We start from the raw sequence: 72089 nt of genomic DNA on the forward strand, positions 1-72089 counted from the left end.
TTTCCTAAAGAAAAGACTTTGCTTTTCTCCAAAACCATTTTTCCTGTGATATTCTCGATCCATTACATATGAATTCCACCCCACTTTGTCCGGATATGAGTGGATGAAACCAGAAATATCCGGTTGTGTTTTGTCTTACTATATCCCAGATATTGCTACAGCCTCAGTGTCTGTGTTTTCTGGATATTATCAATGGATTTTATTGTTTTGAATGTTTTTATCAGGGAACATTTAATTTTGTACCGTAGAAACACTAATTGGTTCCACACGGAGACACCAGCTCTACACATTTGTATTTTCTAGGGAGAAAGCTTGAGGAACTGCAAATCGATATGATATGTCTGTTTGTATAGATGACATTTTATGCACTTGCGATGGAAAAGACTTTTTGCCTTTCTCTAAAACCATTTTTACTGTGCTTTTGTTGGTCCATTGCATACGAATTCCAACCCACTTTGTCCGGATATGACTGGATGAAACCAGAAATATCCGGTTGTGTTTTGGCTAACTCAATCCCAGATATTGTGAAAGCTTCTGTATTTGTGTTCTCCGGATATTATGAACGGATTTTATGGTTTTGCATGTTTTTTGTCAGGGAACATTTAATTTTGTACCGTAGAAACACTAATTGGTTCCACACGGAGACACCAGCTCTACACATTTGTATTTTCTAGGGAGAAAGCTAGAGGAACTGCGGCAAACAAACATGATATTTCTGTTTGTATAGATGACATTTTATGCACTTTCCTAACAAAAAGACTATACTTTTCTCCAAAACCATTTTTACTGTGATTTTCTCGGTCCATTGCATACGAATTCCACCTCACTTTGTCCCGATATGACTGGATGAAACCAGAAATATCCATTTTCTTTTTTTTTTGGCTTACTATATCCCAGATATTACTACAGACTCTGTGTTTGTGTTTTCTGGATATTATCGATGGATTATATTGTTTTGAATGTTTTTATCAGGGAACATTTAATTTTGTGCTGGGAAACACTAATTAGTTCCCATGGAGACACCAGTCTACACATTCATATTTTCTAGGGAGAAAGCTAGAATAACTGCGGTAAACAAACATGATGTTTCTGTTTGTATAGATGACATTTTATGCACTGGCTTAAGGAAAAGACTTTGTTTTACTCCAAAACCATTTTTACTGCGATTTTCCCGGTTCATTGCATACGAATTCCACCAAACTTAGTCCGGATATGACTGGATGAAACCAGAAATATCCGGTTGTGTTTTGGCTAACTCAATCCCAGATATTGCGACGGACTCTGTGTTTGTGTTTTCTGGACATTATCAACGGACTTTATTGTTTTGAATGTTTTTATCAGGGAACATTTAATTTTGTACCTTAGAAACACTAATAGGTTCAACATGGAGACACCAGTCTACACATTCGTAAGTTCTAGGGAGAAAGTTAGAGGAACTGCGGCAAACAAACATGATATTTCTGTTTGTATACATGACATTTTATGCACTTGCATAAGGAAAAAAACTTTGCTTTTCTCCAAAACCATTTTTACTGTGATTTTCTCGGTCCATTGCATACGAATTCCACCTCACTTTGTCCGGATATGACTGGATGAAAACAGAAATATCCGTTTTCTTTTTTTTTGGCTTACTATATCCCAGATATTACTACAGACTCTGTGTTTGTGTTTTCTGGATATTATCGATGGATTATATTGTTTTGAATGTTTTTATCAGGGAACATTTAATTTTGTGCTGGGAAACACTAATTGGTTCCCATGGAGACACCAGTCTACACATTCATATTTTCTAGGGAGAAAGCTAGAATAACTGCGGTAAACAAACATGATGTTTCTGTTTGTATAGATGACATTTTATGCACTGGCTTAAGGAAAAGACTTTGTTTTACTCCAAAACCATTTTTACTGCGATTTTCCCGGTTCATTGCATATGAATTCCACCAAACTTAGTCCGGATATGACTGGATGAAACCAGAAATATCCAGTTGTGTTTTGGCTAACTCAATCCCAGATATTGCGACGGACTCTGTGTTTGTGTTTTCTGGACATTATCAACGGACTTTATTGTTTTGAATGTTTTTATCAGGGAACATTTAATTTTGTACCTTAGAAACACTAATAGGTTCAACATGGAGACACCAGTCTACACATTCGTAAGTTCTAGGGAGAAAGTTAGAGGAACTGCGGCAAACAAACATGATATTTCTGTTTGTATACATGACATTTTATGCACTTGCATAACGAAAAAAAACTTTGCTTTTCTCCAAAACCATTTTTACTGTGATTTTCTCGGTCCATTGCATACGAATTCCACCTCGCTTTGTCCGGATATGACTGGATGAAACCAGAAATATCCGGTTGTGTTTTGGCTTACTACAACCCAGATATTGTGAAAGCCTCTGTGTTTATGTTTTCCGGATACTATCAACGGAATTTATGTTTTTGCATGTTATGTATCAGGGAACATTTAATTTTGTGCTGGGAAACACTAATTGGTTCCACATGGAGACACCAGCTCTACACATTCGTATTTTCTAGGGAGAAAGCTAGAGGAACTGCGGCAAACAAACATGATATTTCTGTTTGTATAGATGACATTTTATGCACTTTCCTAAAGAAAAGACTTTGCTTTTCTCCAAAACCATTTTTCCTGTGATATTCTCGATCCATTACATATGAATTCCACCCCACTTTGTCCGGATATGAGTGGATGAAACCAGAAATATCCGGTTGTGTTTTGTCTTACTATATCCCAGATATTGCTACAGCCTCAGTGTCTGTGTTTTCTGGATATTATCGATGGATTTTATTGTTTTGAATGTTTTTATCAGGGAACATTTAATTTTGTACCGTAGAAACACTAATTGGTTCCACATGGAGACACCAGTAACACATTCCTCTGTTCTAGGGAGAAAGCTTGAGGAACTGCAAATCGATATGATATGTCTGTTTGTATAGATGACATTTTATGCACTTGCGATGGAAAAGACTTTTTGCCTTTCTCTAAAACCATTTTTACTGTGCTTTTTTTGGTCCATTGCATACGAATTCCAACCCACTTTGTCCGGATATGACTGGATGAAACCAGAAATATCCGGTTGTGTTTTGGCTAACTCAATCCCAGATATTGTGAAAGCTTCTGTATTTGTGTTCTCCGGATATTATGAACGGATTTTATGGTTTTGCATGTTTTTTATCAGGGAACATTTAATATTGTACCATAGAAACACTAATTGGTTCCACACGGAGACACCAGCTCTACACATTTGTATTTTCTAGGGAGAAAGCTAGAGGAACTGCGGTAAACAAACATGATATTTCTGTTTGTATAGATGACATTTTATGCACTTTCCTAACAAAAAGACTATACTTTTCTCCAAAACCATTTTTACTGTGATTTTCTCGGTCCATTGCATACGAATTCCACCTCACTTTGTCCGGATATGACTGGATGAAACCAGAAATATCCGTTTTTTTTTTTTGGCTTACTATATCCCAGATATTACTACAGACTCTGTGTTTGTGTTTTCTGGATATTATCGATGGATTATATTGTTTTGAATGTTTTTATCAGGGAACATTTAATTTTGTGCTGGGAAACACTAATTGGTTCCCATGGAGACACCAGTCTACACATTCATATTTTCTAGGGAGAAAGCTAGAATAACTGCGGTAAACAAACATGATGTATCTGTTTGTATAGATGACATTTTATGCACTGGCTTAAGGAAAAGACTTTGTTTTACTCCAAAACCATTTTTACTGCGATTTTCCCGGTTCATTGCATACGAATTCCACCAAACTTAGTCCGGATATGACTGGATGAAACCAGAAATATCCGGTTGTGTTTTGGCTAACTCAATCCCAGATATTGCGACGGACTCTGTGTTTGTGTTTTCTGGACATTATCAACGGACTTTATTGTTTTGAATGTTTTTATCAGGGAACATTTAATTTTGTACCTTAGAAACACTAATAGGTTCAACATGGAGACACCAGTCTACACATTCGTAAGTTCTAGGGAGAAAGTTAGAGGAACTGCGGCAAACAAACATGATATTTCTGTTTGTATACATGACATTTTATGCACTTGCATAACGAAAAAAAAACTTTGCTTTTCTCCAAAACCATTTTTACTGTGATTTTCTCGGTCCATTGCATACGAATTCCACCTCGCTTTGTCCGGATATGACTGGATGAAAGCAGAAATATCCGGTTGTGTTTTGGCTTACTACAACCCAGATATTGTGAAAGCCTCTGTGTTTATGTTTTCCGGATACTATCAACGGAATTTATGTTTTTGCATGTTATGTATCAGGGAACATTTAATTTTGTGCTGGGAAACACTAATTGGTTCCACATGGAGACACCAGCTCTACACATTCGTATTTTCTAGGGAGAAAGCTAGAGGAACTGCGGCAAACAAACATGATATTTCTGTTTGTATAGATGACATTTTATGCACTTTCCTAAAGAAAAGACTTTGCTTTTCTCCAAAACCATTTTTCCTGTGATATTCTCGATCCATTACATATGAATTCCACCCCACTTTGTCCGGATATGAGTGGATGAAACCAGAAATATCCGGTTGTGTTTTGGCTAACTCAATCCCAGATATTGCGACGGACTCTGTGTTTGTGTTTTCTGGACATTATCAACGGACTTTATTGTTTTGAATGTTTTTATCAGGGAACATTTAATTTTGTACCTTAGAAACACTAATAGGTTCAACATGGAGACACCAGTCTACACATTCGTAAGTTCTAGGGAGAAAGTTAGAGGAACTGCGGCAAACAAACATGATATTTCTGTTTGTATACATGACATTTTATGCACTTGCATAACGAAAAAAACTTTGCTTTTCTCCAAAACCATTTTTACTGTGATTTTCTCGGTCCATTGCATACGAATTCCACCTCGCTTTGTCCGGATATGACTGGATGAAACCAGAAATATCCGGTTGTGTTTTGGCTTACTACAACCCAGATATTGTGAAAGCCTCTGTGTTTATGTTTTCCGGATACTATCAACGGAATTTATGTTTTTTCATGTTATTTATCAGGGAACATTTAATTTTGTGCTGGGAAACACTAATTGGTTCCACATGGAGACACCAGCTCTACACATTCGTATTTTCTAGGGAGAAAGCTAGAGGAACTGCGGCAAACAAACATGATATTTCTGTTTGTATAGATGACATTTTATGCACTTTCCTAAAGAAAAGACTTTGCTTTTCTCCAAAACCATTTTTCCTGTGATATTCTCGATCCATTACATATGAATTCCACCCCACTTTGTCCGGATATGAGTGGATGAAACCAGAAATATCCGGTTGTGTTTTGTCTTACTATATCCCAGATATTGCTACAGCCTCAGTGTCTGTGTTTTCTGGATATTATCGATGGATTTTATTGTTTTGAATGTTTTTATCAGGGAACATTTAATTTTGTACCGTAGAAACACTAATTGGTTCCACATGGAGACAGCAGTAACACATTCCTCTGTTCTAGGGAGAAAGCTTGAGGAACTGCAAATCGATATGATATGTCTGTTTGTATAAATGACATTTTATGCACTTGCGATGGAAAAGACTTTTTGCCTTTCTCTAAAACCATTTTTACTGTGATTTTGTTGGTCCATTGCATACGAATTCCAACCCACTTTGTCCGGATATGACTGGATGAAACCAGAAATATCCGGTTGTGTTTTGGCTAACTCAATCCCAGATATTGTGAAAGCTTCTGTATTTGTGTTCTCCGGATATTATGAACGGATTTTATGGTTTTGCATGTTTTTTATCAGGGAACATTTAATTTTGTACCGTAGAAACACTAATTGGTTCCACACGGAGACACCAGCTCTACACATTTGTATTTTCTAGGGAGAAAGCTAGAGGAACTGTGGCAAACAAACATGATATTTCTGTTTGTATAGATGACATTTTATGCACTTTCCTAACAAAAAGACTATACTTTTCTCCAAAACCATTTTTACTGTGATTTTCTCGGTCCATTGCATACGAATTCCACCTCACTTTGTCCGGATATGACTGGATGAAACCAGAAATATCCGTTTTCTTTTTTTTTGGCTTACTATATCCCAGATATTATTACAGACTCTGTGTTTGTGTTTTCTGGATATTATCGATGGATTATATTGTTTTGAATGTTTTTATCAGGGAACATTTAATTTTGTGCTGGGAAACACTAATTGGTTCCACATGGAGACACCAGTCTACACATTCATATTTTCTAGGGTTAAAGCTAGAATAACTGCGGTAAACAATCATGATGTTTCTGTTTGTATAGATGACATTTTATGCACTGGCTTAAGGAAAAGACTTTGTTTTACTCCAAAACCATTTTTACTGCGATTTTCCCGGTTCATTGCATACGAATTCCACCAAACTTAGTCCGGATATGACTGGATGAAACCAGAAATATCCGGTTGTGTTTTGGCTAACTCAATCCCAGATATTGCGACGGACTCTGTGTTTGTGTTTTCTGGACATTATCAACGGACTTTATTGTTTTGAATGTTTTTATCAGGGAACATTTAATTTTGTACCTTAGAAACACTAATAGGTTCAACATGGAGACACCAGTCTACACATTCGTATGTTCTAGGGAGAAAGTTAGAGGAACTGCGGCAAACAAACATGATATTTCTGTTTGTATACATGACATTTTATGCACTTGCATAACGAAAAAAACTTTGCTTTTCTCCAAAACCATTTTTACTGTGATTTTCTCGGTCCATTGCATACGAATTCCACCTCGCTTTGTCCGGATATGACTGGATGAAACCAGAAATATCCGGTTGTGTTTTGGCTTACTACAACCCAGATATTGTGAAAGCCTCTGTGTTTATGTTTTCCGGATATTATCAACGGAATTTATGTTTTTGCATGTTATTTATCAGGGAACATTTAATTTTGTGCTGGGAAACACTAATTGGTTCCACATGGAGACACCAGCTCTACACATTCGTATTTTCTAGGGAGAAAGCTAGAGGAACTGCGGCAAACAAACATGATATTTCTGTTTGTATAGATGACATTTTATGCACTTTCCTAAAGAAAAGACTTTGCTTTTCTCCAAAACCATTTTTCCTGTGATATTCTCGATCCATTACATATGAATTCCACCCCACTTTGTCCGGATATGACTGGATGAAACCAGAAATATCCGGTTGTGTTTTGTCTTACTATATCCCAGATATTGCTACAGCCTCAGTGTCTGTGTTTTCTGGATATTATCGATGGATTTTATTGTTTTGAATGTTTTTATCAGGGAACCTTTAATTTTGTACCGTAGAAACACTAATTGGTTCCACATGGAGACAGCAGTAACACATTCCTCTGTTCTAGGGAGAAAGCTTGAGGAACTGCAAATCGATATGATATGTCTGTTTGTATAGATGACATTTTATGCACTTGCGATGGAAAAGACTTTTTGCCTTTCTCTAAAACCATTTTTACTGTGATTTTGTTGGTCCATTGCATACGAATTCCAACCCACTTTGTCCGGATATGACTGGATGAAACCAGAAATATCCGGTTGTGTTTTGGCTAACTCAATCCCAGATATTGTGAAAGCTTCTGTATTTGTGTTCTCCGGATATTATGAACGGATTTTATGGTTTTGCATGTTTTTTATCAGGGAACATTTAATTTTGTACCGTAGAAACACTAATTGGTTCCACACGGAGACACCAGCTCTACACATTTGTATTTTCTAGGGAGAAAGCTAGAGGAACTGCGGCAAACAAACATGATATTTCTGTTTGTATAGATGACATTTTATGCACTTTCCTAACAAAAAGACTATACTTTTCTCCAAAACCATTTTTACTGTGATTTTCTCGGTCCATTGCATACGAATTCCAACTCACTTTGTCCGGATATGACTGGATGAAACCAGAAATATCCGTTTTCTTTTTTTTTGGCTTACTATATCCCAGATATTACTACAGACTCTGTGTTTGTGTTTTCTGGATATTATCGATGGATTATATTGTTTTGAATGTTTTTATCAGGGAACATTTAATTTTGTGCTGGGAAACACTAATTGGTTCCACATGGAGACACCAGTCGACACATTCATATTTTCTAGGGTTAAAGCTAGAATAACTGCGGTAAACAATCATGATGTTTCTGTTTGTATAGATGACATTTTATGCACTGGCTTAAGGAAAAGACTTTGTTTTACTCCAAAACCATTTTTACTGCGATTTTCCCGGTTCATTGCATACGAATTCCACCAAACTTAGTCCGGATATGACTGGATGAAACCAGAAATATCCGGTTGTGTTTTGGCTAACTCAATCCCAGATATTGCGACGGACTCTGTGTTTGTGTTTTCTGGACATTATCAACGGACTTTATTGTTTTGAATGTTTTTATCAGGGAACATTTAATTTTGTACCTTAGAAACACTAATAGGTTCAACATGGAGACACCAGTCTACACATTCGTATGTTCTAGGGAGAAAGTTAGAGGAACTGCGGCAAACAAACATGATATTTCTGTTTGTATACATGACATTTTATGCACTTGCATAACGAAAAAAACTTTGCTTTTCTCCAAAACCATTTTTACTGTGATTTTCTCGGTCCATTGCATACGAATTCCACCTCGCTTTGTCCGGATATGACTGGATGAAACCAGAAATATCCGGTTGTGTTTTGGCTTACTACAACCCAGATATTGTGAAAGCCTCTGTGTTTATGTTTTCCGGATATTATCAACGGAATTTATGTTTTTGCATGTTATTTATCAGGGAACATTTAATTTTGTGCTGGGAAACACTAATTGGTTCCACATGGAGACACCAGCTCTACACATTCGTATTTTCTAGGGAGAAAGCTAGAGGAACTGCGGCAAACAAACATGATATTTCTGTTTGTATAGATGACATTTTATGCACTTTCCTAAAGAAAAGACTTTGCTTTTCTCCAAAACCATTTTTCCTGTGATATTCTCCATCCATTACATATGAATTCCACCCCACTTTGTCCGGATATGAGTGGATGAAACCAGAAATATCCGGTTGTGTTTTGTTTTACTATATCCCAGATATTGCTACAGCCTCAGTGTCTGTGTTTTCTGGATATTATCGATGGATTTTATTGTTTTGAATGTTTTTATCAGGGAACATTTAGTTTTGTACCGTAGAAACACTAATTGGTTCCACATGGAGACACCAGTAACACATTCCTATGTTCTAGGGAGAAAGCTTGAGGAACTGCAAATCGATATGATATGTCTGTTTGTATAGATGACATTTTATGCACTTGCGATGGAAAAGACTTTTTGCCTTTCTCTAAAACCATTTTTACTGTGCTTTTGTTGGTCCATTGCATACGAATTCCAACCCACTTTGTCCGGATATGACTGGATGAAACCAGAAATATCCGGTTGTGTTTTGGCTAACTCAATCCCAGATATTGTGAAAGCTTCTGTATTTGTGTTCTCCGGATATTATGAACGGATTTTATGGTTTTGCATGTTTTTTATCAGGGAACATTTAATTTTGTACCGTAGAAACACTAATTGGTTCCACACGGAGACACCAGCTCTACACATTTGTATTTTCTAGGGAGAAAGCTAGAGGAACTGCGGCAAACAAACATGATATTTCTGTTTGTATAGATGACATTTTATGCACTTTCCTAACAAAAAGACTTTACTTTTCTCCAAAACCATTTTTACTGTGATTTTCTCGGTCCATTGCATACGAATTCCACCTCACTTTGTCCGGATATGACTGGATGAAACCAGAAATATCCGGTTGTGTTTTGTCTTACTATATCCCAGATATTGCTACAGCCTCAGTGTCTGTGTTTTCTGGATATTATCAATGGATTTTATTGTTTTGAATGTTTTTATCAGGGAACATTTAATTTTGTACCGTAGAAACACTAAATGGTTCCACATGGAGACACCAGTAACACATTCCTATGTTCTAGGGAGAAAGCTTGAGGAACTGCAAATCGATATGATATGTCTGTTTGTATAGATGACATTTTATGCACTTGCGATGGAAAAGACTTTTTGCCTTTCTCTAAAACCATTTTTACTGTGCTTTTGTTGGTCCATTGCATACGAATTCCAACCCACTTTGTCCGGATATGACTGGATGAAACCAGAAATATCCGGTTGTGTTTTGGCTAACTCAATCCCAGATATTGTGAAAGCTTCTGTATTTGTGTTCTCCGGATATTATGAACGGATTTTATGGTTTTGCATGTTTTTTATCAGGGAACATTTAATTTTGTACCGTAGAAACACTAATTGGTTCCACACGGAGACACCAGCTCTACACATTTGTATTTTCTAGGGAGAAAGCTAGAGGAACTGTGGCAAACAAACATGATATTTCTGTTTGTATAGATGACATTTTATGCACTTTCCTAACAAAAAGACTATACTTTTCTCCAAAACCATTTTTACTGTGATTTTCTCGGTCCATTGCATACGAATTCCACCTCACTTTGTCCGGATATGACTGGATGAAACCAGAAATATCCGTTTTCTTTTTTTTTGGCTTACTATATCCCAGATATTACTACAGACTCTGTGTTTGTGTTTTCTGGATATTATCGATGGATTATATTGTTTTGAATGTTTTTATCAGGGAACATTTAATTTTGTGCTGGGAAACACTAATTGGTTCCACATGGAGACACAAGTCTACACATTCATATTTTCTAGGGTTAAAGCTAGAATAACTGCGGTAAACAATCATGATGTTTCTGTTTGTATAGATGACATTTTATGCACTGGCTTAAGGAAAAGACTTTGTTTTACTCCAAAACCATTTTTACTGCGATTTTCCCGGTTCATTGCATACGAATTCCACCAAACTTAGTCCGGATATGACTGGATGAAACCAGAAATATCCGGTTGTGTTTTGGCTAACTCAATCCCAGATATTGCGACGGACTCTGTGTTTGTGTTTTCTGGACATTATCAACGGACTTTATTGTTTTGAATGTTTTTATCAGGGAACATTTAATTTTGTACCTTAGAAACACTAATAGGTTCAACATGGAGACACCAGTCTACACATTCGTATGTTCTAGGGAGAAAGTTAGAGGAACTGCGGCAAACAAACATGATATTTCTGTTTGTATACATGACATTTTATGCACTTGCATAACGAAAAAAACTTTGCTTTTCTCCAAAACCATTTTTACTGTGATTTTCTCGGTCCATTGCATACGAATTCCACCTCGCTTTGTCCGGATATGACTGGATGAAACCAGAAATATCCGGTTGTGTTTTGGCTTACTACAACCCAGATATTGTGAAAGCCTCTGTGTTTATGTTTTCCGGATACTATCAACGGAATTTATGTTTTTTCATGTTATTTATCAGGGAACATTTAATTTTGTGCTGGGAAACACTAATTGGTTCCACATGGAGACACCAGCTCTACACATTCGTATTTTCTAGGGAGAAAGCTAGAGGAACTGCGGCAAACAAACATGATATTTCTGTTTGTATAGATGACATTTTATGCACTTTCCTAAAGAAAAGACTTTGCTTTTCTCCAAAACCATTTTTCCTGTGATATTCTCGATCCATTACATATGAATTCCACCCCACTTTGTCCGGATATGAGTGGATGAAACCAGAAATATCCGGTTGTGTTTTGTCTTACTATATCCCAAATATTGCTACAGCCTCAGTGTCTGTGTTTTCTGGATATTATCGATGGATTTTATTGTTTTGAATGTTTTTATCAGGGAACATTTAATTTTGTACCGTAGAAACACTAATTGGTTCCACATGGAGACAGCAGTAACACATTCCTCTGTTCTAGGGAGAAAGCTTGAGGAACTGCAAATCGATATGATATGTCTGTTTGTATAGATGACATTTTATGCACTTGCGATGGAAAAGACTTTTTGCCTTTCTCTAAAACCATTTTTACTGTGATTTTGTTGGTCCATTGCATACGAATTCCAACCCACTTTGTCCGGATATGACTGGATGAAACCAGAAATATCCGGTTGTGTTTTGGCTAACTCAATCCCAGATATTGTGAAAGCTTCTGTATTTGTGTTCTCCAGATATTATGAACGGATTTTATGGTTTTGCATGTTTTTTATCAGGGAACATTTAATTTTGTACCGTAGAAACACTAATTGGTTCCACACGGAGACACCAGCTCTACACATTTGTATTTTCTAGGGAGAAAGCTAGAGGAACTGCGGCAAACAAACATGATATTTCTGTTTGTATAGATGACATTTTATGCACTTTCCTAAGAAAAAGACTTTACTTTTCTCCAAAACCATTTTTACTGTGATTTTCTCGGTCCATTGCATACGAATTCCACCTCACTTTGTCCGGATATGACTGGATGAAACCAGAAATATCCGTTTTCTTTTTTTTTTTTTTTTGGCTTACTATATCCCAGATATTACTACAGACTCTGTGTTTGTGTTTTCTGGATATTATCAATGGATTATATTGTTTTGAATGTTTTTATCAGGGAACATTTAATTTTGTGCTGGGAAACACTAATTGGTTCCACATGGAGACACCAGTCTACACATTCGTATTTTCTAGGGAGAAAGCTAGAATAACTGCGGTAAACAAACATGATGTTTCTGTTTGTATAGATGACATTTTATGCACTGGCTTAAGGAAAAGACTTTGTTTTACTCCAAAACCATTTTTACTGCGATTTTCCCAGTTCATTGCATACGAATTCCACCAAACTTAGTCCGGATATGACTGGATGAAACCAGAAATATCCGGTTGTGTTTTGGCTAACTCAATCCCAGATATTGCGACGGACACTGTGTTTGTGTTTTCTGGACATTATCAACAGACTTTATTGTTTTGAATGTTTTTATCAGGGAACATTTAATTTTGTACCTTAGAAACACTAATTGGTTCCACATGGAGACACCAGTAACACATTCCTATGTTCTAGGGAGAAAGCTTGAGGAACTGCAAATCGATATGATATGTCTGTTTGTATAGATGACATTTTATGCACTTGCGATGGAAAAGACTTTTTGCCTTTCTCTAAAACCATTTTTACTGTGCTTTTGTTGGTCCATTGCATACGAATTCCAACCCACTTTGTCCGGATATGACTGGATGAAACCAGAAATATCCGGTTGTGTTTTGGCTAACTCAATCCCAGATATTGTGAAAGCTTCTGTATTTGTGTTCTCCGGATATTATGAACGGATTTTATGGTTTTGCATGTTTTTTATCAGGGAACATTTAATTTTGTACCGTAGAAACACTAATTGGTTCCACACGGAGACACCAGCTCTACACATTTGTATTTTCTAGGGAGAAAGCTAGAGGAACTGCGGCAAACAAACATGATATTTCTGTTTGTATAGATGACATTTTATGCACTTTCCTAACAAAAAGACTTTACTTTTCTCCAAAACCATTTTTACTGTGATTTTCTCGGTCCATTGCATACGAATTCCACCTCACTTTGTCCGGATATGAGTGGATGAAACCAGAAATATCCGGTTGTGTTTTGTCTTACTATATCCCAGATATTGCTACAGCCTCAGTGTCTGTGTTTTCTGGATATTATCAATGGATTTTATTGTTTTGAATGTTTTTATCAGGGAACATTTAATTTTGTACCGTAGAAACACTAAATGGTTCCACATGGAGACACCAGTAACACATTCCTATGTTCTAGGGAGAAAGCTTGAGGAACTGCAAATCGATATGATATGTCTGTTTGTATAGATGACATTTTATGCACTTGCGATGGAAAAGACTTTTTGCCTTTCTCTAAAACCATTTTTACTGTGCTTTTGTTGGTCCATTGCATACGAATTCCAACCCACTTTGTCCGGATATGACTGGATGAAACCAGAAATATCCGGTTGTGTTTTGGCTAACTCAATCCCAGATATTGTGAAAGCTTCTGTATTTGTGTTCTCCGGATATTATGAACGGATTTTATGGTTTTGCATGTTTTTTATCAGGGAACATTTAATTTTGTACCGTAGAAACACTAATTGGTTCCACACGGAGACACCAGCTCTACACATTTGTATTTTCTAGGGAGAAAGCTAGAGGAACTGTGGCAAACAAACATGATATTTCTGTTTGTATAGATGACATTTTATGCACTTTCCTAACAAAAAGACTATACTTTTCTCCAAAACCATTTTTACTGTGATTTTCTCGGTCCATTGCATACGAATTCCACCTCACTTTGTCCGGATATGACTGGATGAAACCAGAAATATCCGTTTTCTTTTTTTTTGGCTTACTATATCCCAGATATTACTACAGACTCTGTGTTTGTGTTTTCTGGATATTATCGATGGATTATATTGTTTTGAATGTTTTTATCAGGGAACATTTAATTTTGTGCTGGGAAACACTAATTGGTTCCACATGGAGACACAAGTCTACACATTCATATTTTCTAGGGTTAAAGCTAGAATAACTGCGGTAAACAATCATGATGTTTCTGTTTGTATAGATGACATTTTATGCACTGGCTTAAGGAAAAGACTTTGTTTTACTCCAAAACCATTTTTACTGCGATTTTCCCGGTTCATTGCATACGAATTCCACCAAACTTAGTCCGGATATGACTGGATGAAACCAGAAATATCCGGTTGTGTTTTGGCTAACTCAATCCCAGATATTGCGACGGACTCTGTGTTTGTGTTTTCTGGACATTATCAACGGACTTTATTGTTTTGAATGTTTTTATCAGGGAACATTTAATTTTGTACCTTAGAAACACTAATAGGTTCAACATGGAGACACCAGTCTACACATTCGTATGTTCTAGGGAGAAAGTTAGAGGAACTGCGGCAAACAAACATGATATTTCTGTTTGTATACATGACATTTTATGCACTTGCATAACGAAAAAAACTTTGCTTTTCTCCAAAACCATTTTTACTGTGATTTTCTCGGTCCATTGCATACGAATTCCACCTCGCTTTGTCCGGATATGACTGGATGAAACCAGAAATATCCGGTTGTGTTTTGGCTTACTACAACCCAGATATTGTGAAAGCCTCTGTGTTTATGTTTTCCGGATACTATCAACGGAATTTATGTTTTTTCATGTTATTTATCAGGGAACATTTAATTTTGTGCTGGGAAACACTAATTGGTTCCACATGGAGACACCAGCTCTACACATTCGTATTTTCTAGGGAGAAAGCTAGAGGAACTGCGGCAAACAAACATGATATTTCTGTTTGTATAGATGACATTTTATGCACTTTCCTAAAGAAAAGACTTTGCTTTTCTCCAAAACCATTTTTCCTGTGATATTCTCGATCCATTACATATGAATTCCACCCCACTTTGTCCGGATATGAGTGGATGAAACCAGAAATATCCGGTTGTGTTTTGTCTTACTATATCCCAAATATTGCTACAGCCTCAGTGTCTGTGTTTTCTGGATATTATCGATGGATTTTATTGTTTTGAATGTTTTTATCAGGGAACATTTAATTTTGTACCGTAGAAACACTAATTGGTTCCACATGGAGACAGCAGTAACACATTCCTATGTTCTAGGGAGAAAGCTTGAGGAACTGCAAATCGATATGATATGTCTGTTTGTATAGATGACATTTTATGCACTTGCGATGGAAAAGACTTTTTGCCTTTCTCTAAAACCATTTTTACTGTGATTTTGTTGGTCCATTGCATACGAATTCCAACCCACTTTGTCCGGATATGACTGGATGAAACCAGAAATATCCGGTTGTGTTTTGGCTAACTCAATCCCAGATATTGTGAAAGCTTCTGTATTTGTGTTCTCCAGATATTATGAACGGATTTTATGGTTTTGCATGTTTTTTATCAGGGAACATTTAATTTTGTACCGTAGAAACACTAATTGGTTCCACACGGAGACACCAGCTCTACACATTTGTATTTTCTAGGGAGAAAGCTAGAGGAACTGCGGCAAACAAACATGATATTTCTGTTTGTATAGATGACATTTTATGCACTTTCCTAAGAAAAAGACTTTACTTTTCTCCAAAACCATTTTTACTGTGATTTTCTCGGTCCATTGCATACGAATTCCACCTCACTTTGTCCGGATATGACTGGATGAAACCAGAAATATCCGTTTTCTTTTTTTTTTTTTTTTGGCTTACTATATCCCAGATATTACTACAGACTCTGTGTTTGTGTTTTCTGGATATTATCAATGGATTATATTGTTTTGAATGTTTTTATCAGGGAACATTTAATTTTGTGCTGGGAAACACTAATTGGTTCCACATGGAGACACCAGTCTACACATTCGTATTTTCTAGGGAGAAAGCTAGAATAACTGCGGTAAACAAACATGATGTTTCTGTTTGTATAGATGACATTTTATGCACTGGCTTAAGGAAAAGACTTTGTTTTACTCCAAAACCATTTTTACTGCGATTTTCCCAGTTCATTGCATACGAATTCCACCAAACTTAGTCCGGATATGACTGGATGAAACCAGAAATATCCGGTTGTGTTTTGGCTAACTCAATCCCAGATATTGCGACGGACACTGTGTTTGTGTTTTCTGGACATTATCAACAGACTTTATTGTTTTGAATGTTTTTATCAGGGAACATTTAATTTTGTACCTTAGAAACACTAATAGGTTCAACATGGAGACACCAGTCTACACATTCGTATGTTCTAGGGAGAAAGTTAGAGGAACTGCGGCAAACAAACATGATATTTCTGTTTGTATACATGACATTTTATGCACTTGCATAACGAAAAAAACTTTGCTTTTCCCCAAAACCATTTTTACTGTGATTTTCTCGGTCCATTCCATACGAATTCCACCTCGCTTTGTCCGGATATGACTGGATGAAACCAGAAATATCCGGTTGTGTTTTGGCTTACTACAACCCAGATATTGTGAAAGCCTCTGTGTTTATGTTTTCCGGATACTATCAACAGAATTTATGTTTTTGCATGTTATTTATCAGGGAACATTTAATTTTGTGCTGGGAAACACTAATTGGTTCCACATGGAGACACCAGCTCTACACATTCGTATTTTCTAGGGAGAAAGCTAGAGGAACTGCGGCAAACAAACATGATATTTCTGTTTGTATAGATGACATTTTAAGCACTTTCCTAAAGAAAAGACTTTGCTTTTCTCCAAAACCATTTTTCCTGTGATATTCTCGATCCATTACATATGAATTCCACCCACTTTGTCCGGATATGAGTGGATGAAACCAGAAATATCCGGTTGTGTTTTGTCTTACTATATCCCAGATATTGCTACAGCCTCAGTGTCTGTGTTTTCTGGATATTATCGATGGATTTTATTGTTTTGAATGTTTTTATCAGGGAACATTTAATTTTGTACCGTAGAAACACTAATTGGTTCCACATGGAGACACCAGTAACACATTCCTATGTTCTAGGGAGAAAGCTTGAGGAACTGCAAATCGATATGATATGTCTGTTTGTATAGATGACATTTTATGCACTTGCGATGGAAAAGACTTTTTGCCTTTCTCTAAAACCATTTTTACTGTGATTTTGTTGGTCCATTGCATACGAATTCCAACCCACTTTGTCCGGATATGACTGGATGAAACCAGAAATATCCGGTTGTGTTTTGGCTAACTCAATCCCAGATATTGTGAAAGCTTCTGTATTTGTGTTCTCCAGATATTATGAACGGATTTTATGGTTTTGCATGTTTTTTATCAGGGAACATTTAATTTTGTACCGTAGAAACACTAATTGGTTCCACACGGAGACACCAGCTCTACACATTTGTATTTTCTAGGGAGAAAGCTAGAGGAACTGCGGCAAACAAACATGATATTTCTGTTTGTATAGATGACATTTTATGCACTTTCCTAACAAAAAGACTTTACTTTTCTCCAAAACCATTTTTACTGTGATTTTCTCGGTCCATTGCATACGAATTCCACCTCACTTTGTCCGGATATGACTGGATGAAACCAGAAATATCCGTTTTCTTTTTTTTTGGCTTACAATATCCCAGATATTACTACAGACTCTGTGTTTGTGTTTTCTGGATATTATCGATGGATTATATTGTTTTGAATGTTTTTATCAGGGAACATTTAATTTTGTGCTGGGAAACACTAATTGGTTCCACATGGAGACACCAGTCTACACATTCGTATTTTCTAGGGAGAAAGCTAGAATAACTGCGGTAAACAAACATGATGTTTCTGTTTGTATAGATGACATTTTATGCACTGGCTTAAGGAAAAGACTTTGTTTTACTCCAAAACCATTTTTACTGCGATTTTCCCGGTTCATTGCATACGAATTCCAACCCACTTTGTCCGGATATGACTGGATGAAACCAGAAATATCCGGTTGTGTTTTGGCTAAATCAATCCCAGATATTGCGACGGACACTGTGTTTGTGTTTTCTGGACATTATCAACGGACTTTATTGTTTTGAATGTTTTTATCAGGGAACATTTAATTTTGTACCTTAGAAACACTAATAGGTTCAACATGGAGACACCAGTCTACACATTCGTATGTTCTAGGGAGAAAGTTAGAGGAACTGCGGCAAACAAACATGATATTTCTGTTTGTATACATGACATTTTATGCACTTGCATAACGAAAAAAACTTTGCTTTTCTCCAAAACCATTTTTACTGTGATTTTCTCGGTCCATTGCATACGAATTCCACCTCGCTTTGTCCGGATATGACTGGATGAAACCAGAAATATCCGGTTGTGTTTTGGCTTACTACAACCCAGATATTGTGAAAGCCTCTGTGTTTATGTTTTCCGGATACTATCAACGGAATTTATGTTTTTGCATGTTATTTATCAGGGAACATTTAATTTTGTGCTGGGAAACACTAATTGGTTCCACATGGAGACACCAGCTCTACACATTCGTATTTTCTAGGGAGAAAGCTAGAGGAACTGCGGCAAACAAACATGATATTTCTGTTTGTATAGATGACATTTTATGCACTTTCCTAAAGAAAAGACTTTGCTTTTCTCCAAAACCATTTTTCCTGTGATATTCTCGATCCATTACATATGAATTCCACCCCACTTTGTCCGGATATGAGTGGATGAAACCAGAAATATCCGGTTGTGTTTTGTCTTACTATATCCCAGATATTGCTACAGCCTCAGTGTCTGTGTTTTCTGGATATTATCGATGGATTTTATTGTTTTGAATGTTTTTATCAGGGAACATTTAATTTTGTACCGTAGAAACACTAATTGGTTCCACATGGAGACACCAGTAACACATTCCTCTGTTCTAGGGAGAAAGCTTGAGGAACTGCAAATCGATATGATATGTCTGTTTGTATAGATGACATTTTATGCACTTGCGATGGAAAAGACTTTTTGCCTTTCTCTAAAACCATTTTTACTGTGATTTTGTTGGTCCATTGCATACGAATTCCAACCCACTTTGTCCGGATATGACTGGATGAAACCAGAAATATCCGGTTGTGTTTTGTCTTACTATATCCCAGATATTGTGAAAGCTTCTGTATTTGTGTTCTCCGGATATTATGAACGGATTTTATGGTTTTGCATGATTTTTTTCAGGGAACATTTAATTTTGTACCGTAGAAACACTAGTTGGTTCCACACGGAGACACCAGCTCTACACATTCGTATTTCTAGGGAGAAAGCTAGAGGAACTGCGGCAAACAAACATGATATTTCTGTTTGTATACATGACATTATATGCACTTTCCTAAGAAAAAGACTTCACTTTTCTCCAAAACCATTTTTACTGTGATTTTCTCGGTTCATTGCATACGAATTCCACCTCGCTTTGTCCGGATATGACTGGATGAAACCAGAAATATCCGTTTTCTTTTTTTTTGGCTTACTATATCCCAGATATTACTACAGACTCTGTGTTTGTGTTTTCTGGATATTATCGATGGATTATATTGTTTTGAATGTTTTTATCAGGGAACATTTAATTTTGTACTGGGAAACACTAATTGGTTCCACATGGAGACACCAGTCTACACATTCGTATTTTCTAGGGAGAAAGCTAGAATAACTGCGGTAAACAAACATGATATTTCTGTTTGTATAGATGACATTTTATGCATTTTCCTAACAAAAAGACTTTACTTTTCTCCAAAACCATTTTTACTGTGATTTTCTCGGTCCATTGCATACGAATTCCACCTCACTTTGTCTGGATATGAGTGGATGAAACCAGAAATATCCGTTTTCTTTTTTTTGGGCTTACTATATCCCAGATATTACTACAGACTCTGTGTTTGTGTTTTCTGGATATTATCGATGGATTATATTGTTTTGAATGTTTTTATCAGGGAACATTTAATTTTGTGCTGGGAAACACTAATTGGTTCCACATGGAGACACCAGTCTACACATTCGTATTTTCTAGGGAGAAAGCTAGAATAACTGCGGTAAACAAACATGATGTTTCTGTTTGTATAGATGACATTTTATGCACTGGCTTAAGGAAAAGACTTTGTTTTACTCCAAAACCATTTTTACTGCGATTTTCCCAGTTCATTGCATACGAATTCCACCAAACTTAGTCCGGATATGACTGGATGAAACCAGAAATATCCGGTTGTGTTTTGGCTAACTCAATCCCAGATATTGCGACGGACACTGTGTTTGTGTTTTCTGGACATTATCAACAGACTTTATTGTTTTGAATGTTTTTATCAGGGAACATTTAATTTTGTACCTTAGAAACACTAATAGGTTCAACATGGAGACACCAGTCTACACATTCGTATGTTCTAGGGAGAAAGTTAGAGGAACTGCGGCAAACAAACATGATATTTCTGTTTGTATACATGACATTTTATGCACTTGCATAACGAAAAAAACTTTGCTTTTCCCCAAAACCATTTTTACTGTGATTTTCTCGGTCCATTGCATACGAATTCCACCTCGCTTTGTCCGGATATGACTGGATGAAACCAGAAATATCCGGTTGTGTTTTGGCTTACTACAACCCAGATATTGTGAAAGCCTCTGTGTTTATGTTTTCCGGATACTATCAACAGAATTTATGTTTTTGCATGTTATTTATCAGGGAACATTTAATTTTGTGCTGGGAAACACTAATTGGTTCCACATGGAGACACCAGCTCTACACATTCGTATTTTCTAGGGAGAAAGCTAGAGGAACTGCGGCAAACAAACATGATATTTCTGTTTGTATAGATGACATTTTAAGCACTTTCCTAAAGAAAAGACTTTGCTTTTCTCCAAAACCATTTTTCCTGTGATATTCTCGATCCATTACATATGAATTCCACCCACTTTGTCCGGATATGAGTGGATGAAACCAGAAATATCCGGTTGTGTTTTGTCTTACTATATCCCAGATATTGCTACAGCCTCAGTGTCTGTGTTTTCTGGATATTATCGATGGATTTTATTGTTTTGAATGTTTTTATCAGGGAACATTTAATTTTGTACCGTAGAAACACTAATTGGTTCCACATGGAGACACCAGTAACACATTCCTATGTTCTAGGGAGAAAGCTTGAGGAACTGCAAATCGATATGATATGTCTGTTTGTATAGATGACATTTTATGCACTTGCGATGGAAAAGACTTTTTGCCTTTCTCTAAAACCATTTTTACTGTGATTTTGTTGGTCCATTGCATACGAATTCCAACCCACTTTGTCCGGATATGACTGGATGAAACCAGAAATATCCGGTTGTGTTTTGGCTAACTCAATCCCAGATATTGTGAAAGCTTCTGTATTTGTGTTCTCCAGATATTATGAACGGATTTTATGGTTTTGCATGTTTTTTATCAGGGAACATTTAATTTTGTACCGTAGAAACACTAATTGGTTCCACACGGAGACACCAGCTCTACACATTTGTATTTTCTAGGGAGAAAGCTAGAGGAACTGCGGCAAACAAACATGATATTTCTGTTTGTATAGATGACATTTTATGCACTTTCCTAACAAAAAGACTTTACTTTTCTCCAAAACCATTTTTACTGTGATTTTCTCGGTCCATTGCATACGAATTCCACCTCACTTTGTCCGGATATGACTGGATGAAACCAGAAATATCCGTTTTCTTTTTTTTTGGCTTACAATATCCCAGATATTACTACAGACTCTGTGTTTGTGTTTTCTGGATATTATCGATGGATTATATTGTTTTGAATGTTTTTATCAGGGAACATTTAATTTTGTGCTGGGAAACACTAATTGGTTCCACATGGAGACACCAGTCTACACATTCGTATTTTCTAGGGAGAAAGCTAGAATAACTGCGGTAAACAAACATGATGTTTCTGTTTGTATAGATGACATTTTATGCACTGGCTTAAAGAAAAGACTTTGTTTTACTCCAAAACCATTTTTACTGCGATTTTCCCGGTTCATTGCATACGAATTCCAACCCACTTTGTCCGGATATGACTGGATGAAACCAGAAATATCCGGTTGTGTTTTGGCTAAATCAATCCCAGATATTGCGACGGACACTGTGTTTGTGTTTTCTGGACATTATCAACGGACTTTATTGTTTTGAATGTTTTTATCAGGGAACATTTAATTTTGTACCTTAGAAACACTAATAGGTTCAACATGGAGACACCAGTCTACACATTCGTATGTTCTAGGGAGAAAGTTAGAGGAACTGCGGCAAACAAACATGATATTTCTGTTTGTATACATGACATTTTATGCACTTGCATAACGAAAAAAACTTTGCTTTTCTCCAAAACCATTTTTACTGTGATTTTCTCGGTCCATTGCATACGAATTCCACCTCGCTTTGTCCGGATATGACTGGATGAAACCAGAAATATCCGGTTGTGTTTTGGCTTACTACAACCCAGATATTGTGAAAGCCTCTGTGTTTATGTTTTCCGGATACTATCAACGGAATTTATGTTTTTGCATGTTATTTATCAGGGAACATTTAATTTTGTGCTGGGAAACACTAATTGGTTCCACATGGAGACACCAGCTCTACACATTCGTATTTTCTAGGGAGAAAGCTAGAGGAACTGCGGCAAACAAACATGATATTTCTGTTTGTATAGATGACATTTTATGCACTTTCCTAAAGAAAAGACTTTGCTTTTCTCCAAAACCATTTTTCCTGTGATATTCTCGATCCATTACATATGAATTCCACCCCACTTTGTCCGGATATGAGTGGATGAAACCAGAAATATCCGGTTGTGTTTTGTCTTACTATATCCCAGATATTGCTACAGCCTCAGTGTCTGTGTTTTCTGGATATTATCGATGGATTTTATTGTTTTGAATGTTTTTATCAGGGAACATTTAATTTTGTACCGTAGAAACACTAATTGGTTCCACATGGAGACACCAGTAACACATTCCTCTGTTCTAGGGAGAAAGCTTGAGGAACTGCAAATCGATATGATATGTCTGTTTGTATAGATGACATTTTATGCACTTGCGATGGAAAAGACTTTTTGCCTTTCTCTAAAACCATTTTTACTGTGATTTTGTTGGTCCATTGCATACGAATTCCAACCCACTTTGTCCGGATATGACTGGATGAAACCAGAAATATCCGGTTGTGTTTTGGCTAAATCAATCCCAGATATTGCGACGGACACTGTGTTTGTGTTTTCTGGACATTATCAACGGACTTTATTGTTTTGAATGTTTTTATCAGGGAACATTTAATTTTGTACCTTAGAAACACTAATAGGTTCAACATGGAGACACCAGTCTACACATTCGTATGTTCTAGGGAGAAAGTTAGAGGAACTGCGGCAAACAAACATGATATTTCTGTTTGTATACATGACATTTTATGCACTTGCATAACGAAAAAAACTTTGCTTTTCTCCAAAACCATTTTTACTGTGATTTTCTCGGTCCATTGCATACGAATTCCACCTCGCTTTGTCCGGATATGACTGGATGAAACCAGAAATATCCGGTTGTGTTTTGGCTTACTACAACCCAGATATTGTGAAAGCCTCTGTGTTTATGTTTTCCGGATACTATCAACGGAATTTATGTTTTTGCATGTTATTTATCAGGGAACATTTAATTTTGTGCTGGGAAACACTAATTGGTTCCACATGGAGACACCAGCTCTACACATTCGTATTTTCTAGGGAGAAAGCTAGAGGAACTGCGGCAAACAAACATGATATTTCTGTTTGTATAGATGACATTTTATGCACTTTCCTAAAGAAAAGACTTTGCTTTTCTCCAAAACCATTTTTCCTGTGATATTCTCGATCCATTACATATGAATTCCACCCCACTTTGTCCGGATATGAGTGGATGAAACCAGAAATATCCGGTTGTGTTTTGTCTTACTATATCCCAGATATTGCTACAGCCTCAGTGTCTGTGTTTTCTGGATATTATCGATGGATTTTATTGTTTTGAATGTTTTTATCAGGGAACATTTAATTTTGTACCGTAGAAACACTAATTGGTTCCACATGGAGACACCAGTAACACATTCCTCTGTTCTAGGGAGAAAGCTTGAGGAACTGCAAATCGATATGATATGTCTGTTTGTATAGATGACATTTTATGCACTTGCGATGGAAAAGACTTTTTGCCTTTCTCTAAAACCATTTTTACTGTGATTTTGTTGGTCCATTGCATACGAATTCCAACCCACTTTGTCCGGATATGACTGGATGAAACCAGAAATATCCGGTTGTGTTTTGTCTTACTATATCCCAGATATTGTGAAAGCTTCTGTATTTGTGTTCTCCGGATATTATGAACGGATTTTATGGTTTTGCATGATTTTTTTCAGGGAACATTTAATTTTGTACCGTAGAAACACTAGTTGGTTCCACACGGAGACACCAGCTCTACACATTCGTATTTCTAGGGAGAAAGCTAGAGGAACTGCGGCAAACAAACATGATATTTCTGTTTGTATACATGACATTATATGCACTTTCCTAAGAAAAAGACTTCACTTTTCTCCAAAACCATTTTTACTGTGATTTTCTCGGTCCATTGCATACGAATTCCACCTCGCTTTGTCCGGATATGACTGGATGAAACCAGAAATATCCGTTTTCTTTTTTTTTGGCTTACTATATCCCAGATATTACTACAGACTCTGTGTTTGTGTTTTCTGGATATTATCGATGGATTATATTGTTTTGAATGTTTTTATCAGGGAACATTTAATTTTGTACTGGGAAACACTAATTGGTTCCACATGGAGACACCAGTCTACACATTCGTATTTTCTAGGGAGAAAGCTAGAATAACTGCGGTAAACAAACATGATATTTCTGTTTGTATAGATGACATTTTATGCATTTTCCTAACAAAAAGACTTTACTTTTCTCCAAAACCATTTTTACTGTGATTTTCTCGGTCCATTGCATACGAATTCCACCTCACTTTGTCCGGATATGACTGGATGAAACCAGAAATATCCGTTTTCTTTTTTTTTTGGCTTACTATATCCCAGATATTACTACAGACTCTGTGTTTGTGTTTTCTGGATATTATCGATGGATTATATTGTTTTGAATGTTTTTATCAGGGAACATTTAATTTTGTGCTGGGAAACACTAATTGGTTCCACATGGAGACACCAGCTCTACACATTCGTATTTTCTAGGGAGAAAGCTAGAGGAACTGCGGCAAACAAACATGATATTTCTGTTTGTATAGATGACATTTTATGCACTTTCCTAAAGAAAAGACTTTGCTTTTCTCCAAAACCATTTTTCCTGTGATATTCTCGATCCATTACATATGAATTCCACCCCACTTTGTCCGGATATGACTGGATGAAACCAGAAATATCCGGTTGTGTTTTGTCTTACTATATCCCAGATATTGCTACAGCCTCAGTGTCTGTGTTTTCTGGATATTATCGATGGATTTTATTGTTTTGAATGTTTTTATCAGGGAACATTTAATTTTGTACCGTAGAAATACAATTTGGTTCCACATGGAGACACCAGTAACACATTCCTATGTTCTAGGGAGAAAGCTTGAGGAACTGCAAATCGATATGATATGTCTGTTTGTATAGATGACATTTTATGCACTTGCGATGAAAAAGACTTTTTGCCTTTCTCTAAAACCATTTTTACTGTGATTTTCTCGGTCCATTGCATACGAATTCCACCTCACTTTGTCCGGATATGACTGGATGATACCAGAAATATCCGTTTTCTTTTTTTTTTGGCTTACAATATCCCAGATATTACTACAGACTCTGTGTTTGTGTTTTCTGGATATTATCGATGGATTATATTGTTTTGAATGTTTTTATCAGGGAACATTTAATTTTGTGCTGGGAAACACTAATTGGTTCCACATGGAGACACCAGTCTACACATTCGTATTTTCTAGGGAGAAAGCTAGAATAACTGCGGTAAACAAACATGATGTTTCTGTTTGTATAGATGACATTTTATGCACTGGCTTAAGGAAAAGACTTTGTTTTACTCCAAAACCATTTTTACTGCGATTTTCCCGGTTCATTGCATACGAATTCCACCAAACTTAGTCAGGATATGACTGGATGAAACCAGAAATATCCGGTTGTGTTTTGGCTAACTCAATCCCAGATATTGCGACGGACACTGTGTTTGTGTTTTCTGGACATTATCAACGGACTTTATTGTTTTGAATGTTTTTATCAGGGAACATTTAATTTTGTACCTTAGAAACACTAATAGGTTCAACATGGAGACACCAGTCTACACATTCGTATGTTCTAGGGAGAAAGTTAGAGGAACTGCGGCAAACAAACATGATATTTCGGTTTGTATACATGACATTTTATGCACTTGCATAACGAAAAAAACTTTGCTTTTCTCCAAAACCATTTTTACTGTGATTTTCTCGGTCCATTGCATACGAATTCCACCTCGCTTTGTACGGATATGACTGGATGAAACCAGAAATATCCGGTCGTGTTTTGGCTTACTACAACCCAGATATTGTGAAAGCCTCTGTGTTTATGTTTTCCGGATATTATCAACAGAATTTATGTTTTTGCATGTTATTTATCAGGGAACATTTAATTTTGTGCTGGGAAACACTAATTGGTTCCACATGGAGACACCAGCTCTACACATTCGTATTTTCTAGGGAGAAAGCTAAAGGAACTGCGGCAAACAAACATGATATTTCTGTTTGTATAGATGACATTTTAAGCACTTTCCTAAAGAAAAGACTTTGCTTTTCTCCAAAACCATTTTTCCTGTGATATTCTCGATCCATTACATATGAATTCCACCCACTTTGTCCGGATATGAGTGGATGAAACCAGAAATATCCGGTTGTGTTTTGTCTTACTATATCCCAGATATTGCTACAGCCTCAGTGTCTGTGTTTTCTGGATATTATCGATGGATTTTATTGTTTTGAATGTTTTTATCAGGGAACATTTAATTTTGTACCGTAGAAACACTAATTGGTTCCACATGGAGACAGCAGTAACACATTCCTCTGTTCTAGGGAGAAAGCTTGAGGAACTGCAAATCGATATGATATGTCTGTTTGTATAGATGACATTTTATGCACTTGCGATGGAAAAGACTTTTTGCCTTTCTCTAAAACCATTTTTACTGTGATTTTGTTGGTCCATTGCATACGAATTCCAACCCACTTTGTCCGGATATGACTGGATGAAACCAGAAATATCCAGTTGTGTTTTGGCTAACTCAATCCCAGATATTGTGAAAGCTTCTGTATTTGTGTTCTCCGGATATTATGAACGGATTTTATGGTTTTGCATGATTTTTTTCAGGGAACATTTAATTTTGTACCGTAGAAACACTAGTTGGTTCCACACGGAGACACCAGCTCTACACATTCGTATTTCTAGGGAGAAAGCTAGAGGAACTGCGGCAAACAAACATGATATTTCTGTTTGTATAGATGACATTTTATGCACTTTCCTAACAAAAAGACTTTACTTTTCTCCAAAACCATTTTTACTGTGATTTTCTCGGTCCATTGCATACGAATTCCACCTCACTTTGTCCGGATATGACTGGATGAAACCAGAAATATCCGTTTTCTTTTTTTTTGGCTTACAATATCCCAGATATTACTACAGACTCTGTGTTTGTGTTTTCTGGATATTATCGATGGATTATATTGTTTTGAATGTTTTTATCAGGGAACATTTAATTTTGTGCTGGGAAACACTAATTGGTTCCACATGGAGACACCAGTCTACACATTCGTATTTTCTAGGGAGAAAGCTAGAATAACTGCGGTAAACAAACATGATGTTTCTGTTTGTATAGATGACATTTTATGCACTGGCTTAAGGAAAAGACTTTGTTTTACTCCAAAACCATTTTTACTGCGATTTTCCTGGTTCATTGCATACGAATTCCAACCCACTTTGTCCGGATATGACTGGATGAAACCAGAAATATCCGGTTGTGTTTTGGCTAAATCAATCCCAGATATTGCGACGGACACTGTGTTTGTGTTTTCTGGACATTATCAACGGACTTTATTGTTTTGAATGTTTTTATCAGGGAACATTTAATTTTGTACCTTAGAAACACTAATAGGTTCAACATGGAGACACCAGTCTACACATTCGTATGTTCTAGGGAGAAAGTTAGAGGAACTGCGGCAAACAAACATGATATTTCTGTTTGTATACATGACATTTTATGCACTTGCATAACGAAAAAAACTTTGCTTTTCTCCAAAACCATTTTTACTGTGATTTTCTCGGTCCATTGCATACGAATTCCACCTCGCTTTGTCCGGATATGACTGGATGAAACCAGAAATATCCGGTTGTGTTTTGGCTTACTACAACCCAGATATTGTGAAAGCCTCTGTGTTTATGTTTTCCGGATACTATCAACGGAATTTATGTTTTTGCATGTTATTTATCAGGGAACATTTAATTTTGTGCTGGGAAACACTAATTGGTTCCACATGGAGACACCAGCTCTACACATTCGTATTTTCTAGGGAGAAAGCTAGAGGAACTGCGGCAAACAAACATGATATTTCTGTTTGTATAGATGACATTTTATGCACTTTCCTAAAGAAAAGACTTTGCTTTTCTCCAAAACCATTTTTCCTGTGATATTCTCGATCCATTACATATGAATTCCACCCCACTTTTTCCGGATATGAGTGGATGAAACCAGAAATATCCGGTTGTGTTTTGTCTTACTATATCCCAGATATTGCTACAGCCTCAGTGTCTGTGTTTTCTGGATATTATCGATGGATTTTATTGTTTTGAATGTTTTTATCAGGGAACATTTAATTTTGTACCGTAGAAACACTAATTGGTTCCACATGGAGACACCAGTAACACATTCCTCTGTTCTAGGGAGAAAGCTTGAGGAACTGCAAATCGATATGATATGTCTGTTTGTATAGATGACATTTTATGCACTTGCGATGGAAAAGACTTTTTGCCTTTCTCTAAAACCATTTTTACTGTGATTTTGTTGGTCCATTGCATACGAATTCCAACCCACTTTGTCCGGATATGACTGGATGAAACCAGAAATATCCGGTTGTGTTTTGTCTTACTATATCCCAGATATTGTGAAAGCTTCTGTATTTGTGTTCTCCGGATATTATGAACGGATTTTATGGTTTTGCATGATTTTTTTCAGGGAACATTTAATTTTGTACCGTAGAAACACTAGTTGGTTCCACACGGAGACACCAGCTCTACACATTCGTATTTCTAGGGAGAAAGCTAGAGGAACTGCGGCAAACAAACATGATATTTCTGTTTGTATACATGACATTATATGCACTTTCCTAAGAAAAAGACTTCACTTTTCTCCAAAACCATTTTTACTGTGATTTTCTCGGTCCATTGCATACGAATTCCACCTCGCTTTGTCCGGATATGACTGGATGAAACCAGAAATATCCGTTTTCTTTTTTTTTGGCTTACTATATCCCAGATATTACTACAGACTCTGTGTTTGTGTTTTCTGGATATTATCGATGGATTATATTGTTTTGAATGTTTTTATCAGGGAACATTTAATTTTGTACTGGGAAACACTAATTGGTTCCACATGGAGACACCAGTCTACACATTCGTATTTTCTAGGGAGAAAGCTAGAATAACTGCGGTAAACAAACATGATATTTCTGTTTGTATAGATGACATTTTATGCATTTTCCTAACAAAAAGACTTTACTTTTCTCCAAAACCATTTTTACTGTGATTTTCTCGGTCCATTGCATACGAATTCCACCTCACTTTGTCCGGATATGACTGGATGAAACCAGAAATATCCGTTTTCTTTTTTTTTTGGCTTACTATATCCCAGATATTACTACAGACTCTGTGTTTGTGTTTTCTGGATATTATCGATGGATTATATTGTTTTGAATGTTTTTATCAGGGAACATTTAATTTTGTGCTGGGAAACACTAATTGGTTCCACATGGAGACACCAGCTCTACACATTCGTATTTTCTAGGGAGAAAGCTAGAGGAACTGCGGCAAACAAACATGATATTTCTGTTTGTATAGATGACATTTTATGCACTTTCCTAAAGAAAAGACTTTGCTTTTCTCCAAAACCATTTTTCCTGTGATATTCTCGATCCATTACATATGAATTCCACCCCACTTTGTCCGGATATGACTGGATGAAACCAGAAATATCCAGTTGTGTTTTGTCTTACTATATCCCAGATATTGCTACAGCCTCAGTGTCTGTGTTTTCTGGATATTATCGATGGATTTTATTGTTTTGAATGTTTTTATCAGGGAACATTTAATTTTGTACCGTAGAAATACAATTTGGTTCCACATGGAGACACCAGTAACACATTCCTATGTTCTAGGGAGAAAGCTTGAGGAACTGCAAATCGATATGATATGTCTGTTTGTATAGATGACATTTTATGCACTTGCGATGAAATAGACTTTTTGCCTTTCTCTAAAACCATTTTTACTGTGATTTTCTCGGTCCATTGCATACGAATTCCACCTCACTTTGTCCGGATATGACTGGATGATACCAGAAATATCCGTTTTCTTTTTTTTTTGGCTTACAATATCCCAGATATTACTACAGACTCTGTGTTTGTGTTTTCTGGATATTATCGATGGATTATATTGTTTTGAATGTTTTTATCAGGGAACATTTAATTTTGTGCTGGGAAACACTAATTGGTTCCACATGGAGACACCAGTCTACACATTCGTATTTTCTAGGGAGAAAGCTAGAATAACTGCGGTAAACAAACATGATGTTTCTGTTTGTATAGATGACATTTTATGCACTGGCTTAAGGAAAAGACTTTGTTTTACTCCAAAACCATTTTTACTGCGATTTTCCCGGTTCATTGCATATGAATTCCACCAAACTTAGTCAGGATATGACTGGATGAAACCAGAAATATCCGGTTGTGTTTTGGCTAACTCAATCCCAGATATTGCGACGGACACTGTGTTTGTGTTTTCTGGACATTATCAACGGACTTTATTGTTTTGAATGTTTTTATCAGGGAACATTTAATTTTGTACCTTAGAAACACTAATAGGTTCAACATGGAGACACCAGTCTACACATTCGTATGTTCTAGGGAGAAAGTTAGAGGAACTGCGGCAAACAAACATGATATTTCTGTTTGTATACATGACATTTTATGCACTTGCATAACGAAAAAAACTTTGCTTTTCTCCAAAACCATTTTTACTGTGATTTTCTCGGTCCATTGCATACGAATTCCACCTCGCTTTGTCCGGATATGACTGGATGAAACCAGAAATATCCGGTCGTGTTTTGGCTTACTACAACCCAGATATTGTGAAAGCCTCTGTGTTTATGTTTTCCGGATATTATCAACAGAATTTATGTTTTTGCATGTTATTTATCAGGGAACATTTAATTTTGTGCTGGGAAACACTAATTGGTTCCACATGGAGACACCAGCTCTACACATTCGTATTTTCTAGGGAGAAAGCTAAAGGAACTGAGGCAAACAAACATGATATTTCTGTTTGTATAGATGACATTTTAAGCACTTTCCTAAAGAAAAGACTTTGCTTTTCTCCAAAACCATTTTTCCTGTGATATTCTCGATCCATTACATATGAATTCCACCCACTTTGTCCGGATATGAGTGGATGAAACCAGAAATATCCGGTTGTGTTTTGTCTTACTATATCCCAGATATTGCTACAGCCTCAGTGTCTGTGTTTTCTGGATATTATCGATGGATTTTATTGTTTTGAATGTTTTTATCAGGGAACATTTAATTTTGTACCGTAGAAACACTAATTGGTTCCACATGGAGACACCAGTAACACATTCCTATGTTCTAGGGAGAAAGCTTGAGGAACTGCAAATCGATATGATATGTCTGTTTGTATAGATGACATTTTATGCACTTGCGATGGAAAAGACTTTTTGCCTTTCTCTAAAACCATTTTTACTGTGATTTTGTTGGTCCATTGCATACGAATTCCAACCCACTTTGTCCGGATATGACTGGATGAAACCAGAAATATCCAGTTGTGTTTTGGCTAACTCAATCCCAGATATTGTGAAAGCTTCTGTATTTGTGTTCTCCAGATATTATGAACGGATTTTATGGTTTTGCATGTTTTTTTTCAGGGAACATTTAATTTTGTACCGTAGAAACACTAATTGGTTCCACACGGAGACACCAGCTCTACACATTTGTATTTTCTAGGGAGAAAGCTAGAGGAACTGTGGCAAACAAACATGATATTTCTGTTTGTATAGATGACATTTTATGCACTTTCCTAACAAAAAGACTTTACTTTTCTCCAAAACCATTTTTACTGTGATTTTCTCGGTCCATTGCATACGAATTCCACCTCACTTTGTCCGGATATGACTGGATGAAACCAGAAATATCCGTTTTCTTTTTTTTTTGGCTTACTATATCCCAGATATTACTACAGACTCTGTGTTTGTGTTTTCTGGATATTATCGATGGATTATATTGTTTTGAATGTTTTATCAGGGAACATTTAATTTTGTGCTGGGAAACACTAATTGGTTCCACATGGAGACACCAAGTCTACACATTCGTATTTTCTAGTGAGAAAGCTAGAATAACTGCAGTAAACCAACATGATGTTTCTGTTTGTATAGATGACATTTTATGCACTGGCTTAAGGAAAAGACTTTGTTTTACTCCAAAACCATTTTTACTGCGATTTTCCTGGTTCATTGCATACGAATTCCACCAAACTTAGTCCGGATATGACTGGATGAAACCAGAAATATCCGGTTGTGTTTTGGCTAACTCAATCCCAGATATTGCGACGGACTCTGTGTTTGTGTTTTCTGGACATTATCAACGGACTTTATTGTTTTGAATGTTTTTATCAGGGAACATTTAATTTTGTACCTTAGAAACACTAATAGGTTCAACATGGAGACACCAGTCTACACATTCGTATGTTCTAGGGAGAAAGTTAGAGGAACTGCGGCAAACAAACATGATATTTCTGTTTGTATACATGACATTTTATGCACTTGCATAACGAAAAAAACTTTGCTTTTCTCCAAAACCATTTTTACTGTGATTTTCTCGGTCCATTGCATACGAATTCCACCTCGCTTTGTCCGGATATGACTGGATGAAACCAGAAATATCCGGTTGTGTTTTGGCTTACTACAACCCAGATATTGTGAAAGCCTCTGTGTTTATGTTTTCCGGATACTATCAACGGAATTTATGTTTTTGCATGTTATGTATCAGGGAACATTTAATTTTGTGCTGGGAAACACTAATTGGTTCCACATGGAGACACCAGCTCTACACATTCGTATTTTCTAGGGAGAAAGCTAGAGGAACTGCGGCAAACAAACATGATATTTCTGTTTGTATAGATGACATTTTATGCACTTTCCTAAAGAAAAGACTTTGCTTTTCTCCAAAACCATTTTTCCTGTGATATTCTCGATCCATTACATATGAATTCCACCCCACTTTGTCCGGATATGAGTGGATGAAACCAGAAATATCCGGTTGTGTTTTGTCTTACTATATCCCAGATATTGCTACAGCCTCAGTGTCTGTGTTTTCTGGATATTATCGATGGATTTTATTGTTTTGAATGTTTTTATCAGGGAACATTTAATTTTGTACCGTAGAAATACAATTTGGTTCCACATGGAGACACCAGTAACACATTCCTATGTTCTAGGGAGAAAGCTTGAGGAACTGCAAATCGATATGATATGTCTGTTTGTATAGATGACATTTTATGCACTTGCGATGAAAAAGACTTTTTGCCTTTCTCTAAAACCATTTTTACTGTGATTTTCTCGGTCCATTGCATACGAATTCCACCTCACTTTGTCCGGATATGACTGGATGATACCAGAAATATCCGTTTTCTTTTTTTTTTGGCTTACAATATCCCAGATATTACTACAGACTCTGTGTTTGTGTTTTCTGGATATTATCGATGGATTATATTGTTTTGAATGTTTTTATCAGGGAACATTTAATTTTGTGCTGGGAAACACTAATTGGTTCCACATGGAGACACCAGTCTACACATTCGTATTTTCTAGGGAGAAAGCTAGAATAACTGCGGTAAACAAACATGATGTTTCTGTTTGTATAGATGACATTTTATGCACTGGCTTAAGGAAAAGACTTTGTTTTACTCCAAAACCATTTTTACTGCGATTTTCCCGGTTCATTGCATACGAATTCCACCAAACTTAGTCAGGATATGACTGGATGAAACCAGAAATATCCGGTTGTGTTTTGGCTAACTCAATCCCAGATATTGCGACGGACACTGTGTTTGTGTTTTCTGGACATTATCAACGGACTTTATTGTTTTGAATGTTTTTATCAGGGAACATTTAATTTTGTACCTTAGAAACACTAATAGGTTCAACATGGAGACACCAGTCTACACATTCGTATGTTCTAGGGAGAAAGTTAGAGGAACTGCGGCAAACAAACATGATATTTCTGTTTGTATACATGACATTTTATGCACTTGCATAACGAAAAAAACTTTGCTTTTCTCCAAAACCATTTTTACTGTGATTTTCTCGGTCCATTGCATACGAATTCCACCTCGCTTTGTACGGATATGACTGGATGAAACCAGAAATATCCGGTTGTGTTTTGGCTTACTACAACCCAGATATTGTGAAAGCCTCTGTGTTTATGTTTTCCGGATATTATCAACAGAATTTATGTTTTTGCATGTTATTTATCAGGGAACATTTAATTTTGTGCTGGGAAACACTAATTGGTTCCACATGGAGACACCAGCTCTACACATTCGTATTTTCTAGGGAGAAAGCTAAAGGAACTGAGGCAAACAAACATGATATTTCTGTTTGTATAGATGACATTTTAAGCACTTTCCTAAAGAAAAGACTTTGCTTTTCTCCAAAACCATTTTTCCTGTGATATTCTCGATCCATTACATATGAATTCCACCCACTTTGTCCGGATATGAGTGGATGAAACCAGAAATATCCGGTTGTGTTTTGTCTTACTATATCCCAGATATTGCTACAGCCTCAGTGTCTGTGTTTTCTGGATATTATCGATGGATTTTATTGTTTTGAATGTTTTTATCAGGGAACATTTAATTTTGTACCGTAGAAACACTAATTGGTTCCACATGGAGACACCAGTAACACATTCCTATGTTCTAGGGAGAAAGCTTGAGGAACTGCAAATCGATATGATATGTCTGTTTGTATAGATGACATTTTATGCACTTGCGATGGAAAAGACTTTTTGCCTTTCTCTAAAACCATTTTTACTGTGATTTTGTTGGTCCATTGCATACGAATTCCAACCCACTTTGTCCGGATATGACTGGATGAAACCAGAAATATCCAGTTGTGTTTTGGCTAACTCAATCCCAGATATTGTGAAAGCTTCTGTATTTGTGTTCTCCAGATATTATGAACGGATTTTATGGTTTTGCATGTTTTTTTTCAGGGAACATTTAATTTTGTACCGTAGAAACACTAATTGGTTCCACACGGAGACACCAGCTCTACACATTTGTATTTTCTAGGGAGAAAGCTAGAGGAACTGTGGCAAACAAACATGATATTTCTGTTTGTATAGATGACATTTTATGCACTTTCCTAACAAAAAGACTTTACTTTTCTCCAAAACCATTTTTACTGTGATTTTCTCGGTCCATTGCATACGAATTCCACCTCACTTTGTCCGGATATGACTGGATGAAACCAGAAATATCCGTTTTCTTTTTTTTTGGCTTACAATATCCCAGATATTACTACAGACTCTGTGTTTGTGTTTTCTGGATATTATCGATGGATTATATTGTTTTGAATGTTTTTATCAGGGAACATTTAATTTTGTGCTGGGAAACACTAATTGGTTCCACATGGAGACACCAGTCTACACATTCGTATTTTCTAGTGAGAAAGCTAGAATAACTGCAGTAAACCAACATGATGTTTCTGTTTGTATAGATGACATTTTATGCACTGGCTTAAGGAAAAGACTTTGTTTTACTCCAAAACCATTTTTACTGCGATTTTCCTGGTTCATTGCATACGAATTCCACCAAACTTAGTCCGGATATGACTGGATGAAACCAGAAATATCCGGTTGTGTTTTGGCTAACTCAATCCCAGATATTGCGACGGACTCTGTGTTTGTGTTTTCTGGACATTATCAACGGACTTTATTGTTTTGAATGTTTTTATCAGGGAACATTTAATTTTGTACCTTAGAAACACTAATAGGTTCAACATGGAGACACCAGTCTACACATTCGTATGTTCTAGGGAGAAATTTAGAGGAACTGCGGCAAACAAACATGATATTTCTGTTTGTATACATGACATTTTATGCACTTGCATAACGAAAAAAACTTTGCTTTTCTCCAAAACCATTTTTACTGTGATTTTCTCGGTCCATTGCATACGAATTCCACCTCGCTTTGTCCGGATATGACTGGATGAAACCAGAAATATCTGGTTGTGTTTTGGCTTACTACAACCCAGATATTGTGAAAGCCTCTGTGTTTATGTTTTCCGGATACTATCAACGGAATTTATGTTTTTGCATGTTATTTATCAGGGAACATTTAATTTTGTGCTGGGAAACACTAATTGGTTCCACATGGAGACACCAGCTCTACACATTCGTATTTTCTAGGGAGAAAGCTAAAGGAACTGAGGCAAACAAACATGATATTTCTGTTTGTATAGATGACATTTGATGCACTTTCCTAAAGAAAAGACTTTGCTTTTCTCCAAAACCATTTTTCCTGTGATATTCTCGATCCATTACATATGAATTCCACCCCACTTTGTCCGGATATGAGTGGATGAAACCAGAAATATCCAGTTGTGTTTTGTCTTACTATATCCCAGATATTGCTACAGCCTCAGTGTCTGTGTTTTCTGGATATTATCGATGGATTTTATTGTTTTGAATGTTTTTATCAGGGAACATTTAATTTTGTACCGTAGAAATACAATTTGGTTCCACATGGAAACACCAGTAACACATTCCTATGTTCTAGGGAGAAAGCTTGAGGAACGCAAATCAATATGATATGTCTGTTTGTATAGATGACATTTTATGCACTTGCGATGGAAAAGACTTTTTGCCTTTCTCTAAAACCATTTTTACTGTGATTTTGTTGGTCCATTGCATACGAATTCCAACCCACTTTGTCCGGATATGACTGGATGAAACCAGAAATATCCGGTTGTGTTTTGGCTTACTACAACCCAGATATTGTGAAAGCTCCTCTATTAGTGTTCTCCGGATATTATGAACGGATTTTATGGTTTTGCATGTTTTTTTTCATGGAACATTTAATTTTGTACCGTAGAAACACTAATAGGTTCAACATGGAGACAACAGTATACACATTCGTATGTCTAGGGAGAAAGTTAGAGGAACTGCGGCAAACAAACATGATATTTCTGTTTGTATACATGACATTTTATGCACTTGCATAACGAAAAAAAATTTGCTTTTCTCCAAAACCATTTTTACTGTGATTTTCTCGGTCCATTGCATACGAATTCCACCTCACTTTGTCCGGATATGACTGGATGAAACCAGAAATATCCGTTTTCTTTTTATTTGGCTTACAATATCCCAGATATTACTACAGACTCTGTGTTTGTGTTTTCTGGATATTATCGATGGATTATATTGTTTTGAATGTTTTTATCAGGGAACATTTAATTTTGTGCTGGGAAACACTAATTGGTTCCACATGGAGACACCAGTCTACACATTCGTATTTTCTAGGGAGAAAGCTAGAATAACTGCGGTAAACAAACATGATGTTTCTGTTTGTATAGATGACATTTTATGCACTGGCTTAAGGAAAAGACTTTGTTTTACTCCAAAATCATTTTTACTGCGATTTTCCCGGTTCATTGCATACGAATTCCACCAAACTTAGTCCGGATATGACTGGATGAAACCAGAAATATCCGGTTGTGTTTTGGCTAACTCAATCCCAGATATTGCGACGGACTCTGTGTTTGTGTTTTCTGGATATTATCGATGGATTTTATTGTTTTGAATGTTTTTATCAGGGAACATTTAATTTTGTACCGTAGAAACACTAATTGGTTCCACATGGAGACACCAGTAACACATTCCTATGTTCTAGGGAGAAAGCTTGAGGAACTGCAAATCGATATGATATGTCTGTTTGTATAGATGACATTTTATGCACTTGCGATGGAAAAGACTTTTTGCCTTTCTCTAAAACCATTTTTACTGTGATTTTGTTGGTCCATTGCATACGAATTCCAACCCACTTTGTCCGGATATGACTGGATGAAACCAGAAATATCCGGTTGTGTTTTGGCTAACTCAATCCCAGATATTGTGAAAGCTTCTGTATTTGTGTTCTCCGGATATTATGAACGGATTTTATGGTTTTGCATGATTTTTTTCAGGGAACATTTAATTTTGTACCGTAGAAACACTAGTTGGTTCCACACGGAGACACCAGCTCTACACATTCGTATTTCTAGGGAGAAAGCTAGAGGAACTGCGGCAAACAAACATGATATTTCTGTTTGTATACATGACATTATATGCACTTTCCTAAGAAAAAGACTTCACTTTTCTCCAAAACCATTTTTACTGTGATTTTCTCGGTCCATTGCATACGAATTCCACCTCGCTTTGTCCGGATATGACTGGATGAAACCAGAAATATCCGTTTTCTTTTTTTTTGGCTTACTATATCCCAGATATTACTACAGACTCTGTGTTTGTGTTTTCTGGATATTATCGATGGATTATATTGTTTTGAATGTTTTTATCAGGGAACATTTAATTTTGTACTGGGAAACACTAATTGGTTCCACATGGAGACACCAGTCTACACATTCGTATTTTCTAGGGAGAAAGCTAGAATAACTGCGGTAAACAAACATGATATTTCTGTTTGTATAGATGACATTTTATGCATTTTCCTAACAAAAAGACTTTACTTTTCTCCAAAACCATTTTTACTGTGATTTTCTCGGTCCATTGCATACGAATTCCACCTCACTTTGTCCGGATATGACTGGATGAAACCAGAAATATCCGTTTTCTTTTTTTTTGGCTTACAATATCCCAGATATTACTACAGACTCTGTGTTTGTGTTTTCTGGATATTATCGATGGATTATATTGTTTTGAATGTTTTTATCAGGGAACATTTAATTTTGTGCTGGGAAACACTAATTGGTTCCACATGGAGACACCAGTCTACACATTCGTATTTTCTAGTGAGAAAGCTAGAATAACTGCAGTAAACCAACATGATGTTTCTGTTTGTATAGATGACATTTTATGCACTGGCTTAAGGAAAAGACTTTGTTTTACTCCAAAACCATTTTTACTGCGATTTTCCTGGTTCATTGCATACGAATTCCACCAAACTTAGTCCGGATATGACTGGATGAAACCAGAAATATCCGGTTGTGTTTTGGCTAACTCAATCCCAGATATTGCGACGGACTCTGTGTTTGTGTTTTCTGGACATTATCAACGGACTTTATTGTTTTGAATGTTTTTATCAGGGAACATTTAATTTTGTACCTTAGAAACACTAATAGGTTCAACATGGAGACACCAGTCTACACATTCGTATGTTCTAGGGAGAAATTTAGAGGAACTGCGGCAAACAAACATGATATTTCTGTTTGTATACATGACATTTTATGCACTTGCATAACGAAAAAAACTTTGCTTTTCTCCAAAACCATTTTTACTGTGATTTTCTCGGTCCATTGCATACGAATTCCACCTCGCTTTGTCCGGATATGACTGGATGAAACCAGAAATATCTGGTTGTGTTTTGGCTTACTACAACCCAGATATTGTGAAAGCCTCTGTGTTTATGTTTTCCGGATACTATCAACGGAATTTATGTTTTTGCATGTTATTTATCAGGGAACATTTAATTTTGTGCTGGGAAACACTAATTGGTTCCACATGGAGACACCAGCTCTACACATTCGTATTTTCTAGGGAGAAAGCTAAAGGAACTGAGGCAAACAAACATGATATTTCTGTTTGTATAGATGACATTTGATGCACTTTCCTAAAGAAAAGACTTTGCTTTTCTCCAAAACCATTTTTCCTGTGATATTCTCGATCCATTACATATGAATTCCACCCCACTTTGTCCGGATATGAGTGGATGAAACCAGAAATATCCAGTTGTGTTTTGTCTTACTATATCCCAGATATTGCTACAGCCTCAGTGTCTGTGTTTTCTGGATATTATCGATGGATTTTATTGTTTTGAATGTTTTTATCAGGGAACATTTAATTTTGTACCGTAGAAATACAATTTGGTTCCACATGGAAACACCAGTAACACATTCCTATGTTCTAGGGAGAAAGCTTGAGGAACTGCAAATCGATATGATATGTCTGTTTGTATAGATGACATTTTATGCACTTGCGATGGAAAAGACTTTTTGCCTTTCTCTAAAACCATTTTTACTGTGATTTTGTTGGTCCATTGCATACGAATTCCAACCCACTTTGTCCGGATATGACTGGATGAAACCAGAAATATCCGGTTGTGTTTTGGCTTACTACAACCCAGATATTGTGAAAGCTCCTCTATTAGTGTTCTCCGGATATTATGAACGGATTTTATGGTTTTGCATGTTTTTTTTCATGGAACATTTAATTTTGTACCGTAGAAACACTAATAGGTTCAACATGGAGACAACAGTATACACATTCGTATGTCTAGGGAGAAAGTTAGAGGAACTGCGGCAAACAAACATGATATTTCTGTTTGTATACATGACATTTTATGCACTTGCATAACGAAAAAAAATTTGCTTTTCTCCAAAACCATTTTTACTGTGATTTTCTCGGTCCATTGCATACGAATTCCACCTCACTTTGTCCGGATATGACTGGATGAAACCAGAAATATCCGTTTTCTTTTTATTTGGCTTACAATATCCCAGATATTACTACAGACTCTGTGTTTGTGTTTTCTGGATATTATCGATGGATTATATTGTTTTGAATGTTTTTATCAGGGAACATTTAATTTTGTGCTGGGAAACACTAATTGGTTCCACATGGAGACACCAGTCTACACATTCGTATTTTCTAGGGAGAAAGCTAGAATAACTGCGGTAAACAAACATGATGTTTCTGTTTGTATAGATGACATTTTATGCACTGGCTTAAGGAAAAGACTTTGTTTTACTCCAAAATCATTTTTACTGCGATTTTCCCGGTTCATTGCATACGAATTCCACCAAACTTAGTCCGGATATGACTGGATGAAACCAGAAATATCCGGTTGTGTTTTGGCTAACTCAATCCCAGATATTGCGACGGACTCTGTGTTTGTGTTTTCTGGATATTATCGATGGATTTTATTGTTTTGAATGTTTTTATCAGGGAACATTTAATTTTGTACCGTAGAAACACTAATTGGTTCCACATGGAGACACCAGTAACACATTCCTATGTTCTAGGGAGAAAGCTTGAGGAACTGCAAATCGATATGATATGTCTGTTTGTATAGATGACATTTTATGCACTTGCGATGGAAAAGACTTTTTGCCTTTCTCTAAAACCATTTTTACTGTGATTTTGTTGGTCCATTGCATACGAATTCCAACCCACTTTGTCCGGATATGACTGGATGAAACCAGAAATATCCGGTTGTGTTTTGGCTAACTCAATCCCAGATATTGTGAAAGCTTCTGTATTTGTGTTCTCCGGATATTATGAACGGATTTTATGGTTTTGCATGATTTTTTTCAGGGAACATTTAATTTTGTACCGTAGAAACACTAGTTGGTTCCACACGGAGACACCAGCTCTACACATTCGTATTTCTAGGGAGAAAGCTAGAGGAACTGCGGCAAACAAACATGATATTTCTGTTTGTATACATGACATTATATGCACTTTCCTAAGAAAAAGACTTCACTTTTCTCCAAAACCATTTTTACTGTGATTTTCTCGGTCCATTGCATACGAATTCCACCTCGCTTTGTCCGGATATGACTGGATGAAACCAGAAATATCCGTTTTCTTTTTTTTTGGCTTACTATATCCCAGATATTACTACAGACTCTGTGTTTGTGTTTTCTGGATATTATCGATGGATTATATTGTTTTGAATGTTTTTATCAGGGAACATTTAATTTTGTACTGGGAAACACTAATTGGTTCCACATGGAGACACCAGTCTACACATTCGTATTTTCTAGGGAGAAAGCTAGAATAACTGCGGTAAACAAACATGATATTTCTGTTTGTATAGATGACATTTTATGCATTTTCCTAACAAAAAGACTTTACTTTTCTCCAAAACCATTTTTACTGTGATTTTCTCGGTCCATTGCATACGAATTCCACCTCACTTTGTCCGGATATGACTGGATGAAACCAGAAATATCCGTTTTCTTTTTTTTTTGGCTTACTATATCCCAGATATTACTACAGACTCTGTGTTTGTGTTTTCTGGATATTATCGATGGATTATATTGTTTTGAATGTTTTTATCAGGGAACATTTAATTTTGTGCTGGGAAACACTAATTGGTTCCACATGGAGACACCAGCTCTACACATTCGTATTTTCTAGGGAGAAAGCTAGAGGAACTGCGGCAAACAAACATGATATTTCTGTTTGTATAGATGACATTTTATGCACTTTCCTAAAGAAAAGACTTTGCTTTTCTCCAAAACCATTTTTCCTGTGATATTCTCGATCCATTACATATGAATTCCACCCCACTTTGTCCGGATATGACTGGATGAAACCAGAAATATCCGGTTGTGTTTTGTCTTACTATATCCCAGATATTGCTACAGCCTCAGTGTCTGTGTTTTCTGGATATTATCGATGGATTTTATTGTTTTGAATGTTTTTATCAGGGAACATTTAATTTTGTACCGTAGAAATACAATTTGGTTCCACATGGAGACACCAGTAACACATTCCTATGTTCTAGGGAGAAAGCTTGAGGAACTGCAAATCGATATGATATGTCTGTTTGTATAGATGACATTTTATGCACTTGCGATGAAAAAGACTTTTTGCCTTTCTCTAAAACCATTTTTACTGTGATTTTCTCGGTCCATTGCATACGAATTCCACCTCACTTTGTCCGGATATGACTGGATGATACCAGAAATATCTGTTTTCTTTTTTTTTTGGCTTACAATATCCCAGATATTACTACAGACTCTGTGTTTGTGTTTTCTGGATATTATCGATGGATTATATTGTTTTGAATGTTTTTATCAGGGAACATTTAATTTTGTGCTGGGAAACACTAATTGGTTCCACATGGAGACACCAGTCTACACATTCGTATTTTCTAGGGAGAAAGCTAGAATAACTGCGGTAAACAAACATGATGTTTCTGTTTGTATAGATGACATTTTATGCACTGGCTTAAGGAAAAGACTTTGTTTTACTCCAAAACCATTTTTACTGCGATTTTCCCGGTTCATTGCATATGAATTCCACCAAACTTAGTCAGGATATGACTGGATGAAACCAGAAATATCCGGTTGTGTTTTGGCTAACTCAATCCCAGATATTGCGACGGACACTGTGTTTGTGTTTTCTGGACATTATCAACGGACTTTATTGTTTTGAATGTTTTTATCAGGGAACATTTAATTTTGTACCTTAGAAACACTAATAGGTTCAACATGGAGACACCAGTCTACACATTCGTATGTTCTAGGGAGAAAGTTAGAGGAACTGCGGCAAACAAACATGATATTTCTGTTTGTATACATGACATTTTATGCACTTGCATAACGAAAAAAACTTTGCTTTTCTCCAAAACCATTTTTACTGTGATTTTCTCGGTCCATTGCATACGAATTCCACCTCGCTTTGTCCGGATATGACTGGATGAAACCAGAAATATCCGGTCGTGTTTTGGCTTACTACAACCCAGATATTGTGAAAGCCTCTGTGTTTATGTTTTCCGGATATTATCAACAGAATTTATGTTTTTGCATGTTATTTATCAGGGAACATTTAATTTTGTGCTGGGAAACACTAATTGGTTCCACATGGAGACACCAGCTCTACACATTCGTATTTTCTAGGGAGAAAGCTAAAGGAACTGAGGCAAACAAACATGATATTTCTGTTTGTATAGATGACATTTTAAGCACTTTCCTAAAGAAAAGACTTTGCTTTTCTCCAAAACCATTTTTCCTGTGATATTCTCGATCCATTACATATGAATTCCACCCACTTTGTCCGGATATGAGTGGATGAAACCAGAAATATCCGGTTGTGTTTTGTCTTACTATATCCCAGATATTGCTACAGCCTCAGTGTCTGTGTTTTCTGGATATTATCGATGGATTTTATTGTTTTGAATGTTTTTATCAGGGAACATTTAATTTTGTACCGTAGAAACACTAATTGGTTCCACATGGAGACACCAGTAACACATTCCTATGTTCTAGGGAGAAAGCTTGAGGAACTGCAAATCGATATGATATGTCTGTTTGTATAGATGACATTTTATGCACTTGCGATGGAAAAGACTTTTTGCCTTTCTCTAAAACCATTTTTACTGTGATTTTGTTGGTCCATTGCATACGAATTCCAACCCACTTTGTCCGGATATGACTGGATGAAACCAGAAATATCCAGTTGTGTTTTGGCTAACTCAATCCCAGATATTGTGAAAGCTTCTGTATTTGTGTTCTCCGGATATTATGAACGGATTTTATGGTTTTGCATGTTTTTTTTCAGGGAACATTTAATTTTGTACCGTAGAAACACTAATTGGTTCCACACGGAGACACCAGCTCTACACATTTGTATTTTCTAGGGAGAAAGCTAGAGGAACTGTGGCAAACAAACATGATATTTCTGTTTGTATAGATGACATTTTATGCACTTTCCTAACAAAAAGACTTTACTTTTCTCCAAAACCATTTTTACTGTGATTTTCTCGGTCCATTGCATACGAATTCCACCTCACTTTGTCCGGATATGACTGGATGAAACCAGAAATATCCGTTTTCTTTTTTTTTGGCTTACTATATCCCAGATATTACTACAGACTCTGTGTTTGTGTTTTCTGGATATTATCGATGGATTATATTGTTTTGAATGTTTTTATCAGGGAACATTTAATTTTGTGCTGGGAAACACTAATTGGTTCCACATGGAGACACCAAGTCTACACATTCGTATTTTCTAGTGAGAAAGCTAGAATAACTGCAGTAAACCAACATGATGTTTCTGTTTGTATAGATGACATTTTATGCACTGGCTTAAGGAAAAGACTTTGTTTTACTCCAAAACCATTTTTACTGCGATTTTCCTGGTTCATTGCATACGAATTCCACCAAACTTAGTCCGGATATGACTGGATGAAACCAGAAATATCCGGTTGTGTTTTGGCTAACTCAATCCCAGATATTGCGACGGACTCTGTGTTTGTGTTTTCTGGACATTATCAACGGACTTTATTGTTTTGAATGTTTTTATCAGGGAACATTTAATTTTGTACCTTAGAAACACTAATAGGTTCAACATGGAGACACCAGTCTACACATTCGTATGTTCTAGGGAGAAAGTTAGAGGAACTGCGGCAAACAAACATGATATTTCTGTTTGTATACATGACATTTTATGCACTTGCATAACGAAAAAAACTTTGCTTTTCTCCAAAACCATTTTTACTGTGATTTTCTCGGTCCATTGCATACGAATTCCACCTCGCTTTGTCCGGATATGACTGGATGAAACCAGAAATATCCGGTCGTGTTTTGGCTTACTACAACCCAGATATTGTGAAAGCCTCTGTGTTTATGTTTTCCGGATATTATCAACAGAATTTATGTTTTTGCATGTTATGTATCAGGGAACATTTAATTTTGTGCTGGGAAACACTAATTGGTTCCACATGGAGACACCAGCTCTACACATTCGTATTTTCTAGGGAGAAAGCTAGAGGAACTGCGGCAAACAAACATGATATTTCTGTTTGTATAGATGACATTTTATGCACTTTCCTAAAGAAAAGACTTTGCTTTTCTCCAAAACCATTTTTCCTGTGATATTCTCGATCCATTACATATGAATTCCACCCCACTTTGTCCGGATATGAGTGGATGAAACCAGAAATATCCGGTTGTGTTTTGTCTTACTATATCCCAGATATTGCTACAGCCTCAGTGTCTGTGTTTTCTGGATATTATCGATGGATTTTATTGTTTTGAATGTTTTTATCAGGGAACATTTAATTTTGTACCGTAGAAATACAATTTGGTTCCACATGGAGACACCAGTAACACATTCCTATGTTCTAGGGAGAAAGCTTGAGGAACTGCAAATCGATATGATATGTCTGTTTGTATAGATGACATTTTATGCACTTGCGATGAAAAAGACTTTTTGCCTTTCTCTAAAACCATTTTTACTGTGATTTTCTCGGTCCATTGCATACGAATTCCACCTCACTTTGTCCGGATATGACTGGATGATACCAGAAATATCCGTTTTCTTTTTTTTTTGGCTTACAATATCCCAGATATTACTACAGACTCTGTGTTTGTGTTTTCTGGATATTATCGATGGATTATATTGTTTTGAATGTTTTTATCAGGGAACATTTAATTTTGTGCTGGGAAACACTAATTGGTTCCACATGGAGACACCAGTCTACACATTCGTATTTTCTAGGGAGAAAGCTAGAATAACTGCGGTAAACAAACATGATGTTTCTGTTTGTATAGATGACATTTTATGCACTGGCTTAAGGAAAAGACTTTGTTTTACTCCAAAACCATTTTTACTGCGATTTTCCCGGTTCATTGCATATGAATTCCACCAAACTTAGTCAGGATATGACTGGATGAAACCAGAAATATCCGGTTGTGTTTTGGCTAACTCAATCCCAGATATTGCGACGGACACTGTGTTTGTGTTTTCTGGACATTATCAACGGACTTTATTGTTTTGAATGTTTTTATCAGGGAACATTTAATTTTGTACCTTAGAAACACTAATAGGTTCAACATGGAGACACCAGTCTACACATTCGTATGTTCTAGGGAGAAAGTTAGAGGAACTGCGGCAAACAAACATGATATTTCTGTTTGTATACATGACATTTTATGCACTTGCATAACGAAAAAAACTTTGCTTTTCTCCAAAACCATTTTTACTGTGATTTTCTCGGTCCATTGCATACGAATTCCACCTCGCTTTGTCCGGATATGACTGGATGAAACCAGAAATATCCGGTCGTGTTTTGGCTTACTACAACCCAGATATTGTGAAAGCCTCTGTGTTTATGTTTTCCGGATATTATCAACAGAATTTATGTTTTTGCATGTTATTTATCAGGGAACATTTAATTTTGTGCTGGGAAACACTAATTGGTTCCACATGGAGACACCAGCTCTACACATTCGTATTTTCTAGGGAGAAAGCTAAAGGAACTGAGGCAAACAAACATGATATTTCTGTTTGTATAGATGACATTTTAAGCACTTTCCTAAAGAAAAGACTTTGCTTTTCTCCAAAACCATTTTTCCTGTGATATTCTCGATCCATTACATATGAATTCCACCCACTTTGTCCGGATATGAGTGGATGAAACCAGAAATATCCGGTTGTGTTTTGTCTTACTATATCCCAGATATTGCTACAGCCTCAGTGTCTGTGTTTTCTGGATATTATCGATGGATTTTATTGTTTTGAATGTTTTTATCAGGGAACATTTAATTTTGTACCGTAGAAACACTAATTGGTTCCACATGGAGACACCAGTAACACATTCCTATGTTCTAGGGAGAAAGCTTGAGGAACTGCAAATCGATATGATATGTCTGTTTGTATAGATGACATTTTATGCACTTGCGATGGAAAAGACTTTTTGCCTTTCTCTAAAACCATTTTTACTGTGATTTTGTTGGTCCATTGCATACGAATTCCAACCCACTTTGTCCGGATATGACTGGATGAAACCAGAAATATCCAGTTGTGTTTTGGCTAACTCAATCCCAGATATTGTGAAAGCTTCTGTATTTGTGTTCTCCGGATATTATGAACGGATTTTATGGTTTTGCATGTTTTTTTTCAGGGAACATTTAATTTTGTACCGTAGAAACACTAATTGGTTCCACACGGAGACACCAGCTCTACACATTTGTATTTTCTAGGGAGAAAGCTAGAGGAACTGTGGCAAACAAACATGATATTTCTGTTTGTATAGATGACATTTTATGCACTTTCCTAACAAAAAGACTTTACTTTTCTCCAAAACCATTTTTACTGTGATTTTCTTGGTCCATTGCATACGAATTCCACCTCACTTTGTCCGGATATGACTGGATGAAACCAGAAATATCCGTTTTCTTTTTTTTTGGCTTACTATATCCCAGATATTACTACAGACTCTGTGTTTGTGTTTTCTGGATATTATCGATGGATTATATTGTTTTGAATGTTTTTATCAGGGAACATTTAATTTTGTGCTGGGAAACACTAATTGGTTCCACATGGAGACACCAAGTCTACACATTCGTATTTTCTAGTGAGAAAGCTAGAATAACTGCAGTAAACCAACATGATGTTTCTGTTTGTATAGATGACATTTTATGCACTGGCTTAAGGAAAAGACTTTGTTTTACTCCAAAACCATTTTTACTGCGATTTTCCTGGTTCATTGCATACGAATTCCACCAAACTTAGTCCGGATATGACTGGATGAAACCAGAAATATCCGGTTGTGTTTTGGCTAACTCAATCCCAGATATTGCGACGGACTCTGTGTTTGTGTTTTCTGGACATTATCAACGGACTTTATTGTTTTGAATGTTTTTATCAGGGAACATTTAATTTTGTACCTTAGAAACACTAATAGGTTCAACATGGAGACACCAGTCTACACATTCGTATGTTCTAGGGAGAAAGTTAGAGGAACTGCGGCAAACAAACATGATATTTCTGTTTGTATACATGACATTTTATGCACTTGCATAACGAAAAAAACTTTGCTTTTCTCCAAAACCATTTTTACTGTGATTTTCTCGGTCCATTGCATACGAATTCCACCTCGCTTTGTCCGGATATGACTGGATGAAACCAGAAATATCCGGTTGTGTTTTGGCTTACTAAAACCCAGATATTGTGAAAGCCTCTGTGTTTATGTTTTCCGGATACTATCAACGGAATTTATGTTTTTGCATGTTATGTATCAGGGAACATTTAATTTTGTGCTGGGAAACACTAATTGGTTCCACATGGAGACACCAGCTCTACACATTCGTATTTTCTATGGAGAAAGCTAGAGGAACTGCGGCAAACAAACATGATATTTCTGTTTGTATAGATGACATTTTATGCACTTTCCTAAAGAAAAGACTTTGCTTTTCTCCAAAACCATTTTTCCTGTGATATTCTCGATCCATTACATATGAATTCCACCCCACTTTGTCCGGATATGAGTGGATGAAACCAGAAATATCCGGTTGTGTTTTGTCTTACTATATCCCAGATATTGCTACAGCCTCAGTGTCTGTGTTTTCTGGATATTATCGATGGATTTTATTGTTTTGAATGTTTTTATCAGGGAACATTTAATTTTGTACCGTAGAAATACAATTTGGTTCCACATGGAGACACCAGTAACACATTCCTATGTTCTAGGGAGAAAGCTTGAGGAACTGCAAATCGATATGATATGTCTGTTTGTATAGATGACATTTTATGCACTTGCGATGAAAAAGACTTTTTGCCTTTCTCTAAAACCATTTTTACTGTGATTTTCTCGGTCCATTGCATACGAATTCCACCTCACTTTGTCCGGATATGACTGGATGATACCAGAAATATCCGTTTTCTTTTTTTTTTTTGGCTTACAATATCCCAGATATTACTACAGACTCTGTGTTTGTGTTTTCTGGATATTATCGATGGATTATATTGTTTTGAATGTTTTTATCAGGGAACATTTAATTTTGTGCTGGGAAACACTAATTGGTTCCACATGGAGACACCAGTCTACACATTCGTATTTTCTAGGGAGAAAGCTAGAATAACTGCGGTAAACAAACATGATGTTTCTGTTTGTATAGATGACATTTTATGCACTGGCTTAAGGAAAAGACTTTGTTTTACTCCAAAACCATTTTTACTGCGATTTTCCCGGTTCATTGCATATGAATTCCACCAAACTTAGTCAGGATATGACTGGATGAAACCAGAAATATCCGGTTGTGTTTTGGCTAACTCAATCCCAGATATTGCGACGGACACTGTGTTTGTGTTTTCTGGACATTATCAACGGACTTTATTGTTTTGAATGTTTTTATCAGGGAACATTTAATTTTGTACCTTAGAAACACTAATAGGTTCAACATGGAGACACCAGTCTACACATTCGTATGTTCTAGGGAGAAAGTTAGAGGAACTGCGGCAAACAAACATGATATTTCTGTTTGTATACATGACATTTTATGCACTTGCATAACGAAAAAAACTTTGCTTTTCTCCAAAACCATTTTTACTGTGATTTTCTCGGTCCATTGCATACGAATTCCACCTCGCTTTGTCCGGATATGACTGGATGAAACCAGAAATATCCGGTCGTGTTTTGGCTTACTACAACCCAGATATTGTGAAAGCCTCTGTGTTTATGTTTTCCGGATATTATCAACAGAATTTATGTTTTTGCATGTTATTTATCAGGGAACATTTAATTTTGTGCTGGGAAACACTAATTGGTTCCACATGGAGACACCAGCTCTACACATTCGTATTTTCTAGGGAGAAAGCTAAAGGAACTGAGGCAAACAAACATGATATTTCTGTTTGTATAGATGACATTTTAAGCACTTTCCTAAAGAAAAGACTTTGCTTTTCTCCAAAACCATTTTTCCTGTGATATTCTCGATCCATTACATATGAATTCCACCCACTTTGTCCGGATATGAGTGGATGAAACCAGAAATATCCGGTTGTGTTTTGTCTTACTATATCCCAGATATTGCTACAGCCTCAGTGTCTGTGTTTTCTGGATATTATCGATGGATTTTATTGTTTTGAATGTTTTTATCAGGGAACATTTAATTTTGTACCGTAGAAACACTAATTGGTTCCACATGGAGACACCAGTAACACATTCCTATGTTCTAGGGAGAAAGCTTGAGGAACTGCAAATCGATATGATATGTCTGTTTGTATAGATGACATTTTATGCACTTGCGATGGAAAAGACTTTTTGCCTTTCTCTAAAACCATTTTTACTGTGATTTTGTTGGTCCATTGCATACGAATTCCAACCCACTTTGTCCGGATATGACTGGATGAAACCAGAAATATCCAGTTGTGTTTTGGCTAACTCAATCCCAGATATTGTGAAAGCTTCTGTATTTGTGTTCTCCGGATATTATGAACGGATTTTATGGTTTTGCATGTTTTTTTTCAGGGAACATTTAATTTTGTACCGTAGAAACACTAATTGGTTCCACACGGAGACACCAGCTCTACACATTTGTATTTTCTAGGGAGAAAGCTAGAGGAACTGTGGCAAACAAACATGATATTTCTGTTTGTATGGATGACATTTTATGCACTTTCCTAACAAAAAGACTTTACTTTTCTCCAAAACCATTTTTACTGTGATTTTCTCGGTCCATTGCATACGAATTCCACCTCACTTTGTCCGGATATGACTGGATGAAACCAGAAATATCCGTTTTCTTTTTTTTTGGCTTACTATATCCCAGATATTACTACAGACTCTGTGTTTGTGTTTTCTGGATATTATCGATGGATTATATTGTTTTGAATGTTTTTATCAGGGAACATTTAATTTTGTGCTGGGAAACACTAATTGGTTCCACATGGAGACACCAAGTCTACACATTCGTATTTTCTAGTGAGAAAGCTAGAATAACTGCAGTAAACCAACATGATGTTTCTGTTTGTATAGATGACATTTTATGCACTGGCTTAAGGAAAAGACTTTGTTTTACTCCAAAACCATTTTTACTGCGATTTTCCTGGTTCATTGCATACGAATTCCACCAAACTTAGTCCGGATATGACTGGATGAAACCAGAAATATCCGGTTGTGTTTTGGCTAACTCAATCCCAGATATTGCGACGGACTCTGTGTTTGTGTTTTCTGGACATTATCAACGGACTTTATTGTTTTGAATGTTTTTATCAGGGAACATTTAATTTTGTACCTTAGAAACACTAATAGGTTCAACATGGAGACACCAGTCTACACATTCGTATGTTCTAGGGAGAAAGTTAGAGGAACTGCGGCAAACAAACATGATATTTCTGTTTGTATACATGACATTTTATGCACTTGCATAACGAAAAAAACTTTGCTTTTCTCCAAAACCATTTTTACTGTGATTTTCTCGGTCCATTGCATACGAATTCCACCTCGCTTTGTCCGGATATGACTGGATGAAACCAGAAATATCCGGTTGTGTTTTGGCTTACTAAAACCCAGATATTGTGAAAGCCTCTGTGTTTATGTTTTCCGGATACTATCAACGGAATTTATGTTTTTGCATGTTATGTATCAGGGAACATTTAATTTTGTGCTGGGAAACACTAATTGGTTCCACATGGAGACACCAGCTCTACACATTCGTATTTTCTAGGGAGAAAGCTAGAGGAACTGCGGCAAACAAACATGATATTTCTGTTTGTATAGATGACATTTTATGCACTTTCCTAAAGAAAAGACTTTGCTTTTCTCCAAAACCATTTTTCCTGTGATTTTCTCGATCCATTACATATGAATTCCACCCCACTTTGTCCGGATATGAGTGGATGAAACCAGAAATATCCGGTTGTGTTTTGTCTTACTATATCCCAGATATTGCTACAGCCTCAGTGTCTGTGTTTTCTGGATATTATCGATGGATTTTATTGTTTTGAATGTTTTTATCAGGGAACATTTAATTTTGTACCGTAGAAATACAATTTGGTTCCACATGGAGACACCAGTAACACATTCCTATGTTCTAGGGAGAAAGCTTGAGGAACTGCAAATCGATATGATATGTCTGTTTGTATAGATGACATTTTATGCACTTGCGATGAAAAAGACTTTTTGCCTTTCTCTAAAACCATTTTTACTGTGATTTTCTCGGTCCATTGCATACGAATTCCACCTCACTTTGTCCGGATATGACTGGATGATACCAGAAATATCCGTTTTCTTTTTTTTTTGGCTTACAATATCCCAGATATTACTACAGACTCTGTGTTTGTGTTTTCTGGATATTATCGATGGATTATATTGTTTTGAATGTTTTTATCAGGGAACATTTAATTTTTTGCTGGGAAACACTAATTGGTTCCACATGGAGACACCAGTCTACACATTCGTATTTTCTAGGGAGAAAGCTAGAATAACTGCGGTAAACAAACATGATGTTTCTGTTTGTATAGATGACATTTTATGCACTGGCTTAAGGAAAAGACTTTGTTTTACTCCAAAATCATTTTTACTGCGATTTTCCCGGTTCATTGCATACGAATTCCACCAAACTTAGTCCGGATATGACTGGATGAAACCAGAAATATCCGGTTGTGTTTTGGCTAACTCAATCCCAGATATTGCGACGGACTCTGTGTTTGTGTTTTCTGGACATTATCAACGGACTTTATTGTTTTGAATGTTTTTATCAGGGAACATTTAATTTTGTACCTTAGAAACACTAATAGGTTCAACATGGAGACACCAGTCTACACATTCGTATGTTCTAGGGAGAAAGTTAGAGGAACTGCGGCAAACAAACATGATATTTCTGTTTGTATACATGACATTTTATGCACTTGCATAACGAAAAAAACTTTGCTTTTCTCCAAAACCATTTTTACTGTGATTTTCTCGGTCCATTGCATACGAATTCCACCTCGCTTTGTCCGGATATGACTGGATGAAACCAGAAATATCCGGTTGTGTTTTGGCTTACTACAACCCAGATATTGTGAAAGCCTCTGTGTTTATGTTTTCCGGATATTATCAACGGAATTTATGTTTTTGCATGTTATTTATCAGGGAACATTTAATTTTGTGCTGGGAAACACTAATTGGTTCCACATGGAGACACCAGCTCTACACATTCGTATTTTCTAGGGAGAAAGCTAGAGGAACTGCGGCAAACAAACATGATATTTCTGTTTGTATAGATGACATTTTATGCACTTTCCTAAAGAAAAGACTTTGCTTTTCTCCAAAACCATTTTTCCTGTGATTTTCTCGATCCATTACATATGAATTCCACCCCACTTTGTCCGGATATGAGTGGATGAAACCAGAAATATCCGGTTGTGTTTTGGCTAACTCAATCCCAGATATTGTGAAAGCTTCTGTATTGGTGTTTTCCGGATATTATCAACGGATTTTAGGGTTTTGCATGTTTTTTATCAGGGAACATTTAATTTTGTACCATAGAAACACTAATTGGTTCCACACGGAGAAACCAGCTCAACACATTCGTATTTTCTAGGGAGAAAGCTAGAGGAACTGCGGCAAACAAACATGATATTTCTGTTTGTATACATGACATTTTATGCACTTGCATAACGAAAAAATCTTTGCTTTTCTCCAAAACCATTTTTACTGTGATTTTCTCGGTCCATTGCATACGAATTCCACCTAGCTTTGTCCGGATATGACTGGATGAAACCAGAAATATCCGGTTGTGTTTTGGCTTACTACAACCCAGATATTGTGAAAGCCTCTGTGTTTATGTTTTCCGGATATTATCAACGGAATTTATGTTTTTGCATGTTATTTATCAGGGAACATTTAATTTTGTGCTGGGAAACACTAATTGGTTCCACATGGAGACACCAGCTCTACACATTCGTATTTTCTAGGGAGAAAGCTAGAGGAACTGCGGCAAACAAACATGATATTTCTGTTTGTATAGATGACATTTTATGCACTTTCCTAAAGAAAAGACTTTGCTTTTCTCCAAAACCATTTTTCCTGTGATATTCTCGATCCATTACATATGAATTCCACCCCACTTTGTCCGGATATGAGTGGATGAAACCAGAAATATCCGGTTGTGTTTTGTCTTACTATATCCCAGATATTGCTACAGCCTCAGTGTCTGTGTTTTCTGGATATTATCGATGGATTTTATTGTTTTGAATGTTTTTATCAGGGAACATTTAATTTTGTACCGTAGAAATACAATTTGGTTCCACATGGAGACACCAGTAACACATTCCTATGTTCTAGGGAGAAAGCTTGAGGAACTGCAAATCGATATGATATGTCTGTTTGTATAGATGACATTTTATGCACTTGCGATGGAAAAGACTTTTTGCCTTTCTCTAAAACGATTTTTACTGTGATTTTGTTGGTCCATTGCATACGAATTTCAACCCACTTTGTCCGGATATGACTGGATGAAACCAGAAATATCCGGTTGTGTTTTGGCTTACTATATCCCAGATATTGCTACAGCCTCAGTGTCTGTGTTTTCTGGATATTATCAACGGACTTTATTGTTTTGAATGTTTTTATCAGGGAACATTTAATTTTGTACCTTAGAAACACTAATAGGTTCAACATGGAGACACCAGTATACACATTCGTATGTTCTAGGGAGAAAGTTTGAGGAACTGCGGCAAACAAACATGATATTTCTGCTTGTATACATGACATTTTATGCACTTGCGATGGAAAAGACTTTTTGCCTTTCTCTAAAACCATTTTTACTGTGATTTTGTTGGTCCATTGCATACGAATTCCAACCCACTTTGTCCGGGTCTGACTGGATGAAACCAGAAATATCCGGTTGTGTTTTGGCTAACTCAATCCCAGATATTGTGAAAGCTTCTGTATTTGTGTTCTCCGGATATTATGAACGGATTTTATGGTTTTGCATGTTTTTTATCAGGGAACATTTAATTTTGTACCATAGAAACACTAATTGGTTCCACACGGAGACACCAGCTCTACACATTTGTATTTTCTAGGGAGAAAGCTAGAGGAACTGCGGCAAACAAACATGATATTTCTGTTTGTATAGATGACATTTTATGCACTTTCCTAACAAAAAGACTTTACTTTTCTCCAAAACCATTTTTACTGTGATTTTCTCGGTCCATTGCATACGAATTCCACCTCACTTTGTCCGGATATGACTGGATGAAACCAGAAATATCCGTTTTCTTTTTTTTGTGCTTACTATATCCCAGATATTACTACAGACTCTGTGTTTGTGTTTTCTGGATATTATCGATGGATTATATTGTTTTGAATATTTTTATCAGGGAACATTTAATTTTGTGCTGGGAAACACTAATTGGTTCCACATGGAGACACCAGTCTACACATTCGTATTTTCTAGGGAGAAAGCTAGAATAACTGCGGTAAACAAACATGATATTTCTGTTTGTATACATGATATTTTATGCACTTCCATAACGAAAAAATCTTTGCTTTTCTCCAAAACCATTTTTACTGTGATTTTCTCGGTCCATTTCATACGAATTCCACCTCGCTTTGTCCGGATATGACTGGATGAAACCAGAAATATCCGGTTTTGTTTTGGCTTACTACAACCCAGATATTGTGAAAGCCTCTGTGTTTATGTTTTCCGGATATTATCAACGGAATTTATGTTTTTGCATGTTATTTATCAGGGAACATTTAATTTTGTGCTGGGAAACACTAATTGGTTCCACATGGAGACACCAGCTCTACACATTCGTATTTTCTAGGGAGAAAGCTAGAGGAACTGCGGCAAACAAACATGATATTTCTGTTTGTATAGATGACATTTTATGCACTTTCCTAAAGAAAAGACTTTGCTTTTCTCCAAAACCATTTTTCCTGTGATATTCTCCATCCATTACATATGAATTCCACCCCACTTTGTCCGGATATGAGTGGATGAAACCAGAAATATCCGGTTGTGTTTTGTTTTACTATATCCCAGATATTGCTACAGCCTCAGTGTCTGTGTTTTCTGGATATTATCGATGGATTTTATTGTTTTGAATGTTTTTATCAGGGAACCTTTAATTTTGTACCGTAGAAATACAATTTGGTTCCACATGGAGACACCAGTAACACATTCCTATGTTCTAGGGAGAAAGCTTGAGAAACTGCAAATCGATATGATATGTCTGTTTGTATACATGATATTTTATGCACTTGCATAACGAAAAAAACTTTGCTTTTCTCCAAAACCATTTTTACTGTGATTTTGTTGGTCCATTGCATACGAATTCCACCTCGCTTTGTCCGGATATGACTGGATGAAACCAGAAATATCTGGTTGTGTTTTGGCTTACTACAACCCAGATATTGTGAAAGCCTCTGTGTTTATGTTTTCCGGATATTATCAACGGAATTTATGTTTTTGCATGTTATTTATCAGGGAACATTTAATTTTGTGCTGGGAAACACTAATTGGTTCCACATGGAGAAACCAGCTCTACAGATTCGTATTTTCTAGGGAGAAAGCTAGAGGAACTGCGGCAAACAAACATGATATTTCTGTTTGTATAGATGACATTTTATGCACTTTCCTAAAGAAAAGACTTTGCTTTTCTCCAAAACCATTTTTCCTGTGATATTCTCGATCCATTACATATGAATTCCACCCCACTTTGTCCGGATATGAGTAGATGAAACCAGAAATATCCGGTTGTGTTTTGTCTTACTATATCCCAGATATTGCTACAGCCTCAGTGTCTGTGTTTTCTGGATATTATCGATGGATTTTATTGTTTTGAATGTTTTTATCAGGGAACCTTTAATTTTGTACCGTAGAAATACAATTTGGTTCCACATGGAGACACCAGGAACACATTCCTATGTTCTAGGGAGAAAGCTTGAGGAACTGCAAATCGATATGATATGTCTGTTTGTATAGATGACATTTTATGCACTTGCGATGGAAAAGACTTTTTGCCTTTCTCTAAAACCATTTTTACTGTGATTTTGTTGGTCCATTGCATACGAATTCCAACCCACTTTGTCCGGATATGACTGGATGAAACCAGAAATATCCGGTTGTGTTTTGGCTAACTCAATCCCAGATATTGTGAAAGCTTCTGTATTTGTGTTCTCCAGATATTATGAACGGATTTTATGGTTTTGCATGTTTTTTATCAGGGAACATTTAATTTTGTACCGTAGAAACACTAATTGGTTCCACACGGAGACACCAGCTCTACACATTTGTATTTTCTACGGAGAATGCTAGAGGAACTGCGGCAAACAAACATGATATTTCTGTTTGTATAGATGACATTTTATGCACTTTCCTAAGAAAAAGACTTTACTTTTCTCCAAAACCATTTTTACTGTGATTTTCTCGGTCCATTGCATACGAATTCCACCTCGCTTTGTCCGGATATGACTGGATGAAACCAGAAATATCCGTTTTCTTTTTTTTTGGCTTACTATATCCCAGATATTACTACAGACTCTGTGTTTGTGTTTTCTGGATATTATCGATGGATTATATTGTTTTGAATGTTTTTATCAGGGAACACTTAATTTTGTGCTGGGAAACACTAATTGTTTGCACATGGAGACACCAGTCTACACATTCGTATTTTCTAGGGAGAAAGCTAGAATAACTGCGGTAAACAAACATGATGTTTCTGTTTGTATAGATGACATTTTATGCACTGGCTTAAGGAAAAGACTTTGTTTTACTCCAAAACCATTTTTACTGCGATTTTCCCGGTTCATTGCATACGAATTCCACCAAACTTAGTCCGGATATGACTGGATGAAACCAGAAATATCCGGTTGTGTTTTGGCTAACTCAATCCCAGATATTGTGAAAGCTTCTGTATTGGTGTTTTCCGGATATTATCAACGGATTTTATGGTTTTGCATGTTTTTTATCAGGGAACATTTAATTTTGTACCTTAGAAACACTAATAGGTTCAACATGGAGACACCAGTCTACACATTCGTATGTTCTAGGGAGAAAGTTAGAGGAACTGCGGCAAACAAACATGATATTTCTGTTTGTATACATGACATTTTATGCACTTGCATAACGAAAAAAACTTTGCTTTTCTCCAAAACCATTTTTACTGTGATTTTCTCGGTCCATTGCATACGAATTCCACCTCGCTTTGTCCGGATATGACTGGATGAAACCAGAAATATCCGGTTGTGTTTTGGCTTACTACAACCCAGATATTGTGAAAGCCTCTGTGTTTATGTTTTCCGGATACTATCAACGGAATTTATGTTTTTGCATGTTATTTATCAGGGAACATTTAATTTTGTGCTGGGAAACACTAATTGGTTCCACATGGAGACACCAGCTCTACACATTCGTATTTTCTAGGGAGAAAGCTAGAGGAACTGCGGCAAACAAACATGATATTTCTGTTTGTATAGATGACATTTTATGCACTTTCCTAAAGAAAAGACTTTGCTTTTCTCCAAAACCATTTTTCCTGTGATATTCTCCATCCATTACATATGAATTCCACCCCACTTTGTCCGGATATGAGTGGATGAAACCAGAAATATCCGGTTGTGTTTTGTCTTACTATATCCCAGATATTGCTACAGCCTCAGTGTCTGTGTTTTCTGGATATTATCGATGGATTTTATTGTTTTGAATGTTTTTATCAGGGAACCTTTAATTTTGTACCGTAGAAATACAATTTGGTTCCACATGGAGACACCAGGAACACATTCCTATGTTCTAGGGAGAAAGCTTGAGGAACTGCAAATCGATATGATATGTCTGTTTGTATAGATGACATTTTATGCACTTGCGATGGAAAAGACTTTTTGCCTTTCTCTAAAACCATTTTTACTGTGATTTTGTTGGTCCATTGCATACGAATTCCAACCCACTTTGTCCGGATATGACTGGATGAAACCAGAAATATCCGGTTGTGTTTTGGCTAACTCAATCCCAGATATTGTGAAAGCTTCTGTATTTGTGTTCTCTGGATATTATGAACGGATTTTATGGTTTTGCATGTTTTTTATCAGGGAACATTTAATTTTGTACCGTAGAAACACTAATTGGTTCCACACGGAGACACCAGCTCTACACATTTGTATTTTCTAGGGAGAAAGCTAGAGGAACTGCGGCAAACAAACATGATATTTCTGTTTGTATAGATGACATTTTATGCACTTGCCTAAGAAAAAGACTTTACTTTTCTCCAAAACCATTTTTACTGTGATTTTCTCGGGCCATTGCATATGAATTCCAGCTCACTTTGTCCGGATATGACTGGATGAAACCAGAAATATCCGTTTTCTTTTTTTTTGGCTTACTATATCCCAGATATTACTACAGACTCTGTGTTTGTGTTTTCTGGATATTATCGATGGATTATATTGTTTTGAATGTTTTTAGCAGGGAACACTTAATTTTGTGCTGGGAAACACTAATTGGTTCCACATGGAGACACCAGTCTAGACATTCGTATTTTCTAGGGAGAAATCTAGAATAACTGCGGTAAACAAACATGATGTTTCTGTTTGTATAGATGACATTTTATGCACTGGCTTAAGGAAAAGACTTTGTTTTACTCCAAAACCATTTTTACTGCGATTTTCCCGGTTCATTGCATACGAATTCCACCAAACTTAGTCCGGATATGACTGGATGAAACCAGAAATATCCGGTTGTGTTTTGGCTAACTCAATCCCAGATATTGTGAAAGCTTCTTTATTGGTGTTTTCCGGATATTATCAACGGATTTTATGGTTTTGCATGTTTTTTATCAGGGAACATTTAATTTTGTACCTTAGAAACACTAATAGGTTCAACATGGAGACACCAGTCTACACATTCGTATGTTCTAGGGAGAAAGTTAGAGGAACTGCGGCAAACAAACATGATATTTCTGTTTGTATACATGACATTTTATGCACTTGCATAACGAAAAAAACTTTGCTTTTCTCCAAAACCATTTTTACTGTGATTTTCTCGGTCCATTGCATACGAATTCCACCTCGCTTTGTCCGGATATGACTGGATGAAACCAGAAATATCCGGTTGTGTTTTGGCTTACTACAACCCAGATATTGTGAAAGCCTCTGTGTTTATGTTTTCCGGATACTATCAACGGAATTTATGTTTTTGCATGTTATTTATCAGGGAACATTTAATTTTGTGCTGGGAAACACTAATTGGTTCCACATGGAGACACCAGCTCTACACATTCGTATTTTCTAGGGAGAAAGCTAGAGGAACTGCGGCAAACAAACATGATATTTCTGTTTGTATAGATGACATTTTATGCACTTTCCTAAAGAAAAGACTTTGCTTTTCTCCAAAACCATTTTTCCTGTGATATTCTCCATCCATTACATATGAATTCCACCCCACTTTGTCCGGATATGAGTGGATGAAACCAGAAATATCCGGTTGTGTTTTGTCTTACTATATCCCAGATATTGCTACAGCCTCAGTGTCTGTGTTTTCTGGATATTATCGATGGATTTTATTGTTTTGAATGTTTTTATCAGGGAACCTTTAATTTTGTACCGTAGAAATACAATTTGGTTCCACTTGGAGACACCAGGAACACATTCCTATGTTCTAGGGAGAAAGCTTGAGGAACTGCAAATCGATATGATATGTCTGTTTGTATAGATGACATTTTATGCACTTGCGATGGAAAAGACTTTTTGCCTTTCTCTAAAACCATTTTTACTGTGATTTTGTTGGTCCATTGCATACGAATTCCAACCCACTTTGTCCGGATATGACTGGATGAAACCAGAAATATCCGGTTGTGTTTTGGCTAACTCAATCCCAGATATTGTGAAAGCTTCTGTATTTGTGTTCTCCGGATATTATGAACGGATTTTATGGTTTTGCATGTTTTTTATCAGGGAACATTTAATTTTGTACCGTAGAAACACTAATTGGTTCCACACGGAGACACCAGCTCTACACATTTGTATTTTCTAGGGAGAAAGCTAGAGGAACTGCGGCAAACAAACATGATATTTCTGTTTGTATACATGACATTTTATGCACTTTCCTAAGAAAAAGACTTTACTTTTCTCCAAAACCATTTTTACTGTGATTTTCTCGGTCCATTGCATACGAATTCCACCTCACTTTGTCCGGATATGACTGGATGAAACCAGAAATATCCGTTTTCTTTTTTTTTGGCTTACTATATCCCAGATATTACTACAGACTCTGTGTTTGTGTTTTCTGGATATTATCGATGGATTATATTGTTTTGAATGTTTTTATCAGGGAACACTTAATTTTGTGCTGGGAAACACTAATTGGTTCCACATGGAGACACCAGTCTACACATTCGTATTTTCTAGGGAGAAAGCTAGAATAACTGCGGTAAACAAACATGATGTTTCTGTTTGTATAGATGACATTTTATGCACTGGCTTAAGGAAAAGACTTTGTTTTACTCCAAAACCATTTTTACTGCGATTTTCCCGGTTCATTGCATACGAATTCCACCAAACTTAGTCCGGATATGACTGGATGAAACCAGAAATATCCGGTTGTGTTTTGGCTAACTCAATCCCAGATATTGTGAAAGCTTCTTTATTGGTGTTTTCCGGATAATATCAACGGATTTTATGGTTTTGCATGTTTTTTATCAGGGAACATTTAATTTTGTACCTTAGAAACACTAATAGGTTCAACATGGAGACACCAGTCTACACATTCGTATGTTCTAGGGAGAAAGTTAGAGGAACTGCGGCAAACAAACATGATATTTCTGTTTGTATACATGACATTTTATGCACTTGCATAACGAAAAAAACTTTGCTTTTCTCCAAAACCATTTTTACTGTGATTTTCTCGGTCCATTGCATACGAATTCCACCTCGCTTTGTCCGGATATGACTGGATGAAACCAGAAATATCCGGTTGTGTTTTGGCTTACTAAAACCCAGATATTGTGAAAGCCTCTGTGTTTATGTTTTCCGGATACTATCAACGGAATTTATGTTTTTGCATGTTATGTATCAGGGAACATTTAATTTTGTGCTGGGAAACACTAATTGGTTCCACATGGAGACACCAGCTCTACACATTCGTATTTTCTAGGGAGAAAGCTAGAGGAACTGCGGCAAACAAACATGATATTTCTGTTTGTATAGATGACATTTTATGCACTTTCCTAAAGAAAAGACTTTGCTTTTCTCCAAAACCATTTTTCCTGTGATATTCTCGATCCATTACATATGAATTCCACCCCACTTTGTCCGGATATGACTGGATGAAAACAGAAATATCTGGTTGTGTTTTGTCTTACTATATCCCAGATATTGCTACAGCCTCAGTGTCTGTGTTTTCTGGATATTATCGATGGATTTTATTGTTTTGAATGTTTTTATCAGGGAACCTTTAATTTTGTACCATAGAAACACTAATTGGTTCCACATGGAGACACCAGTAACACATTCCTATGTTCTAGGGAGAAAGCTTGAGGAACTGCAAATCGATATGATATGTCTGTTTGTATAGATGACATTTTATGCACTTGCGATGGAAAAGACTTTTTGCCTTTCTCTAAAACCATTTTTACTGTGATTTTGTTGGTCCATTGCATACGAATTCCAACCCACTTTGTCCGGATATGACTGGATGAAACCAGAAATATCCGGTTGTGTTTTGGCTAACTCAATCCCAGATATTGTGAAAGCTTCTGTATTTGTGTTCTCCGGATATTATGAACGGATTTTATGGTTTTGCATGTTTTTTATCAGGGAACATTTAATTTTGTACCGTAGAAACACTAATTGGTTCCACACGGAGACACCAGCTCTACACATTTGTATTTTCTAGGGAGAAAGCTAGAGGAACTGCGGCAAACAAACATGATATTTCTGTTTGTATACATGACATTTTATGCACTTTCCTAAGAAAAAGACTTTACTTTTCTCCAAAACCATTTTTACTGTGATTTTCTCGGTCCATTGCATACGAATTCCACCTCACTTTGTCCGGATATGACTGGATGAAACCAGAAATATCTGTTTTCTTTTTTTTGGCTTACTATATCCCAGATATTACTACAGACTCTGTGTTTGTGTTTTCTGGATATTATCGATGGATTATATTGTTTTGAATGTTTTGATCAGGGAACACTTAATTTTGTGCTGGGAAACACTAATTGTTTGCACATGGAGACACCAGTCTACACATTCGTATTTTCTAGGGAGAAAGCTAGAATAACTGCGGTAAACAAACATGATGTTTCTGTTTGTATAGATGACATTTTATGCACTGGCTTAAGGAAAAGACTTTGTTTTACTCCAAAACCATTTTTACTGCGATTTTCCCGGTTCATTGCATACGAATTCCACTAAACTTAGTCCGGATATGACTGGATGAAACCAGAAATATCCGGTTGTGTTTTGGCTAACTCAATCCCAGATATTGTGAAAGCTTCTTTATTGGTGTTTTCCGGATATTATCAACGGATTTTATGGTTTTGCATGTTTTTTATCAGGGAACATTTAATTTTGTACCTTAGAAACACTAATAGGTTCAACATGGAGACACCAGTCTACACATTTGTATGTTCTAGGGAGAAAGTTAGAGGAACTGCGGCAAAACAAACATGATATTTCTGTTTGTATACATGACATTTTATGCACTTGCATAACGAAAAAAACTTTGCTTTTCTCCAAAACCATTTTTACTGTGATTTTCTCGGTCCATTGCATACGAATTCCACCTCGCTTTGTCCGGATATGACTGGATGAAACCAGAAATATCCGGTTGTGTTTTGGCTTACTACAACCCAGATATTGTGAAAGCCTCTGTGTTTATGTTTTCTGGATACTATCAACGGAATTTATGTTTTTGCATGTTATTTATCAGGGAACATTTAATTTTGTGCTGGGAAACACTAATTGGTTCCACATGGAGACATCAGCTCTACACATTTGTATTTTCTAGGGAGAAAGCTAGAGGAACTGCGGCAAACAAACATGATATTTCTGTTTGTATAGATGACATTTTATGCACTTTCCTAAAGAAAAGACTTTGCTTTTCTCCAAAACCATTTTTCCTGTGATTTTCTCGATCCATTACATATGAATTCCACCCCACTTTGTCCGGATATGAGTGGATGAAACCAGAAATATCCGGTTGTGTTTTGTCTTACTATATCCCAGATATTGCTACAGCCTCAGTGTCTGTGTTTTCTGGATATTATCGATGGATTTTATTGTTTTGAATGTTTTTATCAGGGAACCTTTAATTTTGTACCGTAGAAATACAATTTGGTTCCACATGGAGACACCAGGAACACATTCCTATGTTCTAGGGAGAAAGCTTGAGGAACTGCAAATCGATATGATATGTCTGTTTGTATAGATGACATTTTATGCACTTGCGATGGAAAAGACTTTTTGCCTTTCTCTAAAACCATTTTTACTGTGATTTTGTTGGTCCATTGCATACGAATTCCAACCCACTTTGTCCGGATATGACTGGATGAAACCAGAAATATCCGGTTGTGTTTTGGCTAACTCAATCCCAGATATTGTGAAAGCTTCTGTATTTGTGTTCTCCGGATATTATGAACGGATTTTATGGTTTTGCATGTTTTTTATCAGGGAACATTTAATTTTGTACCGTAGAAACACTAATTGGTTCCACACGGAGACACCAGCTCTACACATTTGTATTTTCTAGGGAGAAAGCTAGAGGAACTGCGGCAAACAAACATGATATTTCTGTTTGTATACATGACATTTTATGCACTTTCCTAAGAAAAAGACTTTACTTTTCTCCAAAACCATTTTTACTGTGATTTTCTCGGTCCATTGCATACGAATTCCAGCTCACTTTGTCCGGTATGACTGGATGAAACCAGAAATATCCGTTTTCTTTTTTTTTTTGGCTTACTATATCCCAGATATTACTACAGACTCTGTGTTTGTGTTTTCTGGATATTATCGATGGATTATATTGTTTTGAATGTTTTTATCAGGGAACACTTAATTTTGTGCTGGGAAACACTAATTGGTTCCACATGGAGACACCAGTCTACACATTCGTATTTTCTAGGGAGAAAGCTAGAATAACTGCGGTAAACAAACATGATGTTTCTGTTTGTATAGATGACATTTTATGCACTGGCTTAAGGAAAAGATTTTGTTTTACTCCAAAACCATTTTTACTGCGATTTTCCCGGTTCATTGCATACGAATTCCACCAAACTTAGTCCGGATATGACTGGATGAAACCAGAAATATCCGGTTGTGTTTTGGCTAACTCAATCCCAGATATTGTGAAAGCTTCTTTATTGGTGTTTTCCGGATAATATCAACGGATTTTATGGTTTTGCATGTTTTTTATCAGGGAACATTTAATTTTGTACCTTAGAAACACTAATAGGTTCAACATGGAGACACCAGTCTACACATTCGTATGTTCTAGGGAGAAAGTTAGAGGAACTGAGGCAAACAAACATGATATTTCTGTTTGTATACATGACATTTTATGCACTTGCATAACGAAAAAAACTTTGCTTTTCTCCAAAACCATTCTTACTGTGATTTTCTCGGTCCATTGCATACGAATTCCACCTCGCTTTGTCCGGATATGACTGGATGAAACCAGAAATATCCGGTTGTGTTTTGGCTTACTACAACCCAGATATTGTGAAAGCCTCTGTGTTTATGTTTTCCGGACACTATCAACGGAATTTATGTTTTTGCATGTTATTTATCAGGGAACATTTAATTTTGTGCTGGGAAACACTAATTGGTTCCACATGGATACACCAGGAACACATTCCTATGTTCTAGGGAGAAAGCTTGAGGAACTGCAAATCGATATGATATGTCTGTTTGTATAGATGACATTTTATGCACTTGCGATGGAAAAGACTTTTTGCCTTTCTCTAAAACCATTTTTACTGTGATTTTGTTGGTCCATTGCATACGAATTCCAACCCACTTTGTCCGGATATGACTGGATGAAACCAGAAATATCCGGTTGTGTTTTGGCTAACTCAATCCCAGATATTGTGAAAGCTTCTGTATTTGTGTTCTCCGGATATTATGAACGGATTTTATGGTTTTGCATGTTTTTTATCAGGGAACATTTAATTTTGTACCGTAGAAACACTAATTGGTTCCACACGGAGACACCAGCTCTACACATTTGTATTTTCTAGGGAGAAAGCTAGAGGAACTGCGGCAAACAAACATGATATTTCTGTTTGTATACATGACATTTTATGCACTTTCCTAAGAAAAAGACTTTACTTTTCTCCAAAACCATTTTTACTGTGATTTTCTCGGTCCATTGCATACGAATTCCACCTCATTTTGTCCGGATATGACTGGATGAAACCAGAAATATCCGTTTTCTTTTTTTTTGGCTTACTATATCCCAGATATTACTACACACTCTGTGTTTGTGTTTTCTGGATATTATCGATGGATTATATTGTTTTGAATGTTTTTATCAGGGAACACTTAATTTTGTGCTGGGAAACACTAATTGTTTGCACATGGAGACACCAGCTCTACACATTCGTATGTTCTAGGGAGAAAGCTAGAGGAACTGCGGCAAACAAACATGATATTTCTGTTTGTATAGATGACATTTTATGCACTTTCCTAAAGAAATGACTTTGCTTTTCTCCAAAACCATTTTTCCTGTGATATTCTCGATCCATTACATATGAATTCCACCCCACTTTGTCCGGATATGAGTGGATGAAACCAGAAATATCCGGTTGTGTTTTGTCTTACTATATCCCAGATATTGCTACAGCCTCAGTGTCTGTGTTTTCTGGATATTATCGATGGCTTTTATTTTTTTGAATGTTTTTATCAGGGAATATTTAATTTTGTACCGTAGAAACACTAATAGGTTCCACATGGAGACACCAGTAACACATTCCTATGTTCTAGGGAGAAAGCTTGAGGAACTGCAAATCGATATGATATGTCTGTTTGTATAGATGACATTTTATGCACTTGCGATGGAAAAGACTTTTTGCCTTTCTCTAAAACCATTTTTACTGTGATTTTGTTGGTCCATTGCATACGAATTCCAACCCACTTTGTCCGGATATGACTGGATGAAACCAGAAATATCCGGTTGTGTTTTGGCTAACTCAATCCCAGATATTGTGAAAGCTTCTGTATTTGTGTTCTCCGGATATTATGAACGGATTTTATGGTTTTGCATGTTTTTTATCAGGGAACATTTAATTTTGTACCGTAGAAACACTAATTGGTTCCACACGGAGACACCAGCTCTACACATTTGTATTTTCTAGGGAGAAAGCTAGAGGAACTGCGGCAAACAAACATGATATTTCTGTTTGTATACATGACATTTTATGCACTTTCCTAAGAAAAAGACTTTACTTTTCTCCAAAACCATTTTTACTGTGATTTTCTCGGTCCATTGCATACGAATTCCAGCTCACTTTGTCCGGATATGACTGGATGAAACCAGAAATATCCGTTTTCTTTTTTTTTGGCTTACTATATCCCAGATATTACTACAGACTCTGTGTTTGTGTTTTCTGGATATTATCGATGGATTATATTGTTTTGAATGTTTTTATCAGGGAACACTTAATTTTGTGCTGGTAAACACTAATTGTTTGCACATGGAGACACCAGTCTACACATTCGTATTTTCTAGGGAGAAAGCTAGAATAACTGCGGTAAACAAACATGATGTTTCTGTTTGTATAGATGACATTTTATGCACTGGCTTAAGGAAAAGACTTTGTTTTACTCCAAAACCATTTTTACTGCGATTTTCCCGGTTCATTGCATACGAATTCCACCAAACTTAGTCCGGATATGACTGGATGAAACCAGAAATATCCGGTTGTGTTTTGGCTAACTCAATCCCAGATATTGTGAAAGCTTCTGTATTTGTGTTCTCCAGATATTATGAACGGATTTTATGGTTTTGCATGTTTTTTATCAGGGAACATTTAATTTTGTACCTTAGAAACACTAATAGGTTCAACATGGAGACACCAGTCTACACATTCGTATGTTCTAGGGAGAAAGTTAGAGGAACTGCGGCAAACAAACATGATATTTCTGTTTGTATACATGACATTTTATGCACTTGCATAACGAAAAAAACTTTGCTTTTCTCCAAAACCATTTTTACTGTGATTTTCTCGGTCCATTGCATACGAATTCCACCTCGCTTTGTCCGGATATGACTGGATGAAACCAGAAATATCCGGTTGTGTTTTGGCTTACTACAACCCAGATATTGTGAAAGCCTCTGTGTTTATGTTTTCCGGATATTATCAATGGAATTTATGTTTTTGCATGTTATTTATCAGGGAACATTTAATTTTGTGCTGGGAAACACTAATTGGTTCCACATGGACACACCAGCTCTACACATTCGTATTTTCTAGGGAGAAAGCTAGAGGAACTGCGGCAAACAAACATGATATTTCTGTTTGTATAGATGACATTTTATGCACTTTCCTAAAGAAAAGACTTTGCTTTTCTCCAAAACCATTTTTCCTGTGATATTCTCGATCCATTACATATGAATTCCACCCCACTTTGTCCGGATATGAGTGGATGAAACCAGAAATATCCGGTTGTGTTTTGTCTTACTATATCCCAGATATTGCTACAGCCTCAGAGTCTGGTTTTCTGGATATTATCGATGGATTTTATTGTTTTGAATGTTTTTATCAGGGAACCTTTAATTTTGTACCATAGAAATACAATTTGGTTCCACATGGAGACACCAGGAACACATTCCTATGTTCTAGGGAGAAAGCTTGAGGAACTGCAAATCGATATGATATGTCTGTTTGCATAGATGACATTTTATGCACTTGCGATGGAAAAGACTTTTTGCCTTTCTCTAAAACCATTTTTACTGTGATTTTGTTGGTCCATTGCATACGAATTCCAACCCACTTTGTCCGGATATGACTGGATGAAACCAGAAATATCCGGTTGTGTTTTGGCTAACTCAATCCCAGATATTGTGAAAGCTTCTGTATTTGTGTTCTCCGGATATTATGAACGGATTTTATGGTTTTGCATGTTTTTTATCAGGGAACATTTAATTTTGTACCGTAGAAACACTAATTGGTTCCACACGGAGACACCAGCTCTACACATTTGTATTTTCTAGGGAGAAAGCTAGAGGAACTGCGGCAAACAAACATGATATTTCTGTTTGTATAGATGACATTTTATGCACTTTCCTAAGAAAAAGACTTTACTTTTCTCCAAAACCATTTTTACTGTGATTTTCTCGGTCCATTGCATACGAATTCCACCTCGCTTTGTCCGGATATGACTGGATGAAACCAGAAATATCCGGTTGTGTTTTGGCTTACTACAACCCAGATATTGTGAAAGCCTCTGTGTTTATGTTTTCCGGATATTATCAACGGAATTTATGTTTTTGCATGTTATTTATCAGGGAACATTTAATTTTGTGCTGGGAAACACTAATTGGTTCCACATGGAGACACCAGCTCTACACATTCGTATTTTCTAGGGAGAAAGCTAGAGGAACTGCGGCAAACAAACATGATATTTCTGTTTGTATAGATGACATTTTATGCACTTTCCTAAAGAAAAGACTTTGCTTTTCTCCAAAACCATTTTTCCTGTGATATTCTCGATCCATTACATATGAATTCCACCCCACTTTGTCCGGATATGAGTGGATGAAACCAGAAATATCCGGTTGTGTTTTGTCTTACTATATCCCAGATATTTTTACAGCCTCAGTGTCTGTGTTTTCTGGATATTATCGATGGATTTTATTGTTTTGAATGTTTTTATCAGGGAACATTTAATTTTGTACCGTAGAAATACAATTTGGTTCCACATGGAGACACCAGGAACACATTCCTATGTTCTAGGGAGAAAGCTTGAGGAACTGCAAATCGATATGATATGTCTGTTAGTATAGATGACATTTTATGCACTTGCGATGGAAAAGACTTTTTGCCTTTCTCTAAAACCATTTTTACTGTGATTTTGTTGGTCCATTGCATACGAATTCCAACCCACTTTGTCCGGATATGACTGGATGAAACCAGAAATATCCGGTTGTGATTTGGCTTACTACAACCCAGATATTGTGAAAGCCTCTGTGTTTATGTTTTCCGGATATTATCAACGGAATTTATGTTTTTGCATGTTATTTATCAGGGAACATTTAATTTTGTGCTGGGAAACACTAATTGGTTCCACACGGAGACACCAGCTCTACACATTTGTATGTTCTAGGGAGAAAGCTAGAGGAACTGCGGCAAACAAACATGATATTTCTGTTTGTATAGATGACATTTTATGCACTTTCCTAACAAAAAGACTTTACTTTTCTCCAAAACCATTTTTACTGTGATTTTCTCGGTCCATTGCATACGAATTCCACCTCACTTTGTCCGGATATGACTGGATGAAACCAGAAATATCCGTTTTCTTTTTTTTTTTTTTTTTGGCTTACTATATCCCAGATATTACTACAGACTCTGTGTTTGTGTTTTCTGGATATTATCGATGGATTATATTGTTTTGAATGTTTTTATCAGGGAACACTTAATTTTGTGCTGGGAAACACTAATTGGTTCCACATGGAGACACCAGTCTACACATTCGTATATTCTAGGGAGAAA

The sequence above is a fragment of the Lepus europaeus genome, chromosome 19 (genome assembly GCF_033115175.1).
Source record: "Lepus europaeus isolate LE1 chromosome 19, mLepTim1.pri, whole genome shotgun sequence".
NCBI lineage: Eukaryota > Metazoa > Chordata > Mammalia > Lagomorpha > Leporidae > Lepus > Lepus europaeus.